The 72,089-nt window shown below is 43.4% G+C and overlaps 1 long non-coding RNA gene and 1 pseudogene across 1 annotated transcript; one reads left to right on the top strand and one right to left on the bottom strand.

Annotated features, from left to right (window-relative positions):
* Positions 1 to 29,687: 29,687 nt before the first annotated feature.
* Positions 29,688 to 63,595, bottom strand: LOC147000223 (uncharacterized). The gene is made up of 4 exons (XR_015046036.1): positions 63,536 to 63,595; positions 41,743 to 41,994; positions 34,498 to 34,584; positions 29,688 to 29,741 (listed from the first exon to the last, which is right to left on the bottom strand). It is a non-coding gene; the product is annotated as an uncharacterized LOC147000223 (long non-coding RNA).
* On the top strand, positions 52,215 to 52,347 carry LOC115029932 (U4 spliceosomal RNA; annotated as a pseudogene).
* Positions 63,596 to 72,089: the final 8,494 nt, after the last annotated feature.

Genomic DNA, 72,089 nt, shown 5'->3' with positions numbered 1-72,089 from the left:
CCCTTTCCCTAGCTCAGTCCTGAGACTCACAGCCTCCTCTCTGTGAGCAGCCTTGCAATCCCTTGCCAAGGGTGCAGAACACTGCCTTCGTCATTATTATGCTGCTCTAACAGAATAGCCTAAGCTAGGTGCTTTGTAAACTAAAGGCATTGTGGGGCTTATGGTTCTGGAAGCTGGAAAATTCAGACTCAAGGACCAACTATGGAAAGCATTCTGGCTGTGTAGTAAAATGGAGAAAGGAACGAGACAAGGAAAGGATGCAGGGAGTTGAATCACAGTCTTAGACTCTTTTATAATCTACATTGATATATCCCTTATATCCATAAGCATGGAGCTTTTAAAGCACTTCACTCCCACCCTCATGTGTACATGTATGTGTGTGTGTGTGTGCATATGTGTGTGCATATGTGTTGCATGTGTGTGTATGTGCATGTGTGTGTGCATGTGTGTATGTGTGCATGTGTGTGTATGTGTGTCTGAGTGTGTATGTGTGTATATGTGTGTGCATATGTGTGTATGTGTGTGTGCATGCGTTTGCATATGTGTATTCATGTTCTTGTGTCAATGCAGGCATACACGTGCCACTGTGTGTGTGTGTACAGTTAGAGCACAACCTCCTGTGTCTGTCCTCAGGGTCTCATTGCTGCTGTAGGTGACAGACTATCTGGCCCTCAAGCTTTTGGGCATTCTCCTGCCTGTGCCTCCCATCTTCCTGTAGGAGGGCTAGGATTACAGACAGTCTTACTATCACATCTGGCTTTTATGTGGCTTCTGGGAACCCAAACTCATGTCCTCACACTTGCATGCCAAGTGCTCTATCAGGTGAGATATCACCCCCAGCCTTTAAGGCTGTTTTATTGGAAATTAAGTTTCCAACACTCAACTTTGGGGGACATAGTCAAACCTCAAACTGCAGCAGGCATATTGTAGGTGAATGCAATGATTCAGTCTGCCTCACCTAAAAGATGCCTGACTTTTCTTCCCCTTTAAACACCTCCACTTCCGAGCAGTCAGATTTTTGCCTTTGTTCAGCATCCTTTTCGTCCCTAGCCAGGCTTGCTCTCTTCTCTCTCAAACTAGGAACATCTGCACCATTCCTTTTTCAGTGCAGCAAAATGTCTGGCATATTCCAAGGTCCCTTGCTCCATATCCCTCTTCCATTGCCACCATTCTGGAAGGATCATCCTATGTTTTTAACTACAACCTTCTTAACCTCATTTGCCCCTCGAGCCACTGAAACTGACCTCCAGCCATAGTGAATTCTATGGACAGTGCATTAAGGCTTTGGGGACTTAACTGAGAAGGACCTGGAATTGAGGGAAGACTTTGGAAATAAGGACAATTTAAAAAAAAATGATGCTTAAAATTGAATGGCCCTTTTTGAGAGGATAGTGGTGTGTATGTGTGTGTGTGTGTGTGTGTGTGTGTGTGTGCGTGTGCGTGTATGTGTGCGTGTGTGTGTGTGTGTGTGTGTGTGTTTGAGGGGGTATCTGTTTCCTAAACCATAGTTAGCCTGGAAATACTTAGACCCATATATGGTAATAAAGAGTTCTCCAGGGAAGTGTCAGTAGAGGTTATCAGTGCCCTTGTCTATCCTTGATAAAGACCTTCCATGAGAGATAGCTGGAGCAGTGACACACAGCTCTTGCCTTCCTGCAAGAAGCAAGCGGGAAGTGAAGCAGGCAAACAATAAAGGACAGGCTGTCTGCCACTTGCTCCTCTTGGCTCCTCGTTGAGGCTCTAGATGTTATGTCTGTGCCCCGGTCTCCTTGTCAGGTCCCCTTCCTATCTGTTCTGCAATCTGCTGTCATTGGTTAAGAGAGAAAGCAGCTCCTGGTTACCACATCTTCTACACCATCTGTTACTGTAAGACATCACTTCCACTCTGCTGAGTGAAATTGCAAGAGGAATGTCAAGCCAGAAAGTGCTTCTCTTCTCTGCTTCTGAAAGGTTATCATTGTTTTGAAACAGGGACTTATTATGTAGCTAGAGCTAGCCTCAAACTCTACAATCCTCTTGTCAGCCTATTGGGTACTGGAATTATAGTCCTGTGACAGTAGCTGTGGAAAAGGTATCTTCTTTTTAATCAAGAAAATAGAAACACAAGACAATGGTTCTCTCTTTCCATCACCTCCCACCCTTACTGCTTCACCCATGACTGTGTCCTGAAGAAGTTAATTGCAGTATCCCAAAGCTAAAGCATTCAAATGAGGTCTTGCCCTCTGTGCTGAGGGTGCCAACCAATGTCTGGCAATGGCCATTCAGAAACAGACTGACAAATGAGCAGAGACCATCCATCTCACATAAGCCATGGAAGAACTAACAGATGGCGAGTCATTAGACTTTTAGTCACTCCTGGCCCAGCCTGGATTTGAACCTGTGACCCCAGGTAAAGGGTTTTATGTTGCAATATAAATGACTGAAGGGCTTAAGGACCTTCAAACCCTTACCTTTTAAAGGAACACTTTCAGTCATATTGAGAGAAGTGGAAGTAAAGGAAGAAATGAAGTGGGAAAGGAGGAATAGCAGAGGGAAATGTCCCTCTCACATGACACAATGGAGGAAACTGTTGCTTATGTGTGCACTTGTGTAGGGATGCACATGGATGTGTGTTCATACTTGGAGGTCTATTGAGCATCATTCGTCAAGTGCTGTCCACTTTGAGACAATGCTTCACTAGCCAAGACTGCTCTACTTGGCTAGACTGACTGGCCAGGGCAATCCAAGGGTCTGCCTGATCCCTACTTACCCAGCCCTGGGTGACAAGGGTGCATCACCATACACAGACTTTTTAATGTGGATTCTGGGGGTAGAATTCAAGTTCATATGCTTGCAACGTAAGCACATTGCCAGCTGGGCCGTCTCTCCAGTCTCCACAGCTGTTACTTCTTGAGGTTGTTGCTTTTGAAAAACATTGCACCATTTGAAGGTGGATGCCTCCTGCCAACACCCTCAGCTCTCGCTGAAACACCTGCCCTGGCCTTCCTCGGCTTCTTGATTCTCTTCATTTGACAACTTAACAACTGGGGCTGTTTATCCTCCCTGAGAAAACGTCCCTAGATAGGGTCATGATATCCCGGTGAGCTCAAGATGACTTCTCGAGTCTGCCTAGTGAAGTGCTTGAGACTAAACATCATTCTGCCCATTTTACAGGGCTGGTGGGAAGTCCAAAGGTTTAAGGAAAACTTTGTTTCTACATATCAAAATATAGAGTCTCAGTTGTCATCCAACCCTGAGTGCCTTAAAGAGCTGTCATTTACCAGCCCAGCCCTGTCACCATGGGAAAATTACACTACGTTTTCATTTTCTTGTGTGTAAATTGTAGGAATTACACATAAAGATTGTTGTACAGTGCCCTTTTGCAAAGGGCTGCCCTTTTGCTTAACCCCAAACCACCACAATGACATTAGACTGAAACACAATGTTGATGCTGTCCCCTGGAGTTGTGCAACTGAACAGTCATGCCAACCAAGGTCCTATGTCTGCATTCTCAGGAATTATTAATCATTGGTCTCATTTGGAATCTCCTCCACTTCCTCTTCCTCCTTCTTCTGTGGAAGCAGGGTGAGGAGCAGAATAGATAATTCACAATAACCTTGTCTTTGACTACTCCATAACATGGGATATGGGGGCAGTCAGATTGAAAATATCAAAAAATAACCCCCAACTAGTAGGAAACCAATTTCTTAAGACCCAAAGGAAAAAAGTAGGAAGACTATTTTTAAAATTCCATTTCTTACTTAATCTTAAAAATTAGTTATGTGTGCATGTGTCTGCAGTTTGGGGTGTGGATTTGTACATATGAGTGCAGTACTCAGAGGAGCCAGAAGAGGGCAATGTCTCCCAGAGTTGGAGATAAGGTAGTTGAAACCACCCTCTAGTGGGTGCTGGGAACTCAAGTCCAGTGCTCAGCAAGAGTTGTATGCACTTTAACCATCCAGCATCTCACCAGCCCCTTTGCTTACTTTTTGATTCATATATAATATGTGTGAGAGTTTATAAGGTTTAATGTAATGTTTTGACTTAAATTTTTAACTCTTCTTTCTGGTGAGTGTATTAAAGTCCCTCTCTTCTGTTTTGAGAGTTAGAACATATTTTTGCTCACATTTTCCTAGGATTTCATGGAATTTTAGTATCTAAGCTTTCTGTCTAACCCATGTTCCTGGGAGCAGGAACATGCTAGTTAGTACTGAGTGGCTGGCAGCACCTGGAATCTACTAGCAGTGCTGATCGATGCTCAGGCTACGTACGCCCACATCTACTCAGTCAGAGACACGGCTTCCTGTGATTTACAAAACACTTCAGGGTTTTGGTATGTCCCACAGTATAAGGATACAAGCCCACAGGCACCTGTCATTCTCAAAGCAAAGCTGATTGTGGGTCTCTAGTAGGAATGGGTTTCCATCAACCCAAAACACAGGACACAAATATTGGAGGTGGAGGTGTCAGCTGGGTGTGGAGGCACATGCCTTTAATCCCAGCACTCAGGAGGTAGAGGCAGGCGGATTTCTGAGTTCAAGGCCAGCCTGGTCTACAAGGTGAGTTCCAGGACAGCCAGGGCTATACAGAGAAACCCTGTCTCGAAAACAACAACAACAACAACAAAAACCCAAAACAACAAAAAAAGTTCTAGTGCGTAGTCAATCAAAACTAGTAGCATGGTGAGGTATGGTGGTGGATTCCCATAATCCCAGCACTCAGAACCTGAGATGGGAAAATCTGAGTTAGAGACCAGTGAGGGCTACACAGTAAGATACTGTCTCAAAAACAAGAGAAAACCACAACAAAAAACATCTAGTTATATGAGATAATAAAAGTTGATCTTAAACCATGGTGACCAGGATGGGTGCCCTAGTTGCTGTAGGAATGACTTCACTGCATTCTTTATTTCTTGCCATCCACATCAAATGGACCAGTGATCTGTACCTTAGTATAGATCAACTCTCTATCTTGCTTCTTGAGAGGACAGGTCACCTCTGTGCCCCCTGTCCCCATTCCCTGCTCCCTGCCTTCCTTTCAGAACATGATTAACTTCATGCAGAAAGCATCGCAGCAAGAACACACTGCTTCCTCTACAAACCAGCTTCCCTTCCTTCATCGTACATCAGAGGTCCTGCCCCTCCTGCCCCTCCTGGTCCCTCCTGCCCCTCCTGGTCCCTCCTGCCCCTCCTGCCCCTCCTGCCCCTCCTGCCCCTCCTGCCCCTCCTGCCCCTCCTGGTCCCTCCTGGCCCCTACAGTCAACTTTTTTAGCCCACATTTTGCCAGCCACTGGCTCTCGTACTCTTAGGAGATTTCCTCATTCAATTTATTTTCTTTTTATATGTGCAAACACCTCAACTCATCAGACTGAGCTCCTAGGAACTAAACCACCAACCAAAAAGTGTACATGGAGGAAGCCAGGACTCTAGATATGTATGTAGCAGAGGATGGCTTTATCTGATATGAATGGAAGGGGAGGGAGGCTCAATAGCCCAGTATAGAGGGATGCTAGAGGGGTGAGGTGGGAGTGGCTGAATGGGTGGAGGAGCACCCTCATAGAGCCAAAGGGGAGAGGGAAGGGGGATGGGATTGGGGGCTGGTGGAGGGGTAACTAGGAAGGGGGATATCATGTGAAATGTAAATGAATAAAATTATTAATAAAAAGAAAGAAAATCTCTCCCACTGGGTTTGATAAATCATCTGGTTTGATAGTGTAATTATTTAGTTTTTAAAAATTAGCTTCATTATTTGTGTGTGTGTGTGTGTGTGTGTGTGTGTGTGTGTGTGCAGGTAGCTTCTGAGGTCATAGGAAGGTACTGGATCTCCTAGAGATGGAGTTACAAGCAGTGGGACAGGGGACTCAAACACTGATCCTCTGTGAGAACAGCAAGTGCTCTTAACCACTGAGCCATCTCTCCAGCCTATAGTCATAAGAAATTTGTAAATATGTACAATGAAATACAGTCATATCTGCCCCGTCTGTCTCCTCTAACTCCTCAGTTGCCCCACCAACAGCCTCTCTCTCTCTCTCTCTCTCTCTCTCTCTCTCTCTCTCTCTCTCTCTCTCTCTCTCTCTCTCTCTCTCCCTCTCCCTCTCCCTCTCCCTCTCCCTCTCCCTCTCCCTCTCCCTCCCTCCCCCTCCCCACTCTTGTTCATGTGTTTCTGTCTCTGTTCCCCTCTCTATGAACCACTAAATCCAATATGTGCATAGGTGTGGGTCCATCAAAGAAGAAAGATTCTTTCCTCCCCCAGCAGCTGCCATTGCTTCTTGGGGCTTTAGGGTGACCCACTCCACCCCCATATCAGAATTTTGGCTAGTTTTATCCTGTATATGTCCTGTGCAGGTAGTCACAGCTATGGTGAGTTCTTGAGTACAATAGCCATGTCCTGTCCTGAAGACAGCATTTCTCAGCACTCCCTGGTAGTTCAGGCTAGCTTTGAATTTACTAGGTAGCCCAAGCTACCTAACAGTGGATCCACCTGCCTCATTCACTCAAGATCTGGGATTGTAGACATAAACTACCATACCCAGATAACCTTTTCTTTTGTTTCATTTTGTTCTGCATTTGGTATGCAAACCAGGCTAGCCTCTCACCTGAGAGCCTCCTGCCCCAGCTTCTCAAGTGTTAGGATTACAAACTTGTACCCTCGCTCTCAGCCCTGTGGAATCAGCTTAAACCCTGTTTTTAGATAATTGCCAACTTCTGTCCCATCTCTTTATTCCTGCCCTTCAAAGAGCAATTTCTATAAGAACTTATCGCAGACTATTTCCATTTAATGACACTTTCAGTTCAATGCTGAACAGGGTTCTGTCTCATCTCTCCATTAGAGGCCCCAGGTCCTGCTAAGATCTCAGTGGCTAACATGATGCATGTTTTTTAGCTCCCTCCCTCCTGGTCCAGGCACTGCTCCACAGTAAGTTTGTCCTATGTCCCCCATGGTCTTCTCTCTGGGTTCTACCAAACCCTCTCATTTCTCCTTGTGCTCTTTTACATGGACTCCTGTCTAATTATTAAAGATTATTCTATAGGTCTCGGTCTTTAACTTTATGATCTACTAATTTTGTCCTGAGAGCTCTCTCAACCTTTGATTTTTAATTACCAATATATAGCATATTCCCCAATATGCCAAATAATGCTAGTATATTGATGGGAGACTGCCTATCTGGACTGAAACACCTTTTTTTTTTTAAATTATCATTATGTAGCAGGCTCTGTCTGAGGCTTACCAGGTCCAAAAACAAATTCCTTGTCCTGCAAAACTGTCCACCAGTAAGTGTACCCTCTCTGTTAGTCGCTGGTCCAGCTAAGTCCAGTGCCCTCTTGTCCTTGGTCCTCTTCAGTACTCAGATCTGTCCACCATCTTCTTTTTATTTCTTCAATATCTTCTTTATTTACATTTCAAATGTTTTCCCCTTTACAGGTCTCCCCTTCAGAAAACCTCTATGCCATCCCACCTCCCCCTGCCTCTATGAGGATGCTTCCACATTTACCCCCTCCCATCCTCCAGCCCTGGCATTCCCCTACACTGGGGCATCAAACACCCTCAGACTCTAGGGTCTCTCCTCCCACTAATGTCCAACAAGTCCATCTTCTGCCACATATGTGACCGGCGCCATGTGTACTCTTTGGTTGGTGGTCCAGTCCCCAGGAGCTCTAGGAGATCTGGCCGTTTGACACTGTTGCTCCCTTCATAGGGCTGCAAACACCCTCAGGTCCTTCAGTCCCTTCTCCAACTCCTCCATTGGGGACCCCTGAACTCAGTCCAATGGTTGGCTGTGAGTTTCCTCCTCTGTATTTGTCAGGCTCTGGCAGAGCCTCTCAGGAGACTGCCATATCAGGCTTCCATCAGCAAGCACTTCTCAGCATCCACAAGAACATCCAGGTTTGGTGGCTGTATATGGGATGGATCCCCAGGTCCTTCAGTCTCTTCTCCACACTTTGTCTCCATATTTCCTCCTGTGAGTATTTTGTTCACTCTTCTAAAATGCACTAAAGCATCCACATTTTGGTCTTCCTTCTTTTGTGCTTTATATGGTCTGTGAATTGTATCTTGGTTATTCAGAACTTTTGGGCTAATATCCACTTATCAGTAAGTACATACCGTGTTTGTTCCTTTGTGACTGAGTCACCTTGATCAGGATGATCAAGGTCCATCCATTTGCCTGAGAATTTCATTAAATCATTGTTTTTAATGGCTGAATAGTACTCCATTGTTTAAATTACCATGTTTTCTGCATCCATTTCTCTGTTGAGGGACATCTGGGTTGTTTTCTGCTTCTAGCTATTACAAATATGGCTGCAATGAACATAGTGTAGCATGTGTCCTTATTACATGTTGGAGCATCTTTTTGGTTATATGCCCAGGAGTAGTATAGTTGGGTCCTCGGGTAGTACTATGTCCAATTTTCAGAGAAACCACCAGACTGATTTCCAGAGTGGTTGTACTACCTTGCAATCCCACCAACAATGGAGGCTGTACAAAATCAAGTCTAAGTGGATCAAGGATCGCCATATAAAAGCAAATACACTGAGTCTAATATAAGAGAAAGTGAGGAAAAGTCTCAAACACATGGGCACAGGGGGAAAATTCCTGAACAGAACACCAATAGCTTATTTTCTAAGATCAAGAATCAATAAATGGGACCTCATAAAATTGCAAAGCCTCTGTAAGACAAAGGACACTATAAATAGGACAAAACAGCAGCCAACAGAGTGGGAAAAGATCTTTACCAATCCTACATTCGATAGAGGGCTAATATCAAATATATATAAAGAACTCAAGAAGTTAGACTCCAGAGAACCAAATATCCCATTTAAAAAAATGAGAAACAGAGCTAAACAGAAAATTCTCAACCGAGGAACCTTGAAGGACTATGCAGCACCTGAAGAAATGTTCAACATCCTTAGTCATCAGGGAAATGCAAATCCAAACAACCCTGAGATTCCACCTCACACCATTCAGAGTGACTAACATCAACAACTCAGGTGACAGCAGATGCTGGCCACCATCTTCTAAATGTTTCCCCTAACTATCTTCTCTTGCAATCTCTGTCACCTCCTGTCAAAATCCCATTCACTGACATCCGCTGAGCCCACTGCTTTCCCAACTGTGGGAAGATAACTCTCAGTGTCGTAGCTTCCTGAGGCCTCCAAGGTTCCCACATGGTTTGCCCATTACCCACATCTTCCATCTTGTCCCTGCTGCACTTTATCCCTTTCTCTATGTCTACTTGTGCCTGATTCCTCCTCTATCATAAGGCCTTTGCATGAATCTAGAATATTCTCCCCTGTTCCCTTCAACTAGTCAATGACAATTTCTTCCTACCATCTCAGCTGGATTGATTAGTGCCTAACAGCTCTGTTAATTTCTGTAATTAAATCAAATGTCCTCATCCATCCCACGGAGCCTGCCCTTCTGGGCCTCTTTTCAATGCAGTCAGAATGTTAGCTTTTTGTGTTATAGGAGTTGTATATCTGTCATCTATTTACAGCTCATGGTATAGACACTCAGTCATTTTCATTTAATAAATAAATTATTAAATATGCAAAATGTTATTATTCTTAAAGGAGAAGATGAACATTTCCACCTCTAATGTAAGAAACCACCCAGGAGACAGCCACACTAGTGACTGGAAGTCCTCTGGCATTCCAGGTCACTGATTGTAATACATTTTCGCTCTTCCTTTGCATGGAAACAGTTGAAAAATAGGCACAGGAGAGAGACTGATAGAGATCAAAATATCAACTTAATTAATAACCAGGCTGAAATGGGAGCCATGCTTGACTAATAGCTACAAGTGTGCTTCCTGATATTTCCCTGAAGATTTGAATTTTGCCAGACTCACCTGTGCAGGGGCAGATCATGGCCCACGAAACTTTGCTGCATGGAGTAGCCTAGATGTGCAGACCAAGGTTGAAAAACCAGAGACTCTGGATAAAATGTGCCTGGAAGTTCTCCTAAAGGCACACCTTACTCTGTGGGAAGGAATTCTGGGGTGAACGAGGCACCAGGAAGGTCAATAATGTCATTTTGACAGAAGCTGTGTGCAAGGAAACTTTTCAGAAAGCCAGGAGAATGGAGACTCTCTAAACAATACTAAAGCACAAAGAATGTGTAATAGTCGTGTGGTTTTATTTAGAGTAACAAATCCGGTTGTTTAAGAAAGGAAGCCAACATCCGTTTTTGTCCCAGCAGTAGAATGAATGAATTCTCTTTGCTATTCTTCTTTGCTTCATCAGCTATGATCTAATTAGTTGTTGTTACAAAATAACATTTTACCTTTTTTGAGATAATTCATTTATCTTATAAATGTATTGTGTCTAGATGCATATGTTGTTAATTACCTCAAATTTTCTTTTTCACAAAATATATGAATATTTTCCTATACTGATGCAAGGTACTTGATTCATTATACAACATTTAAAATTAAGCTGTTTGTACAATTGAGGAATGCTTTCTGCTGCAAGTAATAGAATATCTAGCTAGTAATGCCTTAAGGTGTTAGTCACCAAGCATCCAACCCAAATTCATTCTCTCTCTCTCTCTCTCTCTCTCTCTCTCTCTCTCTCTCTCTCTCTCTCTCTCCCCCTCCTCCCTTCCTCCCTTCCTCCCTCCCCCTCCCTCACTCTGCCTGCATAGCTCAGGCTGGTCTTGGACTCCTGGTCCTTGCACTTCTGCCTCCTGAGTGGTGGGATTTCTAACTTGAGCAGGCTGCTAGGCTTCTTCCTGCTGTGCTGGCCACTTCAGATGCACTCCCAGGCTTGCTGCCCCAGGCTTGCTGCCCCAAGCTTGCAAAATGATTCCAGTTGAAATCATCCCATTCCAATCAAGGCAGTTGAGGCGGGGAGTTGGGGTACCTACATGGGCAGACTTTCTCCTCACTCACTGTCTTTTATCTGGAAAAAGCCTCTCTCCAGCCCTCCAGCAGATTTAGCAGTCAGTCATCACCTCTGATGACTTCTGGATCCAAGGAGGGCTGGAAAATGGGTGCATGCATGTTACAGCGAGTGCTACTTAAGAGGAAACCATCTGGCTGGTGCACTGCAGCACCTAATGAAGTTAGAAGCCTTCAGCAAAGGAGAGAAGATGTGCTGAATATGCTCTGAACAATGTCTTCCCTGGTATATGGTGTGTGTGTGTGTGTGTGTGTGTACGTACTGCACCCCAAAGTTGCTCAACTATGACTATGCATCACTAATTCACCTGGTTGCAACTGGCAGTGGAAATGGTATAATCCAGGAGATGCTAATACCAAGCTCCCTGAGATGTGCTCAGCCGTCAGTAGCAATCGCCAGGTCTCAGGACCACCAGGTCTACAGAACATCTGGGAACAGAGAGGGGAGGGTGCTGAGGAAGTATCCATAGAACAAACTTCCATTGACCACAAACTGAAGTGCATGTGTGTGACAGGGGGAGGGGGGCATTAGAGAGGAAGAACAGAGCAGGTGGACCACCATGCACATGGCACTCAGGGCACAAGGAGATGGGGAGGATGGGACACCTGAAGGAAGGGACTGGAGTTTCTGCATGGATGATATGGAGTTCATTCAGGGGGTAGGGGGGAGAGAAGTCACACAGTCCATTAGCAGAATGAGGACATGTGGAGATGAGCAGATTAGGTTAGGGTGGGGGAAAACAACTGGTGGCCACTGCAGTGCCCACAGCTGGAGCCCATGTCACTCCGGATGGACTGTGAAAGATAGCTGTGAGACCTGGTAAGCCCTGAAAGTGGGTGCATTAACAGTAGGAGCAGTAGTGAAGAACAGAGGGCCCCATGAGCAGACTCAGACATGCTTAGTACAATGGCCCCACACTGACTGCTAACTCGATGAAAAAAGACTTAATTTTAAATAATGAAGAGAACTATCAGGGGATAGCACCAATAGTCATTTTTAAAATCTCAAATCTTTGGTTTTCTCTACTGGTCTCACAAAACGGGCTGCAGGCATTCTAGGAAAAGAAAAGCATTTTTGGAAGAACAGATCTTCTGGCACTACCTCCCAGAGGTGTCTGTATTTTCCACCCATGCGGAGGCATTTCACACAGGGGTTGGGGGAGAGTAGCAGAACTTCCCATCTTCTGGGCAGCAGAATAGATTAGGCTAGGAATGGAAGCTCATTGGGAGGCAGAGAACTTCCCAGCTTTTGTTTTACCTTTATCTGGATGTTGCCTCTGAAAAGGTACAGAAAATCTAGGCCTTTCAACCACAGATGATAATAGCAACCAATGTTCAAGGGTGTACAACCACCCTTCCTAGAAAACCCACAGCCTGCCTGCACTGTTAGTTGATGTTGTGATGTGCAGCCAAGAGTAGTCCTAAAGCAAGAACATGGTATTCCTCCTGGAGAGTTCACTCCTAGTCTGCAAGGGACTGGAACCAAGAGGCCACTTCTCAGATGGTTAGCTTTGTCAACTTAACACAATCTAGAATCTTTGAAAGAAAGTCTCAATGTACATTGGGTTATTTTGTGGGCATGTCAAAGGGATACTATCTCAATTAAGTTAATGGATGTGGGGAGATGTAGCCCACTGTGGGCAACAGCATTCCCTAGGTGGTGCTGAGTGGGTCTTCAACAGTAAGGGGGTGGAATAGTGGAGCTAAGTACAAGTAAGCAATTAAACATGAATGAATTCTTTTCTTTTTCTTTTCTGCTTTTGACTGTAGATGTGATATGACTAACTGTTTGAAGTTCTTGCCTTGACATTCCCACACTGATGGACTATAATCTAGAATTGTAAGATAAAAGGACCCTTCTTCCTTTCTCCCTGTCATGGTTTATATATTCTTGGACCAGGGAGTGGCACCATTTTGGAGGTGTGACCTGGTTGGAGTAGGTGTGTCACTGTGGTCGTGGGCTTAATGCCCTTACCCTAGGTGCCTGGAAGTCAGTCTTCCACTAGCAGCCTTTGGATAAAGATGTAGAACTCTCAGTTCTGCCTGTGCCATGCCTGCCTGGATACTGCCATGCTCCTACCTTGACAATAATGGACTGAACCTCTGAACCTGTAAGCCAGCCCCAAGTAAATGTTGGTTTTTATAAGACTTGCCTTGGTCATGATGTCTGTTCACAGCAATAAAACCCTAACTAAGACACTCCCCAGGCTGCTTTTTTTGCCAAGGTGTTCTATCACAGCAACAGAAACAAAGCATAATAAATCAGTTGCAGGTAAATGTTTGCTTGCTACAGGGTATTGGGTAAACCCTGGAATCCAGACATGGTAACTGCTGTCACCTTACTGTAACTGCACCACTCACCCTTTCAGTGACCTGTGGATTCCGTTTGACTGAGCCTTTCCATCTGGAAAGTAGCCTCTATGGATATGTTCTGAGAAACCTATAAGACTGTGCTGATAAAGTATTTAAACTCAATGCTTGGTTCAGGGCTGGCACTCAACAAATGTTAATCACTGTATCTTTTACAGATGAGGAACCATTCATCCATAAAGAGTATCCCATGGACCCAGGGTCACCCAGACAAATGCTGTGCACACTTATTTTCATGGACACATCTTTTCTGAGTAGCACGCCAACAAGTCAGCAAATATTTATTAAGTGGCCATGAGCTGCAGGGTTCTGAGCTAAACATACCAAATTTATGCTCAAGGATGGCAGACTTCCTGCCTTAATGGAATTTACTGCCTGACAAGGGTGTTTAGCTTTTCAAGGCCAGCCCAGCTGCATAGAAAAGCTAGCCTTACAGATAAAAGAGACAGCTGCCTCTGTGATATGGTGTGAATGTGCTTAGGAAGTCTGCTTACAGTGGACATTGCCAGGAAGTAGGAATTAAACTCAGTCTTTGCATTGCTCTGAATGGTGTCTTCCTAGAGAATGGATTCCGCTCAGCTCTCCCTCTCTGCTGCCTTGCTTTGCAGTTCCTGTATAGTCAAGACAGTTTCTCCATAAATCTGTACCTAATATCTATGCTGTCTCCAACCAGAGCCTGGTTGATGAGTGTAACACTTCTTCTCATCGCCTAATAATCTTAAACAATGCAAAGATTTGGGACTGAGGCAATGGCTTAGTGGCGAGGGGCACCTGCTGTTGTTGCTGAGAACCTGGGCTCAGTTCCTAGCACACACATGGCCTCATAAGTGAGTAAGTAGAATTCAGCAATGCCAGCTCCAGGGTGTCCAGTGGCCTCCTCTGACCTCAGTAGATACCACTGACAGCATGTATGTGATGTATGACACACATGCATGCAAACACACATACTCATAAATAATGTTGACAAATAAAAATATCCCTGGCAAAGAAAAATGCTGCTTCCAATGAAGTGGGTATATTTTTATTAAATACACAGGTAGGTGTATACATATTTATATGAATATATAAACTTATGAATCCTCTATGTCAAGTAAGTTTTCTTAAGGAGAGAGGTAAGGCCTGTTTCCAGCATTTGCCTGGTCCCCAGGACAAAATACATTAGCATGGAATTAAAAGAAGGAGAGAAACTAAGAGGTCCTGGGATTCTATTCTGCAATTAGTCTCCTCTCTGTCTTTGTCTCTCTGTCTGTCTCTGTCTGTGTCTCTGACTCTCTACCTGTGTCTCTATCTCTCTATCTCTGTATGTCTCTGACTCTCTGTCTGCCCTGCCTCCCTCCCTCTCTCTCTCCCTCTCTCCCTCTCCCTCTCTCTCCCTCTCTCCCTCTCCCTTTCTCTCCCTCTCTCTCCCTCTCCCTCTCCCTCTCCCTCTCTCTCTTTTCCTCTCCCTATCTCGATCCTCTTCTCTATATGCTTGTCATTGAGCACTGGCCCCAGGGTTTCATACCACATAACTGAGGGGCAAAGCAGAACCCAGACTTTATGGAAGATTGCTGTCTGAGAAACCTGGAAAATGAACACAAAGTTCCTTTCTTCACATAGCTCTTGTCCATGTATGAGGAGAACCTTATACAAACCTGATTCTTAGAATTCTTACAAGCATGAATCCAAGTAGAGGATTAGCTCAGGCAAGTACCTCTGTTTGAGTAAGGCTCATGAGAGTCCCTCTTCTATAATGGCAGCTAGTTAAGGAAGCCAGTCTAAGATGGGTTGGTGAAGGCAGGTCACCTGTGAGTGATCTCAGAGACAGAGTACTTCCTGGGATCTTCAGTCTAATGACACTGGAACATGACATTATGATGCTTCCCAAGGCACATGTCCCCTTCAACTCTTCCCCAGTGGATACCAAGCCCTGCATATATGACCCCAACATTCTCACTCTCATCCCTGATCAGTGCATTTTCATTAAGTTCTCTATCCCAGTCAGTTTTCACTGTCAAGTTGATTCAATCCAGAGTCATTGGCAAAGGGAACCTCAACAGAGGTATTGCCTAAGTCCAATGGGTTTATGCCAAATCTGTGGAGCATTGTTTTAATTGCTAATTAATGTAGAAGGGCATGGCCTACTGTGGGCAGTACCATCCCTAAGCAGGTGGTCCTGTGCTATATAAGATAGCTAGCTGATCATAGGCCAGAGGTGAGTCAAAACAATTCCTGCCTCTACATTCCTGTCTTAAATCCCTGCCCTGAATTCCCTCATGAAGAACTGTGGCTTGGATGTATAAACCAAATAAACTTTCCCATCCCGAGTTGCTTTTGGTCATAGTGTTTATCACAGGAACAAAAATACAAACTAATACATTCTCCAAGAAGAATGGTTTGGTTTGAAGATTTCATTCCCCCAAAGAAAGTGAGATTTTAAGTACCTTCTTTAACATATTTTTAAAAGTTATTTCTCATGGATGGGCTTCTTATGGTGTGAGCTCATCTGAAGGCAAGTGTGAAGCCTAATTCACTGTCAATGTGATGAGACTTATTATCTCTATACTGTACCTCAGGATATGTCTATATGGTGTTTGCAAAGAGTCATAACTGAGGAAGGAAGCCCCACCCTGAATAAGGATAGCATCATCCAGGAACCCAGGCACCAGAGTGAATAAAAAGGGGGAATTAAGCTGAGCTCCAGCATTCACCTCTCTCTGGTTTCTGGCTCTGTACCCTATATAAGCAGCCTCCATACATCTCAGCCACTATGCTTCCCCACAGTAATGGACTCTACCTCAAATATTGATCCACAACATGCTGTGCCTTCCTGATATTACTTTTGTAGCAACAAAGAGGGAAACACTAAGACAGCAAGATTTGTTGAAGCCAAAGGAGCAGCCTGGTTGATGATCCATCCTTTGATGTGGAGACCAACTATGTGACATTAAATGCCTACCAGGTGCCATGTATGTGAATTTTACTAAAGGGCAGCTCAACAAACAAACTGCCTAGAGGAACCCAGACACAGTGGAGACATAGGCAAAACACCTGCTCCCACCTTTGTGGAAGCAATCACCTGGTTGGCCTCAGAAAACTGAAACATGCCAGCCCTTGCTGTCAATGGCTATGCTGTGGCTGGAAACATGGATTTCTGCTGAGCATGGCTCCAGGTTGCCAAAACTCTGCACCTGACAAGCAACTATCAGGAGGGCCTTCTGATTCACAGTAGGAGAGGGGAAAAGGTCCGTATTCAGAACAAGCCCTGGCCTAGTCAGTCCATTGAGAGTGGAGATCTGGTATCTGATGCTCCTGCTAAAGAAAGACTGGAGAGATAAAGTCCTCGGTGACCAGCCTCCTCTGTAGGGTTCTACTATTCTGACAACTTTGTCTACATTGGGTCTGGAGGACATAACTACATTGAGAAAAATGGGCACAATAAACTAAGAATGCAGACCTGGGGAGATAGTTCGGTCAGCAGAGTGCAAGTACAAATTTGCTATCCAGATTCTACAGGAAAGGCTAGGCATGGTGGCTTGTACTTATAATCCTATGGCTAGAGAGATGGAGACCGGTGAGTCTCCCCAAGTCTTATCAGGCAGGCAGCCTATCTCCAAGACAATGAGAGACCCTGTCTCAAAAGAAAAGGAGAGGAAGGGAAAAGAAAGAACAAGAAAAAGAAAAGACAAGAAAAAGGGAAAGAAAAGAACAATTTAGAAGAAAACAAAACAAAACAAAACAAAAAAACAAACAAAAAGGTGGATAGCACCAGACTAACAAGGTCTAAAGTTGACTTCTGACCTCTGCACACATGTATATGTACACACACACAAACAAACAAACAAACAAGTATCCATACACATGTGAATACACTCATGTGCACACCAAAATACCTGAACAGAAAAATAAATGAAAAGACATTTAGAAAAAAAAAAAAAGGAACCATACATGCCGGTAAGAAAGAGTCTATCCCAGATAAGCAACACTACAGTCTTGGAGATATAATCCCTAAAACCAGAAGATATTTGTGATAATAAGACTCAAATAAGTCAATATGTGGCTTTAGCCAGAAGAGCTACTAAATGTTCTAAGGAACTCAAAAATCCCAGTGAACAACCACTTGATGAGCCAACAGTTTGATTTACAATGTCACAAGAAATAGACACTAACATTATTAAAGTTTCCACACTGTGACAATTTTCTATTCATTCACATTTAACATGAGCCAGAATCCTCCTCCAACCTAATGGTGATCATCAGCAGTAACTCACAATCACAACCATTTATTAAGCATTTACACTGGCGGGGCACTGCTCCATTGCTTCAAAAGTACTCTGTAACTTCATTTCACTAGCAAACACTCACAAAGAACTCTCTGCGTGCCAGGCATTGTTCTTGGGGTTTTATAATCATTAACTTACTCCTCACCAAAACCCATGGCAGCTCCAGCTCCCATGGTTTCTCTTTCTTCAGCTTCAGTTCCTTGTGGCAAGCCACACTACAAGAATATTAAACAAAAATCCCAGACAAAAGGAGCTCGCCACTTTTCCATGGTGCTCTGCTTCACTTTGGGTAGTGAGGAAGTTCTTCATCACCTTGTTTAACCCCCATAAAATGAGGCGCAGTCCTTCACCCAGCATAATGATGCAAGGAGGTACCAGGGCACAAATTAGGGGATGACACTATTGACCCAGTGCTAGGAGGCAGCACTGCAGGAGGTATAGATAAAAACAATGGGCACAAGCCCCTTCTGGTCTGACCAGCACCGGGGTAGCTAGGGCACAGAGTTGGATGACACCCGCCAGCTACCCACAACACCCTCCACGGGAGCTTAAGAATTCTGGTGAGTGGAACACAGCGTCTACTCCAATCCAATCTCGCGGGACCCTTCCGCTCTGACCAGCACCGGGGTAGCTAGGGCGCAGACTCGGCTGACACCCTCCAGCTACTCACAACACCAGCCACGGGATCTTAAGACTTCAGGTGATCACTCCGCTGAACTTAGTCTGCACAGGTGAGAGTGTGCACCACAGAAGCTGACAGCTTCTGGGACAGGCAGGGGCCACAGAGCCTCTGAGGCAGTGCCCTTTTTGGGCCCCAGACATCCGGCCACCCTCCAGGCCAAAGGACAGGTGTCCACCCGGCCAGGGAGCCCTTTGCCTCAGGATCTGCGGGAGCCATCTTGGTTCCGGGACTCTGCCGAATGTAGGAACTTAGTCTGCACAGGTGAGAGTGTGCACCACAGAACCTGACAGCTTCTGTGACCCGCCAAAGCAACACAGCTTCTGGGAAAGGTCCTGTTTTGGGCCTTCATCTTCGGCCAGGAGGAGGTCAAAACACCACATATCTGTGCACCTTCCCTGTAAGAGGAGAGCTTGCCTGCAGAGAGTGCTCAGACCACTGAAATTCAGAGGAGAGAGCCTGTCTCCCAGGTCTGCTGATAGAGGCTAACAGAATCACCAGAAGAACAATCTCTAAACAGAGACAACTATTACAACTAACTCCAGAGATTACCAGATGGCGAAAGGTAAACGTAATAATCTTACTAACAGAAACCAAGACCACTCACCATCATCAGAACCCAGCACTCCCACTTTGCCCAGTCCAGGGCACCCCAACACACTGGAAAAGCTAGACCTGGATCTGAAAGCATATCTCATGATGATGGTAGAGGACATCAAGAAGGCCTTTAATAACACACTTCAAGAAATACAGGAGAACACTGCTAAACAGGTAGAAGACATTAAAAAGGAAGCACAAAAATCCCTTAGAGAATTGCAGGAGAACACTGCTAAACAGATAGAAGATATTAAAGAGGAAGCACAAAAATCCCTTAAAGAATTGCAGGAAAACCAGACCAAACAGGTGATGGAATTGAATAAAACCATCCAAGACTTAAAAAGGGAAGTAGACACAATAAAGAAAACCCATATTGAGGCAACACAGGAGATAGAAACCCTAGGTAAGAAATCTGGAACCATAGATGCGAGCATCAGCAACAGAATACAAGAGATGGAAGACAGAATCTCAGGTGCAGAAGACTCCATAAAGAACATCGGCACAACAATCAAAGAAAATACAAAATGCAAAAAGATCCTAACTCAAAACATCCAGGAAATCCAGGACACAATGAGAAGACCAAACCTACGGATAATAGGAGTGGATGAGAATGAAGATTTTCAACTCAAAGGACTGGCAAATATTTTCAACAAAATTATAGAAGAAAACTTCCCAAACCTAAAGAAAGAGATGCCCATGAACATACAAGAAGCCTTCAGAACTCCAAATAGACTGGACCAGAAAAGAAATTCCTCCCTACACATAATAATCAGAACAACAAATGCACTAAATAAAGATAGAATACTAAAAGCAGTAAGGGAAAAAGGTCAAGTAACATATAAAGGAAAGCCTATCAGAATTACACCAGATTTTTCACCAGAGACTATGAAAGCCAGAAGATCCTGGACAGATGTTATACAGAAACTAAGAGAACACAAATTCCAGCCCAGGCTACTATACCCAGCCAAACTCTCAATTACAATAGATGGAGAAACCAAAGTATTCCACAACAAAACCAAATTCACACATTATCTTTCCACGAATCCAGCCCTTCAAAGGATAATAACAAAAAAAAAAAAAAAAAAAAACAATACAAGGATGGAAACCACATCCTAGAAAAAGCAAGAAGGTAATCCCTCAACAAACCTAAAAAAAGACAGCCACCAGAACAGAATGCCAACTCTAACAACAAAAATAAAAGGAAGCAACAAGTACTTTTCCTTAATATCTGTTAATCTCAATGGACTCAACTCCCCAATAAAAAGACATAGACTAACAGACCAGCTACACAAACAGGACCCAACATTCTGCTGCTTTCAGGAAACCCATCTCAGGGAAAAAGACAGACACTACATCAGAGTGAAAGGCTGGAAAACAATTTTCCAAGCAAATGGTCTGAAGAAACAAGCTGGAGTAGCCATTCTAATATCAAATGAAATCGACTTCCAACCCAAAGTCATCAAAAAAGACAAGGAGGGACACTTAATACTCATCAAAGGTAAAATCCTCCAAGAGGAACTCTTAATTCTGAATATCTATGCTCCAAATGCAAGGGCAGACACATTCATTAAAGACACTTTAGTAAAGCTCAAAACACACATTGCACCTCACACATTAATAGTGGGAGACTTCAACACACCACTTTCATCAATGGACAGATCGTGGAAACAGAAACTAAACAGGGACACAGTGAAACTAACAGAAGTTATGAAACAAATGGACTTAACAGATATCTACAGAACATTTTATCCTAAAACAAAAGGATATACCTTCTTCTCAGCACCTCACAGTACCTTCTCCAAAATTGACCACATAATTGGTCACAAAACAAGCCTCAACAGATACAAAAATATTGAAATTGTCCCATGCATGCTATCAGATCACCATGGACTAAGGCTGTTCTTCAATAACAAAATAAATAATAGAAAGCCAATATTCACGTGGAAACTACACAACACTCTTCTCAATGATACCTTGGTCAAGGAAGGAATAAAGAAAGAAATTAAGGACTTTTTGGAGTTTAATGAAAATGAAGCCACAACATACCCAAACTCATGGGACACAATGAAAGCATTTCTAAGAGGAAAACTCATAGCCCTGAGTGCCTCCAAAAAGAAACTAGAGAGAGCACATATTAGCAGCTTGACAACACACCTAAAAGTTCTAGAACAAAAGGAAGCAAATTCACCCAAGAGGAGTAGATGGCAGGAAATAATCAAACTCAGGGGTGAAATCAACCAAGTGGAAACAAGAAGAACTATTCAAAGAATCAACCAATCGAGGAGCTGGTTCTTTGAGAAAATCAACAAGATAGATAAACCCTTAGCCAGACTCACTAGAGGGCACAGGGAAAGTATTCTAATTAACAAAATCAGAAATGAAAAGGGAGACATAACAACAGATCCTGAAGAAATCCAAACACCATCAGATCCTTCTACAAAAGGCTATACTCAACAAAACTGGAGAACATGGATGAAATGGACAAGTTTCTAGACAGATGCAAGGTACCAAAGTTAATTCAAGATCAGGTTAATAATCTAAACAGTCCCATATCCCCTAAAGAAATAGAAGCAGTCATTAATAGTCTCCCAACCAAAAAAAGCCCAGGACCAGGTGGGTTTAGTGCAGAGTTCTATCAGACCTTCAAAGAAGATCTAATCCCAGTTCTTCACAAACTATTCCACAAAATAGAAACAGAAGGTACTCTACCCAACTCATTCTATGAAGCCACAATTACTCTGATACCTAAACCACAAAAAGACCCAACAAAGATAGAGAACTTCAGACCAATTTCCCTTATGAATATCGATGCAAAAATCCTCAATAAAGTTCTCGCTAACCGAATCCAAGAACACATCAAAACAATCATCCATCCTGACCAAGTAGGTTTCATCCCAGGGATACAATGATGGTTCAATATACGGAAATCCATCAACTAATCCAGTATATGAACAAACTCAAAGACAAAAACCACATGATCATCTCATTAGATGCTGAGAAAGCCTTTGACAAAATTCAACACCCATTCATGATAAAAGTCTTGGAAAGATCAGGAATTCAAGGCCCATACCTAAACATGATAAAAGCAATCTACAGCAAACCAGTAGCCAACATCAAAATAAATGGTGAGAAGCTGGAAGAAATCCTACTAAAATCAGGGACTAGACAAGGCTGTCCACTCTCTCCGTACCTATTGAACATTGTACTTGAAGTCCTAGCCAGAGCAATTAGACAACGAAAGGAGATCAAGGGGATACAAATTGGAAAAGAAGAAGTCAAAATATCACTCTTTGCAGATGATATGATAGTAAATATAAGTGACCCTAAAAATTCCACCAGAGAACTCCTAAGCCTGATAAACAGCTTCAATGAAGTAGCTGGATATAAAATTAACTCAAGCAAGTCAATGGCCTTTCTGTACACAAAGGATAAACAGGCTGAGAAGGAAATTAGGGAAACAACACCCTTCTCAATAGTCACAAACAATATAAAATACATTGGCGTTACTCTAACTAAGGAAGTGAAAGATCTGTATGACAAGAACTTCAAGTTTCTGAAGAAAGAAATTAAAGAAGATCTCAGAAGATGGAAAGATCTCCCACGCTCATGGATTGGCAGGATCAACATTGTAAAAATGGCTATCTTGCCAAAAGCAATCTACAGATTCAATGCAATCCCCATCAAAATTCCAACTCAATTCTTCAAGGAATTAGAAAGGGCAATCTGCAAATTCATCTGGAACAACAAAAACCTAGGATAGCAAAAATTCTTCTCAAGGATAAAAGAACCTCTGGTGGAATCACCATGCCTGACCTAAAGCTGTACTACAGAGCAATTGTGATAAAAACTGCATGGTACTGGTATAACGACAGACAAGTAGACCAATGGAACAGAATTGAAGACCCTGAGATGAACCCACACACCTATGGTCACTTGATCTTTGACAAGGGAGCAAAAACCATCCAGTGCAAAAAAGACAGCATTTTCAACAAATGGTGCTGGCACAACTGGCGGTTATCATGTAGAAGAATGGAATTGATCCATTTCTATTTCCTTGTACTAAGGTCAAATCTAAGTGGATTAAGGAACTCCACATAAAACCAGAGACACTGAAACTTATAGAGGAGAAAGTGGGGATAAGCCTCGAAGATATGGGCACAGGGGAAAAATTCCTAAATAGAACAGCAAAGGCTTGTGCTGTAAGACCGAGGATAGATAAATGGGACCTCGTAAAGTTGCAAAGTTTCTGCAAGGCAAAGGACACCGTCAATAAGACAAAAAGACCACCAACAGATTGGGAAAGGATCTTTACCTATCCCAAATCGGATAGGGGACTAATATCTAATATATATAAAGAACTCAAGAAGGTGGACTCCAGAAAATCAAATAACCCCATTAAAAATGGGGCTCAGAACTGAACAAAGAATTCTCACCTGAGGAATACCGAATGGCAGAGAAGCACCTGAAAAAATGTTCAACATCCTTAATCATCAGGGAAATGCAACTCAAAACAACCCTGAGATTCCACCTCACACCAGTCAGAATAGTTAAGATCAAAAATTCAGGTGACAGCAGATGCTGGCGAGGATGTTGAGAAAGAGGAACACTGCTCCATTGTTTGTGGGATTGCAAGCTTGTACAACCACCCTGGAAATCAGTTTGGCGGTTCCTCAGAAAATTGGACATAATACTACCAGAGGATCCAGCAATACCTCTCCTGGGCATATATCCAGTAGGTGTTCGAACTGGTAAGAAGGACACATGCTCCACTATGTTCATAGCAGCCTTATTTATAATAGCCAGAAGCTGGAAAGAACCCAGATGCCCCTCAACAGAGGAATGGATACAGAAAATGTGGTACATTTACACAATGGAGTACTACTCAGCTATTAAAAAGAATGAATTTATGAAATTCCTAGGCAAATGGATGGACCTGGAGGGCATCATCCTGAGTGAGGTAACACAATCACAAAGGAACTCACACAATATGTACTCACTGATAAATGGATATTAGCCCCAAAACTTAGGATACCCAAGATATAAGATACAATTTGCTAAACGCATGAAACTCAAGAAGAATGAAGACCAAAGTGTGGACACTATGCCCCTTCTTAGAATTGGGAATAAAACACCCATGGAAAGAGGTACACAGATAAAGTCTGGAGCTGTGACGAAAGGATGGACCATCTAAAGACTGCCATATCCAGGGATCCATCCCATAATCAGCTTCCAAATGTTGACACCATTGCATACACTAGCAAGATTTCACTGAAAGGACCCAGATATAGCTGTCTCTTGTGAGACAATGCCGGGGCCTAGCAAACACAGAAGTGGATGCTCACAGTCAGCTATTAGATGAATCACAGGGCTCCCAATGGAGGAGCTAGAGAAAGTACCCAAGGAGCTAAAGGGATCTGCAACCCTATAGGTGGAACAACATTATGAACTAACCAGTACCCCAGAGCTCTTGACTCTAGCTGCATATTTATCAAAAGATGGCCTAGTCGGCCATCACTAGAAAGAGAGGCCCATTGGACTTGCAAACTTTATATGTCCCAGTACAGGGGAACGCCAGGGCCAAAAAGTGGGAGTGGGTGGGGTAGGGGAGTGGGGAGGGAGTGTATTGGGGACTTTTTGGATAGCATTGGAAATGTAAATGAGGAAAATACCTAATTTTAAAAAAAGGAAAAAAAATAATGGGTATAATCCACTCTATGTACCCCTATACATAAGGAGGACACTGCTCTGTCTAAGTAGCCATTGACACTACATCATCACCATTTTGTAGAAGAATTAGATGCAGTTCAGTTAAACAGCTTGCTCAAGTTTATGCACATGGAACAGTCAAAGTAAGAATAGAGCTCTGCGCAACAATGCCCACGCTCTCAGTTAGGCCACAATCATGGTATCAAGATACCACCATGAAATAGGTATTGCAATCAACCTCTTTTGAGGTTTACAGCAGTTCAAACGTGAAACTGTTGGAGGGTAGACCTGGAGGGGCATAACGACTGAACTGTAAAAAACTAAAGTAATTTAAAAAAAGAAAGAAAGAAACACACACGCGCGCAAGCACACACAAACTCAACCACATAGCAAAGGAGCGACAAGCTTGGATTTGAATCCAGTCCTTTCTATCACCAATGGCTAGGGGCCAGAGATCTTAGTCATCTCTATTATCAGTTGTGGCTCTTTGATTGTGAATAGACAATCATGCTTCCTTGTTGAATATCAGATCAACACATGTGGTTGACCATGGATCAGTGGTGCTTACGCTGTAGTTCTGGGACACACTGATCCCGAACTGTCACTCCAGTACCTGGAGATACTAAAGGGATCCCATGCTCTCTGTCACATGAAAAGACTATCTTTGGATATGAATGAGAAGATTATCTCTTTCTTCGGGCAGAAGCATGAATCAGTCTGTCGCTGTTGATGACCAAGTGCTCTTAGCTCTGAATCTTATGCTAATTAAAGCTGCACACACACTTTTATAATGAGCTTTCTTTCTTTGGCTATCCTGAGCATATTTCTGCTACCTTTCATTACATAGTTCCAGCTTTGCAATTTCTACATCAATTCTAAAAGTGCTAGAAGTGAGGGCCAACACTAATAATGAGTAATAATAATAATAATAATCCAGCTTCAAGGTTCTTGAATATGGTAGCAAAATATTTAAAAAGATACATTACCTGAATCTACCAAATAGTCATCACTGAAGAACATTACTCAGTGATCTCCCCTGGGCATAAGCACTGGATTGTGCATAGTTATATGAGCTATACTGTATGTGGATGGTAACACAGTATGTTTCTTCTCACCAACATCATCTCAAATCTGTTCACGTAACTCATTACAGTCTGACTCCAATATCACTGGGAGGTAGGAGGCGTTTCAGTTCCATTATCATGTTATAGGCTTCCATCCTCTATGTGGTCCATGGTTGATCAGAATGTTACTACGGGGCACATGGGAGTACTTAATGTCTGTGTGTCCCTCTTGTGTTGTAAAGATAAGCATAGGCTCTTTCATTAAGGTTTTGTGAAGCTTAAATAAGATGATATCTGTGACTCTGGAAGAACAATACTTGACAGATGATGCTCCATAGATAATCGCCAGAGCTGCTGTCTGTCTTTCTCCTCCATCTTGCCCTCTTCATCCTCATCCTTATTATTGTTGCTCCTTATTACTATAATCACATGCTGCTGTGTGGGGGAAGTTGATTTTGTCTTATGAGTTGCTGGTGGTACCTAGTATTTCACGCGGTTTTAATCAGAGTAAAAATTCCTCGATGCTCTTCATTTTATCTTCACCAGAGTCTTGGATAAGTAATATTGCTCTGTTTAATATGATCTAAGTCCCCATTCATCTGCATAAGACTTGGGTGATACCTTGGTGGTGTCCTTGAACATGTGATAAGAGGTTTGGGGTGAGTGTGACCATCACAAAGGGAGAGAAAGAGTGAGTGAGCTTCAAACATGCAAAAAGTCATAAAAATGATCTGCCCTTGAAGTTCAGTGCTATATTCCCAGGAACTCATGCAATGTAAAAGGTAGGGGCTGACGAGGTGAAGAATTGTTTGGATCTTAAAGATTCCTAGCTAATAATCCATCTCCTAAGGGCTCAGTACCCAAGCTGTGCTGCTGTGCAGAAACAAAATAACTTTCAGGAGGTAGGGCTTACTGGAAGGAATAGGTCACCAGGGGGATCCTTTGAAGAACACTGGGACCCTGACCCTTTCTTCTTTCTCTTTTCTTCCCATCCAGGAGGTCAGTAGAATCATGCCATGTGACCTTGCCAGATGTCTTGTACTACCATGAGTCCAAAGCAGCAGGGACAAGTAGGCAGAAAACCCCGAAACAGTGAGCCAAAATACATATTCCCTCTGTCTCTCAAGTATTTATTAGAATAGAAGGAAGCTGACTATCATGGGGTGCTGCTGAGTGTATGGTTAACACCCTGAGTGAGGATCATAGAAGCCTGTGTCCATCTCTGCTCAGCTAAAAGCACTGGAGTGTTTAGAAGTTCTACAGCCTCCCATCAGACGCACATTCTCTGGCTGAAATCTGACTCTGGCCACCATGTTTGGACTGTGCCGACTTTGTTTCCCATTGACCTCCATTAATGTTAGTTGTTTGCTTTATCCACCATGGCTCCCAGATGTGTATTAAACCACAACCCCATTGTTATGCATCATGAAAAATGCCCTTCACTATTGTAAGGTGTGGTAATAGAGAGGCTTTAATATCTTCTTGATATGATAACACCTGAGAAAAATTCCATTACCATATATCAATGCTGAACTCATAACAAATGCATGAAACTGAATCTCCTTTGTTTTGTTAATTAATTGGCTGACATAAAAGACTGCACTATTGGACTCTAAATCATATGGGCAGCCTGGTCTCTAAGAAGCTAGCCACAAGGTAGCTTCTGGTAACAATGGCAAAACTCTCAAAGCTCTGCAGGAGGACAGATGAGTGTGATACAATGAGACATAAAAGGGGGAAGGGAGGAGGGAAGAGGGAAAGAGGGAAAGAGAGGGACAAAGGAGGAGACAATGTCACACATGGTCTGCTGAGTAACAACTTACTCAAGAATTAGTGACTTAAAGTGACAGGGCCAGATCACTGCAGAGATGACTCAGAGGTTAAGAATATGCACTACTCTTGCAGCAGATCTGAGTTCAGGTCTCAGCTCCCAAGTATGGTGGCCCATATTCTGTCACACCAGTTCTGGGGGATCTGTCACTCTCTTCTGGCCTGAGAGCGCATCTGTACCTCACACACATACATACCTCTCCTCTCTCACACACACGTAAATAAAAGTAAAATCTTAATAAAAATATGTTCAAGGCAAACAGGAAACTAGAACCCTCCGTGGCAATGATCTTGACTCTCAGTGTGACTGGGTCCTTAAACCGTTTCTTAGGAGTGTGACTTTCTTCACCCTGCTTTTGCTTTTCTCAGACAACCTAAATATGTGTAAATCATTCAGAGTGCCAAAGGGTCTGGAATTTGGGAGCAGCTCAGCTAGAGTTCACATCCCTTGTACAGTCACATTTGAGATGTCAGTATATACTGCAGTTACCAGGAGAGGCTGGGGCTGCAAAGTGCTTGCTTGGCCACATGTTCACATATGTGGCTGGAACATTCATATCATTTTTCTATTGGCCATATAGATGTACCAACTTTGATACAAAGGTGATCACACAGAGGCACAAATAATCTAAACAACCATGAGCTGAGACCATTTTGAATTCTGGACTCTACAGAGAGGGGGTAGGGGTAGTAAAGGAGGAAGAGTGAAGGGTGAGACAAGAAAATTGCTCTTCTGAGAATTGATTTTTTAAAAATGACACTGGATTGAATACTGGGGATAAAAATTAAGTCAAAATGCTGGTTGTATTGGTGAGCTAGTATTGGCCATGCCATTGAATGATCCAGCTCAATTCTCAGCAGCTGTGTATGTTATGTGCAGGATTCTGGTTGATAGTCTGACTTTTGATACTTCATCTCAGACACACGGCCCTTCTATAAAATGTATCTGTCAGGAAAAGATAGCAGGCCATATAAGTCAAACTCTTGCTAGAGGTATATTGAGTTATTTGCCAAGAGTCTCCTCTTGGATGAAAGCTTGCCCCCACGAACAGTTCTTTCTACAGTATGGCTCTGCTCACCGCTCTTTCTTGCTCATTCATGATCTTTGTTTCTGTGCATGACTGACACATCAAGGGCTCTTCCATTCCCTCACCAAACTCACACACACTTCCACCTCACAGAAGTACCATGAAGATTTAAGGTCCCTTTGTCTCTTAGTTCAATGTGTGCTTTTTCTGCCAGTGTGGAGTGAAAATTCTAGGAGAGAATTTGTCCCACTGTTGATTTGATGGCCAGTCTCTATTTATCAAATGCTGTTCTTCTCAGAAACTGTATCCTACCAAACCAAGACTAAAGTTATTTTTTTTCCTAAGAAGGCAGATGGTTCTTAGTGCAGACAATACTGAACTGTAGTTTACCCCCACAGACTAACTATATCTCCAAATCCTGTCCTCCTTTGTATCTAACTAGTGGGTCTTGCCATTATGGGACATGGGAACTTCCTCTGGCCTGAGTTTCTAAAGAATGGAAGGAAGGTATCTGGCATCAATCCTGACCTCGTCCATCAGTGCAGGGAGTCTGCATGCACATGCCCTTCATTGCTCTTTTGTCTCTATCTTAGCTGGCTTCTCGGCAGGTCCTTTGATTCCACACGTCATTGTGGGGGTGTGGGGTGACTTTGTATGACTTGCATCTCTGTTTGTGAAGATGAGCATCCAGTTCCACACACAATGGAAGAATAACAGCAACACAAATTACAAATGTTAGGATGCATTATGCTTTGATTAAATAAGAAATGTGATCAGCTGAGCCCAAAAACCCAGAACTCGAATTCCATCAAGAGCAAGATGAATGAGCAGAGCTACAGTGACATCTGCTGGTCCCTCCCTTAGAGTGGCTGGTTTGAATACCACCAGAAGTCAGTGATGGAAAGGGATACTAACGATGAAGAGTCTGTACTGAAAATGAATCTTTAAAACATGCCTTTAGGTAAACACATATTAAGTTTAAGTGTTTTCATTGGCATGATTAAAATGAGTAAACAAAACATTACTAAGGGAGAGAGCTGAGAATGACTGTGGGAGTTGATCCTAGCAGCAATGCAATAGACCAGGCAAGCCTGGGTTTTAGCTTGTGGTCCCCAATGGTCACTGATGCCCACTCACCATGATAGGCACACAGGACCATCTGCGGATGAGGAAGGCATGTGAAAGAAAGAATGCAACTCAAAATTCTTTATGAGTCTCAAGTTATTGACTTCCTCTTCATATTTTCCAGAAACTGAGGATCAGTGAATCACCGTCCCGCCCACGATGTCTTACTTGGTTTCTCTGTAAAGCCCGTCTTCTGCCGTGATGCTGTGGTACATTAGAAAAACATTAAGATGTAATCAGAAATTCCCTAGGGGTAGGGTTTCAGTGGGATCAATAACCTAGGCCACCCTCTTGGCTTGCATTCGGGCAAATCTTCAATTATCAATGTTCATTTTCCTCCCTGCCAACAACTCAAGTGAGATCTTGCTCTCAGACTCAGCATTATGAATACAGGATGCCCAACGCTGCCTCCCCAGAAGGCTAAAAAGAAGGCCTGCCAGGCTGCTCCCCCAGCCCCGCCTCTCTCGGCCATCGTCTTTTGTGGAAAGGGCAGGGGTTTTGTGACACAACCCCCCCACCAAGCCGTGTCACAAAAGCAGCCATCATCAGGACCCTGGATAATAATAACTGGTCTGTTTTCAATGAAACACAAACCACAAGCATTACATTTTCCCCCTAAGCTTAGCCCTAAAGGCCTTTGGTGGATGGTGCCCACGACAATAGATTCTAAGGCTGTCCTGACACTGCCACTTAGCACAAAAACTAGTGGACACTGTGTCTTTCAGAAATTATTGAAATTCTTTTTTAAAGTGATCTGTGTGTACCTTAGCTTCTGGGGTCTGTTTGACAAAAGATGGTCATTGCATGGTGAACAAAGGGGCTTTTTGTAGCTGCTTCATGCTTGGTCTGTGGGACTGCTCATCGTGGGGAGGCCTGGCTGCCATCGTCATGCTGTGCTGAAAGTGTCCTTACTGCACATCTGAATAAAGGACAAAGAGACTCCCATCTAGGCAGAGATGTGCACATCTAACAATGACCATATACTGTGGGGAAGTGTAAGTATGAACAGGCTGCACTTCTTGGAAGCTGAGCTGTGTTACAGCTATCTGGGTTCCCGTTAGTGACTCTGAGGGACAATGCAGAATCTGCAAGTCTGCAGCTTATCTGGTAAAACACCCTGGATCCACGGGATCATTCCTGGACAAATGAGATTCATTAACAGACACAGCCATGTTTGAGAGTTGCTTCCTTCCTTCCTTCCTTCCTTCCTTCCTTCCTTCCTTCCTTCCTTCCTTCCTTCCTTCCTTCCTTCCTTCTTCCTTCCTTCCTTCCTTCCTTCCTTCCTTCCTTCCTTCCTTCCTTCCTTCCTTCCTTCCTCCCTCCCTCCCTCCCTCTTTCCTCCTTCCTTCCTTCCTTCCTTCCTTCCTTCCTTTCCTTCCTTCCTTCCTTCCTTCCTTCCTTCCTTCCTTCCTTCCTTCCTTCCTTTCTTCCTTCCTTCCTTCCTTCCTTCCTTCCTTCCTTCCTTCCTTCCTTTCTTCCTTCCTTCCTTCTTCCTTCCTTTCTTCCTTCCTCTCTTTTTTCTTTATTCCACCCTTTCCTTCCTTCCCTCCTTCCCTCCTTTCCTCCCTCTTATCCTTCTTTTCTGTCTTTCTGTCCTGCCTTTCCATCTCTGTGTCTTTTTTTTCTTTCCTTGGATTTTAAACCACAGATTTACACCCTGGCCACACACCTTACATCATGTCTCAGCCCTGGTTATGTATCTATGGGTCATCAATGTTTAAGCAAGTTTTCTACAAAGCAGGAGCGATAAACTAATTGATTATCATGATAATTGCAAGTCACTCAACCAATTCTTGTGAACTAGGTATGCCCTGGATAGTTCTCAGTGGCGAGCAATTTACAGATCCACAGTCAGGTTGGCGAGTTTCCCCCCTGGGATCCATCCATCTGGTTCTGACAGCAACATATCCATTATTTCCACAAATAATGGGAAGGGAGGTTGAATTGGGTGGAATCCAGACACTCTTCCCCTGCATTTCTTCCTAATTACAAGAGTTAAACACTTGCTCCTTCTGTACAACTCTACCATGATATATCTATTTGCAAGAAGAGGCTAAATTTCTAGGAACTTCTCCACCTTCTGTGAACACTGTCATTAGGCCCTTCAGTATCAGTAGGATGACTTTATGGTCCTGTCATCTGAATGCAGCCTATAACTCAAATCCTTTGCAATTATTAAACAGCTACTATGGCTGTTTGTCATACATCATGAGATGTATGTCAGCAGCAAAATGCCAGGATAGGATTTGTAATACTCAAAACACAAACTAAAATAAAGAGCTACTCTCTCATTTCCATCTCTTCAGACTTGCATTTGGTCACTAAAAGCCCTTTTTTGAATATCCTTTCTGTGTTAAGTTCTGGCCCATCCATGTTCACCTCATATTGCAACACCTAGTATTGCTGAAGTCAAGGGGTTCATGTATCACATTGACTAGAGACGAGGGTGTTTATCTGTGCTATGTCAGCACAGAAAAGAGATATTTTAAATGTGTGGCAAGTTCAGATCAGGAAAGTTTCCTAATGGAGTATACATAAGAGCTAGCCTTTGAAGGGAATAGAATTCACCACATAAAGAAAGAAAACCATATATAAGGTGTGTGGGGGGGGGGTGGGGGGACATCAGTGAAGACAACTAGAAGACCTATCCAGGTAGACTGCTGTCCTCAAGTGGTTGGAGAGAAAGGTGTCTTGTGAGTCCAGCCAAGACATACCCTTGGGGACACAGAAACCCATACTTGGGGTTCAGTACCTCCTCAAATGCAAAGTTTGACAATCAGTTTTAAGATTTGTGGAACACCATTTGGATACAGAGAACTGTCCAACATCTTGACCTAGAAGTATTCCCTCTGCCTCTTCTCTCCATATCCAGTCCCCTTGGGGAGCCTCCTGCACACCAGACAGGTCACCCGGCTCTGTGTCTTTATCCATTTCAACCCTTGTGACAAACCTATAAACACATCATGTTCCCAAGTCTCCAAGTGAAGGAACAGGAACCCCGAGAGCTGGTTTACTGAAGATCAAGCACATGGCCTTCACACACACAGCTGCCAACAGAATACTTCAGGTTTCCTGTGATACTCACACCAGAGGGAAGAGTGGAAGGCATGAATATCTGGTGTAACCCTAGCCCTGGTGAACGAAAAGATCTCATTCCCATGCAAGAACAATGACCGCAGAATATCTGGAAATTTCTAATGTGGACAGGAAGCTCCTCGGAGATAGACTTTGTTCCCTCCTGTGTCCTCTTTCTTCTCCAAAGCACTCATTCCTTTTATACACCTTCTCCCCTGAGGAAGCTCCCATTTTGGACCCATTTGGTACTGAGAAAGGCTCCTAGCGTCTCTCTGGTTCTGTTGTTGCCCATGACCTTTGGCGTGGTGGCATTCTCTCCCCAAGTCCTCCCTTTTCCGGCATTTCCCCAGCAATACAGAGGAAGTTGAAAGCTACATATTCAGGAAAACACTGGGAGAGAGTATCAGGATTTATTCCCAACAGTGACATGATTTTCTAGATAGAATGCTCTTGACACATTAGCTGTTCTGAGTTCAAATCCTTAAGACAACACACATGCATGCCCCTGTGAAGGTCAGCTTCCTGCTGACATTCCTCAGCAGGTGATACGCTCCAGTTTTAATCCCCTGTCCTCTCGTCAATGGTCTTTTCACCCGATACCAAGAGGCCAGATAGCTGAGCTATGGCCTCCTGAAAAGGACTTGGTATTCCAAAAAATTAGAAAGCAGAGGATACTCAGGGGCTTCTTAAAATCTCTCCAAGGGGCAGTCTGCTTACAAACAGAGTGCTCTATGACAGTGATTCTCAACCTGTGGGCCGAGACCCCTTTGAGAGGGAATGGCCCTTTTACATGGGCTTGCGTACCAAATATGCTGTAGATAAGATATTTGCATTATGATTCATAACAGTAGCAAAATTACAATTATGAAGTTGCAAGACATAATTTTATGGTTGCGGGGAGTCACTGGAGCTGAGTGAAAGGCCCACAGCATTTGGAAGTCTGAGAGCCACTGATCAATGTCCATGTCCTTAGAATGTGTGAGGCTCTTCTTTCTCATTCTAGCACAGAAAGAAGAAAGGGGGTGAAAGTTAGGAGGGAGAGAAAAGGAAGGGATTGAGTGGGGGGGGGAGAAGAAGATGAACTTAGCAACTAGCTCTCTGTTAAGAGCAGAGGGCTTCATGTATGTTACACATATATAAGAAAATTCAAGGACAAGATGAACATGGAGATGGTTATAAAAGCTGAAGACAGCATCTGGACATGGGCTGGGCATTCCCAGAGCTCTATGTGTTCAGTTTATGCCTGAATTTCCCTAGTGCAAATTTCTTATATTTGGTTTTGTACACTCAGAATCCCCTAGGGCAAGGTCACACCCAATGCCAGTCTATAGAGCCCTATTCTTTCAGACCTTCGGGTGTGTTTGCTCATTGCCTCTTTGGTCTTTGAGTCTTCCAGTATTCCTAGAACATTGTACTTCTGAAGCCGCAATCCTTCACATCACAGAGGGAAATAGAAAAGGAAGACGCTGGAGGGAGTATAAAGCGAGACAAAGAGGAGAGACTTTGTCAGGAGTTTTAAACTTTCTTATTGAGTTAGAAGTGGCCCTGGGGAGAGGGTGTTTTAGATGTTTGGCCTTCTGGGCTCACTGTTGCTGTGGAGAAGAAAGAGTGTGATGATTTAAAAGTGGTTGGGACACATCAGGGACTCGAGAGAAGGTGACTACCTCACAATTGCTCTTTTATGTGGGCATTAAGGCTGTGACTGATATTGTCATCATTTACAGGATCTGTTTCCTTCAGAAAAGCAGGAGAAAATCTGGCCTTTTGACTAGAAAGAGAAAAGTTTCCAGGCTTTTCCTTACAACCCCTTGTCCCATGATTCTCAGCGTTAGACAAAGGGCCCAGGCACTGAAGAGAAAGAATCTCTAATTTATAATCCACTCACCTGTCCTGTGCATTTGGCCAATACTCTTCACCTCATTGATGTTACCCTGGTAACCATCCATAGCCTGAGCAGGAAATATGAGGACATCTGTAAGTAGCAAAGTGGCAAGCACATTTGTGGTTAGGCAAGCACTCTAATAGCCAGTCTTTGGGGAATTAGTATCAGGATCCACCCTCCAAAGAAACCCCAGTCTGCTGATGCTCAGGCCTCCTCTAGATGTCAAGGTGTCTGCACAGAGCCTGCACATAGTTGTCTCTAGATTAGTTGGATACCAAATTTGAGGAAAGGGCTATGTAAGTAAATGTTGCTCTATATTGCTTAAGAGATAAAGACAAAAACGGAGTAAAGTATGTACATGTGTGGTGCTCTGAATGAAAGGGGTCTGCACATGTTCATAGAGAGTGAATCTATTAGGAGGTGTGGCCTTGCTGGAGTAGGTGTGGCCTTGTTGGAGGAAGTGTGTCCCTCAAGGTGGGCTTTGAAGTTTCAAGTGCTCAAGCCAGGCCCAGCCTGTTTTCCTTCCTTTTGTCAATTTGATTCTGATGCAGAACTCTCAGCTACCTCGGCAGCATCATGTCTGCCTACATGTGGCCATGCTCCCTGTCATGATGATAATGGACTAACCTCTGAAACTGTAAGCCCACGCCAACTAAATGCTTTCCTATGTAAGAGTTGCTGTGGTCATGGTGTCTCTTCATATGAATAGAAACCCTAACTGAAACAACGTAAGTGCATACATGGACTATTTATTTATTTATGCATTTAGTGTGGATGCAGGTGTGTATGTGTGTGTGTGGTGGTGGGGAATCAACAATGAGTGTTTCCTCAATCACTCTCCATTGTATTTTCTTGAGATGGAATCTCTTACAAAACACAGAGCTCTACGAAGTGGTGAGAGTGACTGGTCTTAAGCCTTGGGCATCCTCCTGTCTCACTCCTCATCTCCAATACTGAATACATGCACAACTGCTCCTGGCTTTTTGTAGGTGTTCTGAAGAACTCAAGGTCTCACACTGGTAAGTCATAAGCACCTTATTGATTGTGTCGTCTCTTCAGTTCCAGCCATAGTTAAGAAAAAGACAGTTTCAATATGCTGATATTGCATCCATGCATGCCAAGCCTGCAGGTACAGAGGGCTGGCTGAATGGAGATCCTGGCACTGAGGTTGAACTATAAAAGGGGGAGGGGCCAACAAGCTGGAGAGATGAGATGAGACCTAACCTCCATCAGCTAATAAACTATCTACAGAGCCCATGTGGTAGTTTTCCCTGTCTCTCTTCTCCCATAAATACTAAAAGTCAATGAAAGGGGAAGTACAAAATGGTTGCCAGCTTTATGAACGTCAAAGGGGTCATCGTCAATGGCTTAGCACTTGCCATAGCGAAGGTCACCTATGAGATGCTTTCTATATCTTCTGTTGCATTTCCTCAGAACTCAAATGTTGAAATCCTTCAACCTAAGTACCTCAGAGCATGACTGTACAGTTTTGGTCTGTATTTGAGGGCTCCCCGTCCACAGATTCAACCAACCACAGCCAAAAAGTATTTAGTGGAAAAAATGCATCTACACTGAAGATGTGCAGGCTTTTCTTCTTGTCATTATTCCCTGAATGATTAGTATAATAGCTGTATAGGTAGGAATGTGCGTTAGGTATGAGAATACTATGATATTTTATAGGATCTATATGTCTCATATTTTGATATCTATGGGACATACTGAATCAAATCACCTTTGATGTCAGAAGAATAGCTATATTTGGAAATAAAGCCTTGAAAGATATGATTGAATTAAAAGGAATTTTTTTATTTAATTTTATTTGTAATTCAATTTTTACACTCCATATTTCATTCCCCGTCCCTCCCCATCCACCTTCAGACTGCTCCACATTCCACACCTTCTCCCCACCCCACCCTGCCTCCACATGGATGTCCCCAACCTCCCACCCCACCTGAACTCTAATCTTCCTGGGGCCTCCAGTCTTTTGAGGGTTAGGTGCATCATCTCTGAATGAACACAGACCTGGAAGTCCTCTACTGTATATGTGTTGGGGGCCTCATATCAGTTGGTGTATGCTGTCTGTTTGGTGGTCCAGTGTTTGAAAGATCTCGGGGGTCCAGATCAATTAAGACTGCTGGTCCTCCTACAGAATTGCCCTTCTCCTTAGGTTCTTTCAGCCTTCCCTAATTCAACAACAGGGGTCAGCTGCTTCTGTTAAAAGGAATCTTTTTTACATAGCTAAATAGATGTGCAAGTATGATGACCTGAGTTCAGAGTCCTAGCACTCAAGTCGGGCATGGAAGTGTGTGCTATAATCCCAGCACTGAATGGTGGTGGAGACTTGAGGATTACAAGATCTTGTCAAATTGGTGACCTACAAGTTCAATAAGAGACCCTGCCTCAAAATTTAATGTAGAAAACAATAGTCAAAGAATATAACATGGATCTTTGAACTCTATACATACATACACATAAACAGATATATGCATGCACATACACACCGTGCACACGCACATACACACAAGCACTATAATTGCATTGAGCAAGTTCTGACCCAGTATGATGGATACCCTTATGGGAAGAAAGTAGGCCACAGCCATACAGAGAAGGAAGACAATGTGAAGACACAGGGAGTGGGGGAACCATCTACTTACAAGCCAAGAGGACAGTCCTCAGAAGAAAGCAACCCTACTAATACTTTGATCTTGGACTTCTAGCCTCCAGAACTGTAGGCAAACAAGTGCATTTTATTTAGCATTCCCAGGGACCTATTCCCATAGGACTTTATTATGGTGCCCTATGAAGGTAATACTATGCCTATGATTTTGGACTACGTAAAAACAATAAATGAATACACGTTGAATCATGGAAAACCAGAAATCTGTAGATATTAGACTGAACTGTTTACACTATAAAATATATCCAAGGGTTCTAGTATTATCCCTTTCACTGACACTATCCAGGTTTATCAATGTCTCTGAACACTAGATCTCTTCTGTAAAATGACAATAATACTACATGATTATATGTTATGAACTTGGACACTGGGCTCTGATGGGTCCTTGGTATACATGATTCATACACTTCCTGTTCTATATGGACACTAAACAAGAAGAAAAAGAGATACTCACAAATGGTTACTAGTGGAACAATAAAGAGCTTCCTGATGCTGTAGAAACTTGTCTACATGTATCCATGGAAACAATGCATGACATAGTAAGGCTTCCTAAGGTTAACTGTTGAGAGAGGGTCTGGTAAAATCTTAGCAAGGTGACAAGATGGTCTTAAGATTCATACAAATAGAAGGCTTGGGCATAAAGAACTGTATCTATAGGTAAGGGTGGCATCTGGGTGTACAATGCAGAGAGAAGCTGGGTTTAAAACAGGACAACTAGGTTGCTATCAAAGCCTTTAAGGTCTTCAATGCTAGGCTAAGTGATTCAGGCTTTGCTCAGTTATTCATCAGAGGTCACAGAAGGCTTCTCAGCAAAGGCATGGGTATGAACTGATCTGTCTTTTAAAAAGCAAACTTAAAAATCTGTGACGAATACTATAAAGGGAAAATGGACAAAAGGGAAGGCATTGAGAACATCCAGCTGGCATCAGGGCATCCACTATAGTCCAGGTACCTTGGAAGTCTCAGAGAAACAGCAGAATTGTTTGGATAATAGATGTGAGCCCAGACATTAAGTAGCGATAGTAATTGTGAATATTTTAGTGGGAAAGAAGACAGAGGGAGAGAGCTTGTTGGTACTTGTCAATGCCAATGAAGTTTGCCAGGCAGTTGTGAACAATTAGTTAATATTACATATAACAAGCATATGGCACCACGTAAGTTTCTTAGTTGTGAATTTAATATGTTAATTAATTAATAAATAAAATACCATCACTTAATATAAAATAGCTACTCATTTTAATTCAACAACCAACCAAGTAGAAGTAGGAAATATCACCCCAATCACTTCACTCCATCTTGACTGTAGTCTCTCCAGCTAATATTTGTGGCAATATGAACAAATATGCAGAATATAGCAAGAGTTTTAAATCCCATAGGGATGGGTCTTGCAATTCTACTGTTATAACGTGCAAATAGCATTAGGTTAAGAAAACTGAATTGTGGACATCCCTATCCCCCTCCCCTGCCCCACCCCCAAAAGTAACACTCCTAGGCAAGAAACTATCAAGGAGAACGGACGTTAGGACATGTGACTGAGATACTGAAGTTAGCTCTCCACAACGGAAGTCTTCTGACAGGAGTAGGGGAGGGGAACAAGTCAGTTCTATTTAAAGGGCAGGCCACTGAGAGTTTGAAATGCCCCAGTGAAGTATATAAATAACACAAGTTGGACTTGTTTTTATTTTAATTTAAAATGTTTGGGGGAAGTCACAAGAGTATGGGCAGACATGGAAAAACTGGGAAGTAAGTACAATCCGGGTACATGATGTGAATCGTGGTTCATGATGTGAAATTCCCAAAGATCCAGTACACAACATATATTTATATATGTATATGCATATATAGCATATAAAATATAATATATGTGTATAATGTAATATATATTTGAATTGTATTTTTTTACCAATACACCCCCCCTTTTCTCTGTACTCTGTAACCCTTTGAGCTTTCAAAGCCCTATTTGTATGTATTGTACTGAAAAAGGAAACATTTATAAGCCTCTGTCTCCACTGAGAGCTCACAGGCTCATTTTTATCATCCATTCCCCAGAGCCTAGCACAATGCATGCTTGGCTACAGCAGATTCCCAATATTGGGTGATTGAATTGTTCTTATTTTCATCTTGGAGTAGGGGTGTGTGTCTGTGTGCATGTGTGTGTGTGTGTGTGTGTGCATTGTATATGTGTGTGTGTGTGTGCGTCTATGTGTGTGTGTATACTATAAACTCAGAGCATAAAGTCATTCTCTTTTTAAGCTAAGGTGTTCCCCTCAATAAATGAGCTGACACAGTCTAGTAAGGACTCTCTAAGGCTCTGTTGAAGCAGTCAGCTTTGGTGAGTCCAGCTTCTTTTGAGTGCAAAGATGTGATCCTGGTGAAAATCACACATATTTGTTTGCCTTGAACAAGATCGCTGTGTGTGTACATCTTCTACACAGAATCTCATTGTATGAAGGTAGAAAAATGTTTATGCCTTTGTTCTAGTGGTCTTCTGTACCCAGGAATACATTTGTGAACATTTTCAACACATGGTTCTTCTCCAAATATTGACACTTTTTCATTGTATTTTAGTTGGTTTGCTATTCAGAACTATGGAAGAAAATTGCACAGTTATATGACTTAGGGAGCATCAATAAAATGGCCAGGTGTCCTGATGGCCAATGTTTTCAAGCTCAGTGTATCCAGCACAAGGCTTTTTCTCATTTGCAAACTTCTTCATCAGATGGTAATAAGACCAGAGTATGCTTTTAAACGTACTTTGCTTTCCTTTTCTACTGAGTCTCATGGGATTTGGGTTATCTTAGGATATACAACTTAGGAAAGCACTCACACTGAAAGGTACTTGACCATCTGGCTTAGGCTTTAGTTTTATTTATAACTTACTGTGGGTAGGTATAGGACAACGTGTGTAGATGTAGATGCAGCCACCCCTCCCCCAAAATGCACTGGATCCTCTGGAGCTAGAGTTAAAGTGGTTGTGAGCTATTCTACACGGGTATTGGGAATCAAACTCAGGTCCTTTGGAAGATCAGCACGTGCTTTTAGCTGCTGAGCCATCTGTCCAGCTCCTGGCCTATTTTTGAGAGCGTTTACAAGCTGTCAAGGTCAATCCTTTAAGCATAGCACCCCTCTAGTGCTCATCAGTCCTACATGATAAATGCCAGTGTTCGTTTGTTTGTTTGTTTGTTTATTGCCTGTTTAAAGAAGCAGAAATCAAAGCTATAAGTTACTTTTTTGGACTCCATCATGTAGAAGTGAGCTTGAGACTACATCTCTTTGATTTGCATCTGGCTTCAGCTTCTTTACCATGCTGCTCCAGCCTACGACATCGGTACCCAAGCCCTTGCTTCTTCCACTTTCTCTGAAAACAGCAGTAGCTTCCAACATGAACTGAGAACTCCAAATATGTCAACAGATGACTAAGAGAGCAGTAATCATTAGCTGTGGGTCCAGAGGGGAAGATTTATAAATAGCAAAATAGGGATATTTTTGCACCTGTACAACAATAACATCAACAACGGTAATAAGGATAACAGCGATCTACTTCATCTGTAGAGAAACGTTATCAAGACATCTCCACGTGTGTGATCACAGTGAGGCAATGGGAGACTCTGGGACGAGCAGGTGCAATATCTTCACTTTGGTCCTATGGCCCCCAAAAGATCTGTGAGACTTCCCAAGAAACATCCAAGGGATAATGACAAATGCTAGATAAATCATTCCAAAGCTATTACAGAGAGACTCACTCTGCCATATGGAAAAAGTGGCCGGGGAACAATTAACTTCAACAATGTATATTGCCCCTGGAAACAAACCTGAGCTAAGCTGCCACCATAAAGGCTGACTGAAACCTCTATCAATTAGTCAGTAATAATGGCCATAGTTTGAAACCATAAAAACTTAGAAAAAAAATAAAATAAACGCAGGCCATGAAATCATTTCAAAATGATTCAACAGCAATTTTTGTGGGAGATGCACTGAGCCCCTCCTGCCCGTTGAATGGATTTCCCCTTCTAGCTTAAGGAGAGCATATGTTGGAGGTGTGTGAAAGCTCTAGTGGAGTGAGGGTAATTGGCACTAGAATTATTGCAAGTGTTTAATAAAAGAACCCTTGTTTATGAAGTGCAGAGTGTGTAAAACAAGCTAACAGAACGGCACGCATGCTTTCATTGCTCCACACCACCAGCAGCATAAGCAAGCAGCCATGCTATAAATCATGGGCTAGCCTTTGAAAGACAAACAGAGATGGACACAGAAATCACTTAAGACCACAAACTAAGTTAATCTAAAACAGTCAAGCCGGAGACAGTCACAGATCAACAGTTTCAGGATGTAACAGCAACAGTTTGCTACGTGGTCAACTTAATGAGGTAAATAGAACCTTGGGAAGGAGTAGGTAGAGATAGAGCCTGAGGCTTGCTGTTTGAAGAGCAGCCTGGGTACCTTGAGACCAAGCTGTCCCTCCCAGTCAGGAATCCGTTAAGATGGAGTTTATATGATTTAGAGACCCCAAACATGTGTTATCTTAAAGTGACTTTATGCTTTAAATATGAAGCATTGCCTTCAAGGCTTACCTGATACATATGTCTTCCCCTGGCTGGTCACAGAAGGTGGTCTGCAGCCCTGCCCTCATTCCCTACTTCCTGTCTTCATGGGATACAGCAGTCTTCTCCTCCACACCTTCTGGACAGCAAGACATTCTACTGCAGCATGGACCCAGAACCAGCAGGGCCAAGGACACAGGAATTGAAATCTCAGTGAACCAAAGTCTGTAATTCTTTCCTTTAGGTTGTTTTTCTCAGGTATCCGTCATGGCAGCAATGAAACTGGATAACACAGAAGAGTTACACATGAAATCAGTTAGCATGATTATACAGTACACCTTTTTAAGACTTTAATTCCATTTGTGTGTATCTACACAAGTGCACCTATGTATGTGTGAATGTTTGTATGTGTTGCGTGCATTGTGATATGTATGTTTTACATGTATATGAAGTCCAGGGTTGATATTGGGCTTCATCTTATTATTGGAGCAGAGTCTCTTGATCAAACCCAGAGCTCACCAATATGGCTCATCTCACTAGCTAGCTTGCTTTGGGGATCCCTGGTCCCCACCTTTCAAAGGCAGGGGTTACAGGACTGTTAATGCTGCCTAGATTTTGCTTTCATGTGGGTGCTAGGGAACCAAACTCTGGTCGTCACACGTGCACAACAAATACTTTACCCAGTGAGCCATCTGCCCAGCCACAAACAACATTGATTCCATGGGGTTCAATGCCATGGAGTTGACAAAGACCATGGGGCTCCTGATCCATGAACTAACTGAGTGTCCGATGATATAACCAATATTAGAATATTTCTTCAGAATAATTGCACAGCTTTTTCTTCTCCTATGAGCAGCCCTCTGAGTTTAAAAGAGATGTGGAATGTAAAATACCAGTTGATTATAAGAAAAACATGCATCCAAGTTGTAAGGTACATTTAAATCTCATTAAACTAACTGAAAAATTCATGAGCAATACATGGATAATTTGTTTCTTATTAAAACATTAAACTTGTAGAGAATATTTAGCTGTTCAAATGTCAAGTAACTGGCTAGCTATAGTAAGTTAATTAGCTACCAATTCATTGCTAAAGATACTTAATTGACATTTAATAAGCATATTAAATACCAATTAACCAACTATATTTAGAGCTAACTATATTTAGTCAAAGCTGTTTTGTTAATTGCTTGCTCAGTGTCTTAGTACTATGGTCAATAGATTATAACCCAATTAAATATATACATTAATGTGTTTACATATGTGTCTCCCCAGTGGGAACATTATCTGGATGCACATGTGTGGCTTTAACCATTGTCACCCATCTTGGTAAAGACAACAAACAACTTTCAGCAAGTCACCCTGGCTCACTGAGTTGAATCAGACAAGAGAGGATGTCAGAAATGTGGCGCTCTCTTGTCACTGCTGAAAGCAGGGAGCCTCAAAGGTTCTGCCAAGTAGAAGTGCAGGGCTTCTGGAGGCTGGGTTCACATGCCCTTTGAGACCTGTGCAGAGAGGCTTTCGTGAACTTTCAGAAATACTATTGATACTATGCTTTAGCAGAGGGAGGAACAGACTCGGTGTGATAATTGCCTCCAGGATCTCATGGCTGCCCTGGGCTTGAGCACTCTTGGCTGGCATTCTTTTGGACTGTTTGCTGAATAGCATTGTCAGTCACATGCTGGGGGAATCTGGATTGTGTATTCTGGTCACAACACTTTCCTGCAGACTTGATACTCAGCACAATAGAGGAGAGACACGCGAAAAGAGAGCAGGGACCAGAACACATTAACCTTGGGCCACTCTTCCCTGACCCCATGAAGGCATTTAATGGGTTTTGTAGGTCCTGATGTGTGGCACCCTTCCTGAGGTTTAAATATGCAGAAGCACTGAACAGTGGCATGAATCAGTTATCAGAGGACTGAAGGGCGATGCTGGTGGTCCTGCAGGCAAGAAGCATCCAACATGGCCAGACCATTTAATCACTGCCTGAATCAAGGTGAATTGAGATTAGAGAATCTTAAAGCTTGGGAGGTTCTTTCAATTTTTAAAATAATTAACATTTGCACCTCACGCTCACTGAGCTTCCACAGAGCAAAAGTCCAGGAATAGGAACATGGGTTACATTTTTGTATTAACTGTGCAATCCTTGCAAGGCAGCCATTTGGCTAGTGAACTAGGCAGCTTGTTTTGAGTACTCCAAATAAAGGGAAGAATTGTTTTTAGGGGAGCCTGAAATCCAGAGTCTAGAGGAATAGCTGAGCTAAAAACTAAGAACACCATAGTTATGGAAGACAGAAGGCAGTGGGCAGGCACAGAGAGACTCATCGCCTGAATCTGGGTGATCGATATTATAGAATCCCAGAAATGCCAGTCTTACTACAGTTGACCCCGCCCCCCAATCTGTGGAAGACACATTCCAGGATCCTCGGTCAGTATATGAAACTATGAATACACAGAACCCTATAGACACTCTGATTGCTACAACAGCATTGACCATTGAGAACCAGCATTAAAATAGCTTCCTACGCCTTAGCACCTCCCTATATCACTAGTCTTGTGTTTTGAGACAATTTATAGATAAAGAAGGTAACCTGGATATAAGCAATGTGATGCCTGAACAGTTTAATAACAGAGGTGGCTGTTCTATTAACTCATGGGCATGCAACCTATACAGTATAGACACTTGTCACAGAGGGGCGGTTCACATCCCAGGCCAGATGGGCAACAGCAGCTTCGGATGTCAATGGGAACTTATACCCTCTGAACTGCTCATTTCTGTAATCTTCCATATACTATATTCAGATTGCTACTGAATATGGGTTGCTAAAATGGTGGAAAGTAAAAACAAACAAACAAACAAAAAACCCACACAAATAAAAAGAAATGAGGGGACCTTGGAAGGATGAGAGGCCTGTGGCTCCTGCCTTTTGTTATCTTAAGGGACTACTGACCATCTCTGAAGGTATGACCTCAAGAAACCCCGAAGAATAACTATAATTCAAATATATCAAGGCTGGATTTTTGGGTGACAGAATAAATGAGGCACAGAGTATGTCAGGAGTAATCATTTCAAATGCCAATCATTATAATGGCTGTATTTACAAGTGAGATAGCTGCTTATAAACAAAGACATAGAAGCGTTAATTGGCTACTAGTTGAGAGTGTGCCTGGTTAAGGTAACTCTGTTTTATTTGTCCTTTCATCTCACCCACTGAACAATGTCTCTGAGGTCTTCTTGTTATGGATACATCAGTGGTTATTGGAAGGACTGCCTCTGTGTGGAGAAGGGTGGACCTCCTTCTACAGTGACTGCTCTGGGCTCTAATGGGAATCTTCCCATCATCTTGAGACTTGGCTGCATGTTAACATGTAACACCCCTTAAGCTGTCCCAGGGCGGATTAAGAAATGCAGTTTACCTCATTTGCCTTTTGCCTTGCTTTTTCCATTGGAAGGATTTGTGCACTTTGCATATTTTCATTAATGAATGACTGTAGTGTGCCTGTGAGCTTTGTTTGAGGGTACCACAAAATGTGGGAGAAAATTCATATCCATAGGGAAAGCCTTGTTACCCTGGATAAGTTTGATCAATGAGGGAAAGAAAGAGTTTGCAAGAAAATTTAAATTCTCTAGTATGAGATGCTTTTGGGTAAGAGGAACACTCAAGCTAGGGTTAGTAATGAATTAGTTAACACAACAGAGGCACGGAATCAGAGTCCATAGACAGAGCCAGCATTTCAATTTTCAGCTCAGTTGGCAGTAGAATCTAGGCTGAGCTGGGGCTTGGCATAAATTGTGAATTCCAGGGTATTGTATTCTTGCCTTCTTGGGGCCTGAGTAAGCCACAGTTGACATATAGATTTGAGGCTCAAAATCCAGTTATGGTGTTTACAGAGGAGAGAAAAGAAAGAGTAAAGATAGAGATGTGGAAAGTGCAGGAAATAAAGGTAATGGATTACAGAGAGTATCTTTTGTTAAAAGAGAAATGGACACAATGAACCTCCATGTTTAGTTCTAAAGGTAGGTGATTAAGGGGGCCATCCGTATGAAGTATTAAAGCTGGTGTCTTATAAATTTTTAGTTAATGATCAATTTGAGTTTATTAGATAGATCAGAACAAAAGGACATAAATGCAAATCAAGAGGAGAGGAATGTAAAAGTCACTTAAAGAGCTACTTTATGGGTAAAATGATGACATTTGGGGTGAAGTTGATAATGATATGGATTCAAGTAAATTAAAGAACAAAATGGTTCTCCTTTGGGAAGAAACTCCCTGAATTTCAATGGACGTCAATGTGGCGCCTCAGGAAAGGAAACAGTGAGCTCACGCTACATTGCAGAATCCCGAGCCAAATATGCCTCCTGATTGCTTACCTCTCTCAAAGACACAAGCAGTACGTCGGTGGCTCTCAGCTGGCTAACACAGTGACCCTTTAATACAGTTCCTCATCTTGTGGTGACCCCCACCCATAGAATCATGCCATTGCTCCTTCATAACTGTAGTTTTGTCTTAGTTAGGATTGCTATGGCTGTGAAGAGACACTATGACCACCACGGCAACTCTTATAAAGGAAAATTAGGGCTACCTTACAGTTTCAGAGACGTCATGAGAGGAAGCATGGCAGCGTGCAGGCAGACATGGTGCTGAAAAGGAGATGAGAGTTCTACATCTGGATCTGAAAGCAGCAGGAAGAGAGGCACATTGGACCTGGCTTGAGCTTCGGAGACCTCAGAGCCCTTTCCTTCCCCCTCCATGTATACTTCTTCCAACAAGGCCACACTTATTTTAACTAGGCCACATGTCTTAATAGTGCCACTCCTTGAGCCTGTGGGGCAATTTCTATTCAAAACACTACAGCTACTGTTATGAATTGTATTGTAAATATTTGATATGCAGGATACCTAATATATGACTCCCAGGAGGGTCTCGACCCACAGGTTGAGAACCAATGCTCTAAGTGCTGGCAAAAGCTATAAATGTTGGCCAGAACTTAATTATTTTTAATGGTCCCACTCCTAAGCCCTACAGAAGGCATGAACCATGGCCCAGCAATATATGTCTTGGCAGTTCCCAACACTCCATGGATAAATTCCAAGCTATATATGGTTGTCAATCAGTGCTGGGAGCAGGTAAGACACATTTTTCATTGCCAGTGAGTACAGCAGGGGAAGGTTGGACCCCAAAGGAGGCTTCTCCTGATCAGGACTGAGGTCTGGGTTTCTTGTAGGACTGGGTTCTGAAGGGCTATGGAGTACTGTCAACAGAGCTTCACCAGAAGGGAGATTTTCAGGGATCAAGATTGCCCCATTCCACCTAATTTAGGCTTGGTTAGACCTGCATTGGTTCTAGCATAAGTGTTTTCATCTTTATAATGAAATTATGATGAGATCAAGGTCACCCACAGCATCAATAAGTTTCTAGAAACAGGTTAAACCGGTTTCAGGCCACCCCAGCAGCACCCCAACCCCAGTGGGTGGAAGCTCATGGTAGTGGGCAGCTTGGGCACATGGCTCTCAGAGTTCAGACTGTAACTCTGATAATCAAGGAGCAGAGCCTAACAGGCAACAGACTCTCAGTTTGGGGCTTTAGCTTGTGGCTTTGACATAAGAAAGCTGTGTAGAAACACAGAACTTTGGACTTCACTTCAAGCCTAGGGAGTCAGAGGCCACATCCAGCAAGGCCCTTATTCAAGTTACATGTACATTAAAGTTTGAAAAGCACAGGTTTAAAGAAACACAGTGTATGGCTACCTGCTAGCTAAGGTGCAATGCAAGAAACTTTGCATTGAGTCCTGGATTCTTCCACCAAATCATCTTCACTATTTAATCTCTAGGTCTCAGTGTCTTTTTATATACAATGGAAATGATGACATTAACTACTTGAAAGGGCATGAAATGAAATTAATATTACCAGTAGGAGACCAAACTCTGAAATCACAATCTTGCTCTTCCTTCTCTGACTTTATTACACCATGTAACTTCACTGGGCTACAGTTTCTTCATATGTAGAGAGAAGGCCACAATGTTTCCTATATGAAATCCAAGGATTCTAATGTACTAGACATTCCAACAGCATTCATAATGTTTATTTGTGTGTTTGTGCACATGGAGATGTGTGTGTGTGGTGGGGGAGGTACCTATATTGGGAGGATAACTGTACAGTTGGGGAGACCAGTGAAAGACACTGCGTGTCCTGCCATATTGCTTTCTGCCTTATTCCCCTGAAACAGTCTCACACTGAACCAGGAACTCACAGGTTCAACAAGCCCAACAATCCCCATGGGGCCATGCTTTACGTTTTATGTGGGGACTGAGGATTCTGTCCCAGGTCCCCATGCTTAAGGATCAAGAGCACTTCTCCACTGAGCTATCACCCCAGACTGTAAAGCTCTTAGATCACTCCTGGCATCTAGCTTACATAGACATGTGACTTGACAGACTCACACAGAAGTACCGTGCACATCAGTTAGCAAAAGTACAAATGAATATCCATACTTAACATTGATTTTAGTGTTAACTGTTCCTGGTAACATTGCTTGCAAAGGGCTCGCAATGGTAGAAGCAGTTGTATCAAGAATGCAAGATAGAGAACAGATTCAAAATTTTAGTAATTATCCATTTGTCATACATAGTATTTGTCTTCATCTTCTAATTGGGAACTGCTTCTTGGCAAACCAAATCAGGAAAGTATTGTAGACATGTCTCTCCATTCAAATGGGTTGGCAAACAAGTTAGTTCATACAACCCAGCTTAAAATTGCTCTTTTCCAAACAAAACAAAAGACTCCCCTCCCCACCCTCCAAACCTCTTTGGTATGAATTAACTTCTTTTTGACTCTGTAAATTCAATTTACCTCATTCAATCTACATTTCTTTAAAACAACTCATCTTAGTGTAGCCAGCATGAACACCCCATGTCCTAGCAGAGGGTAAGGGAACTGCTAACTCAGTTTTCTCTTTCTTAACCCCTTCTCCGAGGCTGATCTCTCTCCTGCACAGAGCTCATCAGCTCCCTTTAGCTACATGAAGAATTTTTTCCTTGAAGAGCTGCCCTCCCCACTGCCTCCAGCCTTGTGACCTGGTTTCTGGCTTCAGGTCTCCTCCTGACCCCAGCTCAACCCCTCTCGCTCCTCACAGAATCATTTCTGAGGCCTCAGGTTGCCAAGGACCACGAAAGCCTCCAATTCCACTGCCTTTTAGCAGCCTGTGCAACCTGAAATAATTTGCCTCAAAGCCAGTTCTCGGAGAAGCTGGTCAGACAAATAAGGGATTGAACTATATTTCCTTTTTGCAAGCGACTGCCGGCGGCAACATCTGTTCACTGTAACAAGATTGGGATATTGCTGTGCACTCCTTTGCTACCCAGTCTAGCCCTTTCCCTAGTGGAGCACCCCCACCCCCAGGGGTCACCTCACAGAGTTTTCTCTGTAGCCTAGTCTGCTATACTAAGAAACTGATAACTAATTGCCATGACTTCAGATCTTAGCTTGGCCAGCTGTGTCGAAGAGAGGCAGCCCTGGCCTCTCCAGTGCTGCAGATCTATACTTTATCCTCCATAAAAAAGTCAATATTGGAGCAAAAAAAATGACATTTAAAAATCATAAAATAAGTAGTTTGGTATTTGCCTAACGTTCTTTTCTTCTCTTCACTTTATAAGGCGCCGTGTACTGTCTTGTTTACTTTCTTTGGAGAGGTAACTTTCCAGTTTCCAATGACATTTTTTTCACATAAAATACATTAAAATAATGACACCTGAAAGCTTCACTAAAGGGCCTAGCAGAAGAATCAGTGAATGAGAATCCAAAACAATAGAATGTATCCAAATTAATATCCAAAGAGGAAAAAAACATGGGAAAAAATTAGTTTCAATGCCAGTATCAGGTTATCTAAGAGTCCAGTAGAGAATGAATGAGACTGAAAGACCTTATTTGAAAAATAACGGGCGAGAGATATTTTGCTTCAGCTCCAAATGCTGAGACTGTAGGATGCACAACCATAGTACTTGGGTTCCAATGACGTCTAAGTAAGGGACAGAGTAAGGCCACCAAGAAAAGACAGCCGAACTGCACAGAGGCTGCCTCTGTGGATGCTCCCTCGGCAATTCTGATCTTGGGAAATGGGTTAACTTTAAGGCCCACGATATGCAATTTAGTCTTTCTCCCCCTCAATTCTGAAATTGCACTATAAATTTTTATAGCTTAACAGATTAAAGAATGATTAAAACCACACAGCACATGTTAATTACAAACAGCTCACCCGTGGCAAATACACGTTAATCCATGGCAGGGTGGCGAACGCATGCCTCTGTCCTGAACCAGGGCTGGCTCCTCGTCCTTATAGCTCACAGAGGTCCCCTCAGAAGGAGCTAAGAGCCCAGGAAGGGCAAACAGGAGTTTCACCCTCAGCCCCAGGAAAATTCTACTTCAAGATAGAGCCCTGAGGCTGAGGAGACAGCTCACTGGATAAAGTCCTTCCTGGGAAAATGTGAGGACCCGAGTTTGAATCTCCAGCACTCACTTAAGTAAAGGTCAGACATGATGTAGTCCCAGAGAGGAGGAGACAAGTGGGACCCCGAAGCTCACTTCCAGATAGGTTTGGTGAGAGACCCTGCCTCAAAAAAGTAATGTGGAGAGTGACTGAGGAAGACATTGACCGGCCATGAACCCATATTCATACAAACAACATTCCCCCAGCACATGAGAGACACAGAACATGCATCAACATGCATTTCAGTGCCAAAGACTGGACTGATCCCTCTTGTCCTTCGGGGGAAATAGTTTTTAAAGTTGTGACCTCTTTGGCAGGCCCAGGAAGGATATAAAGGAGGGTATATCCTTGGCTGGTTCATAATGTTTGGACTTCTGCACATTACTAGTAAGGCCCTTTGGCCTCTGTGAAAACAAAAAAAAAATATTATCAATGATCTGGAAGAGGACACAGGCAGCACATGTAAGTCAAAGTCAGTGACAATTCGCTAACTATTTAGCTAAACTGTGATGAAGAACAGGTTGACATGCATTAAAATAATTGGGCAGTTGTTTAAATGTATGAAAATGCTATATAATTTCTTTTTTCAGTAGGATGTATCAACATTACACTAAGCAAATCATATGGCAAATTTAGTGAGCTAAAAAGAAGCATGGAAGAAATATGAAAATCAGTACATCATTAAACTATTCTAAAAACTGGCTGGTCATTTAATAAAGATGTATGTCTGTGTTTCTGTGTTTCTGTGTCTGTGCGTGTGTGTGTGTATGTGTGTGTGCATGTGTGTGTGTGTGTGTGTGTGTGTGCACGTGTGTTTCCTAAGTGTGGTGGATTAAATATGCTTGGCCCATGGAAAGTGGCATTATTAGGAGATGTGGCCTTATTGGAGGAGGTGTCGCCTTCTTAGAGGAAGTGTGTCGCAATGAAGGCAAGGCTTTGAAATCGCATATATATACTGGGCAGTGTGACACAGAGAGTTCTGGCTGCCTTTGGATAACGATGTAGAACTCTTTATCTTTCCTGCACAGTGCCATGCTAACTGACCTGATGATAATGGCCTGACCCTCTGAAATGGTAAGCTGTCCCTAATTAAATGTTTGCCTTTGTAAGAGTTGCCATGGCCATGGTGTCTGTTCACACCAATAAAACCCTAAGACACTAATGTATAATCAACACAAAATAGCAAAATTCCATTATCACTGTAATGGAATATCTGTTTTATTGGCTTATTTATTTTTCTAACTTTTTAGTTGATATATAAAGAGTGGGTCTAGTGACAGTTTCATGCCTATATAAATAATTGTGTCTCATTATTTTCCCCTGTCCCTACTCCTCTTGAGGTTCCCTTTTTTCATTAAATATTTCTTCCTTCTTCATAACACATCTACTGCATTCCCATCTGGTTCCTTTCCCCTTCCCTTTAAATCTTCTTCACTTTCATAGTTCGCTCTCCCAAACATACACCATCTGCTTTCACGTTTTATATATATATATATACATATATATATATCATATATATGACACATATATGATATGAATATATATCATATATATATGACATATATATGATGTGAATATATATATGACATGAATATATATATATATATATATATATATATATATATATATATATATATATATTCACACACAAGTCCGCACATTCACACATTTAAGTCTAGATTGTTCATATGAGACAAATCATGTGATGGTCTATCTTCCAAAGGCAGCATTATTTTGCTTTACCTGGTAGAATATTTGACACTATGGCATGGACAGTAACCAAACTATAGTCTTCGATGTGTTTATTCAGAAGGAATTCATGAAGGAGCCAAATTTAAAATAAATAAATAAAAGGAACAGAACAAGATATGCATATTTTAGAACTTGTCCTATTAAATTGGGGCAACATATAAAAAAATGACTGGTGCACACACACCTTAAGACCTTCAGGGTTGACCTCAAGCGGAAGTCCCCCAGGGTCACTGTGAGCTAAGTGAGAAGCATGTAAAACATTTGACAGCTTTGCGCAATGGCAGTATCATAGCCAATGAGGTTTATCCGAGGCGCGATTATTGCTAATTGAAAACATTTGGCCATTTCTCTTTAGCAGTGGAACTCATCATCCATTTGCCCAGAAACACATCTCCAAGGCCCCCACTCTGCATCCGACCTCCTGGAAGAAGACCCACTCTGCACACACATTTGAAGACCATGCTTCAAGTGAATATTTCCATTTCTTCAATGAATGTCATGAAAGAGCAAATTCTTAAATTTCTAATAATAGGTTCGGTTTTTCCCCCAAGCTTGAAATCCCAGCTTTGTTTGTTCATTGCCTCAAAGCCATTTACCCCATTCATAGCACAGTACCTGGGCCACGATGGACAGGAACAGCTCTGTGCTTTCTCCTACTTCTGTACAATATGTAGTGATACCCTGCAGGGTACTGGCTAGTTTTATGTCAATTTGACACAATCTAGGGTCATTAGACACAAGGGAACCTCAATTGAGAAAATGTCTCTGAAAGATTGGGCTGTATAGAACCCTGTGGGGCGTTTTCTTAATTAGTTACTGATGTGGGAGGGACTACCTCTGGGCTGGTGGTCCTGGGTTCTATTAGAAAGCAGGCTGGGCAAGCCATGAGGAACAAGACAGTAAGCAGCACCCTTCAGTGGCTTCTGCATCAGGTCCTGGTGCCAGGATTCTACCTAGGTTGAGTTCCTACTTTGACTTCCTACAATGGACAGGGACTCTGGATATGAAGCAAAATAAATCCTTTCCTTCCCAAGGTGCTTTTGGTCATGGTGTTTCATGACAGTAATAGTGACCCTAAGGAGGGCCTGCAGCAAACACCCGGGTCCACAGCATTGGCTTGCTGTGCATCACAGGCTTCACTTAAAGAAAACTTTAAATGTCCATGTTCAGTGTTGCTAATCCCTATTCCTATTCTGGGAGTATTGGGCCCAATACCCTCAGTAGAAAAACACTAAGGAAATGTGCTTGTTATGACTGCTTCAAGCTCTGGCTTTCTGTCATTCCTTCTTTGGCTCAGTGACTGTTGAACAGCCTGTAGCCTGTGAAGGCTGATGTTAAGTCCTCAACCCCTTTTTCTTCCTTTGATGGTGTATCTCCTCCATTCTCTTAGTTTGAGGTTGTCTCTTGTCCATAGTTTGGTATTGTCATTTAAGAAAAGATGGAATGGTTTTTATAACTTATTAAATCGTGCTCATTGACTCCTCCCAGTCACCCCCTCCCATGATCCTTCCCCCTCTCTCCCTCCTTTTCTCCTTTGAGTGGGTGGGGCCCTCTGGGTATCCTGGGTATCCCCCAATCCTGGCACTTCAAGACTCTGCGAGGCTAGACACTTCTACCAGTGAAGCCAGACAAGGTAGCTCAGCTAGTAGAACATATACCACAGACAGACACCAGCTTTTGAGATAGCCCCACTCCCATTGTTTGGGATGGATATCTATCTATCTCTATCTCTATCTCTATCTCTATCTCTATCTCTATCTCTATCTCTATCTCTATCTCTCTATCTCTATCCCTATATCTATATCTATATCCATATCCATATCTATATCTATATCTATATCTATATCTATATCTATATCTATATCTATATCTATATCTATCTTGACCTTATTGGAGGAGGTGGTGCCTTGTTAGAGGAAGTGTGTCACAATATACATATGAGGAGGACTAGGTCCAGGCCATGTATATTCTTTGGTTGGTGGTCTAGTCTCTGAGATACCCAAGGGTTCAGATTAGTTGATTCTTTTAGTCTTCCTGTGAAGTTCCTATCCCCTTAGGGGCTGCAATCCTTTCTCCTGTTCTTCTGTAAGAGTCCCTGAGCTCAGATGAAATAGTTTTTAAACTAGTGCATTAAAGTCATTTGTATTGACTTATATAACAGTGTTCAGCCTGCCATATTTCTTTCTGAATGTTTTCAGTTCCATATATATTTATGAGAGAGGGAGAGGGAGAGGGAGAGGGGGAGGGAGAGGGAGAGGGAGAGGGAGAGGGAGAGGGAGAGGGAGAGGGAGAGGGAGAGGGAGAGGGAGAGGGAGAGGGAGAGGGAGAGGGAGAGGGAGAGGGAGAGGGAGAGGGAGAGGGAGAGGGAGAGGGAGAGGGAGAGGGAGAGGGAGAGGGAGAGGGAGAGGGAGAGGGAGAATGTGTGTGTGTGACTCTGTGAGTGTTTATGAATGTGTACAGGGGGAGTGTACATACCTGTGTGAATACAATAGCTAGGAGAGGGTGCTGGACCTCTTGGAGCTGGAATTGGGGTGCTTTATAGACTCCTCAGATTGCTGCATGGGTCTTAGGATCTGGACTGTGGGGGGGAAGGGCTATGTGCTAAGGAGCATTGGGTTTCTCTATTTTCTTTTGCTCTACAAAAAAAACCTTGAGACTGGGTAGATTGTGTAGGAAAGATATTTGCTTTGTCTTGTGGTTTGGAGGCTTAGAAGTCAAAGCAGAAGGATCCTACCCAGTGAGGGGGTCATGCCGCTTCAACTCAGGATGAACAGTGGAAGGCCAGTGGATACATCTGGAAGAGACCAAATCCAAGGCTCTGGTTTTGTAACCATCTGTTATCATAACTAATTCAATCTGATATGAGCAGAACTCACTAGAGGGACAAACATTAACCCACACATGACAGCCTCACCTGCATCAGCAAAAGATGGCGGCAGGCACCACAGCCCAGTGCAGCTGCATCAAGGAAAAGATGCTGCATCGGGGAAAAATAACCACACACGAGCTTTGGAGACACACTTCGATTATGGTGATACTGGGGTAACAGATCTGGTTGAGATCCTCCCACCCATCCTCTTCAACCTAATTCCATAGGAAAATAGGAGGTGAGAATGCTCCATACCCAATTAGAGCTCATGAGTTGCTATCAAAGAAAAGGGGAGAAAGTGGTCCCAGATCATGTTCCCTGGTCTGAAGTGAGCCTGCTGGAGGCGATGTGAAAATCTGCTATCATGTGCTAAATTTCAAATGTCAGCGAGATGTCCCAATAAAGACAACCCTGAAGCTGAAGGAGAAGCTGAAATGGGAAGAGAATGGGGGAGTTGCCAGAGCAACAGAGGGGCAGGAACTGCTTTCAAGCCCACTGGAACTTAACTTCTCAAAGACAGATGGGTGTGTCTGGAGGTAGTTACCGGGTGAAGACACTTGGGAAACATCCCCTGTATTTCTTAGTTTCCTTAGACTTAAGAAGAGAAAGATAGGAAATGTGTTTCAGAAGAGAACAAAAATGCCTTGTTCCCAGTAAAACATAAAGAGCACATTCTCAAGACAGTGACCCTTGTTTCTTTCACTGTTTCTCAGTCGTGTGTGTGTGTGTGTGTGTGTGTGTGTGTGTGTGTTGGGAGTTTCTGCCCGCATGCATGTGTGTATTCCCACATAAGCATGTGCCTCTATGCACGAGATGAGAAATTGATGTTCTGTGTCTTCCTCTACCACTCTTTACCCGTTGCTGACCCCGGAGCTCACCAATTCAGCTAGACAGGCCAGTGAGCCCCAAGAACTCTCCTGTCTGCATCCTCAGGTTCGGGATTACTTTGATGGAATTTTCTTTCAGATTTGTATTTTGCTTTACATGCATGAGTGTTTTGCCTGCATGTATGCATGTGCACCAATGTGCATGCCTTGGAGGTCAGAAGAAGGTGAAGGAGGCCCTGGATCTGGAGTTGCAGTGGCTATGAATCACCATATGAGTACTAGGAACTGAACCTGGGTTCTATACCAGAGCAGTAAGTGCTCTTAAGCACTGGGTCAGCTCTCCAGCCCCACTCAGCTGCTGATCCTGCTACTGCTGCTGGTGGTTCTCCTCCTCCTTCTCCTCCTCCTTCTCCTCCTCCTTCTCCTCCTCCTTCTCCTCCTCCTTCTCCTCCTCCTTCTCCTCCTCCTCCTCCTCCTCCTCCTCCTTCTCCTCCTTCTCCTCCTCCTCCTCTTCCTCCTTTTCCTTCTTCTTAAATTTGGGCACTGAGGATTGAACTCTGGTCCTCACGCTTGCATGGCAAGCACTTCACTGACTGCACCATCTCCCCAGATCTTTGAACTTCTGTAGATGCAGAATCCCAGACAAGCAAAAATTTCTTTCTCTTTAGTAAGCAGAGAAATGAAAAATATGAATTATTTATAAAAACGCTACCCTATAACCTGCCTATACCCTTTACAGTAAGGCACATGATAGTATCTTCTATGAGATGAGTCTCCCATGGGGTCTTATGAACTCTACTTGTTTCATAGTTTTAGAGCTAGAGTTGTGAATTTCAAACCAGAAGCCAGGGAGTTTTACAGGAGCTGAGATGGAATATGTTGTGTAAAGCTGAGTACCACGCATGAAGAACAATGTTCTGATTCATTCATTTTCTCCAAAGATATTTGCTGAACATTCACTGTATGCTGGGCACTTCCCTAAGAACCAGGGCACAACAATGAACAGATCAGATACAGTTCTGCTTCTTCTGAGCTTAAACTCACAGGAAGACAGAATAATCCGAGGAAGCAGGTACTCTGTAATTTGAGAAGATGCAGGGAAGAAGACAAACTGCTGACAGCAGGCGGTAGGCTCTGTCTCAGCTTAGGCCCTGAGAAGGTACTAAAGCTCAAACTGGGAACAGACAAGGAAACCTGCTCTTCCAGGAGCAGAGAAGACACATTTAGGCAGACAGAACAGCAAGGGCAAAGATGAGTTTCCAAGTCCAGGGACAGAGCAAAGACCAGGCAGCAAGCAGCACCCATGGCAACTGTCCAAGTCCCACAATGACATTGATCATGTAGACCATGACAAAAGTGTGGTTTCAGGAAGGCTCTGTGTAAGCTGCTTCCTCTTTGCTGAAAGAGGCAGGTGAGGAAGGAAGGAATTCGAGTTGAAGGGATGAGTTCATCAAGGTGGGGCTATGGTGGTAAAAGTGTAAAGCAGGCTGGTCATACTGTGTTACAGTCAGGAAGCAGAGAAGAGACAGGAAGGAGATCCCAGACTATAACACCCCTGAGACCATCCCTTTGTGAGCTATTTCCTTTAGCAAGACTTTACCTCCTAAAAATTCCACAAGTTTCCGAGACAGTTCCACCAGTTACAAAACAAAGGTTCAAATGTATCTCCTATGGGAATTAGTTCACGTTCAAACCACAGCAGGCCCCCAGAGCTACCCTGATTAATAAATGGCCATCCAAATTAGTCACTGTAAACTCTGGGCAGAATCAAATGGGCCCTGTCTGGGTAAAGCACTCTCCCCAGGCTTCACTCCAAACCTTACTGGGAAAGTATGAGGATCACTGATGCTCTCAGACACCTTGCTGAAGAAGAAATAGAAGCTGTAGCTTTGCCCAGCTCATCCTGTGAATTCAATCTCCCCAAGCACTGGGCACAGCTGTCTGCCCCTCACTGGCTCACCTGGCCTTCTCTGTCAGCTATAAGCCTCCCTGATATTCCCACCTCCATGGTGTCCTGTATATGGCCTGAAAGAGAGAATCAACTAAATCCTGGGCATCCCTACCCAGAGCCCACCTGAAGGGATCTTAGCCCTTGAGTGGTCTCTGCGCAACCTGGCTGCATTTCTGTATTCATGTATCCACCCAGCAAACAGCTATCAAGACGTGGTAAGATAACAAAGCCCCATTATGAGCATTTTCTCTTCCATGCCAACCTCTAAAAGCCCAATGTAACATGTAGGAATTATTCTCAGCTCCCCCTTTATCTCGATTTTACAGTCACTCAGTCTCATCAGAGCCCTCCCAGTTCTTGCTTATATAAGAACAATGGCATGCCTGGCTCTAATTTCTTCTCAAAATAATATATCAGATAACAGAATTATAGCAATACCATTAATGTGTGGTAGAACATAGACATTGTGATTAAGTATACAATGATTGTACTGTGTTCCAATTCCACCCCTGCTGCATACTGCCTAAGATCCTTTGACCTTCCTAATTTTCCATGTGCTCATCTACAAAATGTGTAGATACGGCTTCATACATAATATACAGTATTATATATTTGTATGTGATAAATGGTATCCTGTGTAACAAACTATGTGAAGCACCTTTCCATGGCCCAGGGATAAAAGCTCATTTAGCTTATGTCTAATTCCCAAGGTCTGAAATCACAGCCTGGCACTTGTTTATATGTCCATGTTCATCCTCTTGTCATTATAAACACACCACCTAGAAATGTGTTCCATACAGAGAAGGCAGAGGCCCAATTTTTGATGCTAACCAATCAGGAAGCTTGCTGTGCACACCAAAAGAGGGTGAAGAAAGGACAATTGGAAGACTGATACCCATGAAGGACCGCTCTGTGCTGGCCCCTCCGCTGATGTGTGTTATAATTGTCAGTGATACATCATCAGAACAGGGCCAGCAAGGGTCTAGAAAGCTTGTCGTTTGGTTGTTGTTTTTTTTTTTTTTTTTTTTTTTTTTTTTTACAGTATAGGAAATTAAGGCATAAAATATGTGAGCAAAGTCATTTGGTTGGTAAGTAGTAAAATCCAGATCTGAATCCCAGCAGCTTGGCTCTGAGATTCTTAACAATTGTGGGATGAGCCAAGGTCATTGCACAAAGAGCAAAGCATTGTGGTTCCAAGCCAATAGCTTGATGTCTTCCAGGGTCAGCACAATGATTTAAAAAACACTTGAAATTTTTGCTGAGAAGGATTGTGTAGGGAAGGAGACAGAATTGCATCCCAATTGGAGGGAAAGAAAAGGAAAAGGTGAGAGAGGAAAGCCCAAAGGCTCCACCAGTCTCATTCATGGGGTTAAAAGGAAGGAGCAGTGCTTTTACAAATACATCAGACGGAAAAAGAAATATCAAGGAGAAAGTGGTCCCATTAATAAATAAGGACAGCAGCATAAATCGATGGGGATCTTTCAGTGGGAACTCCTCAACTTGCTTTACAAAATTGGATTCTAAGGAGAAGAGCAAAGATGTAGAATGTAAAAGAATCCAAGCGGGTCCTTGCTAAAAGCTATCAAAGGAAACATGCACTGCATATGAAGGGTGCTGCTTCCTGAACACCAGGGAACATCAATAGAAGTAGACAAGTTCAATGTTAATCAGGAAGGTCAGGTCCTGGTAGCATAGATTGCCCAGGGTTGTGTAGCATAGTCTTTCACAACCAGCGAGCATGTGGTTTGCTTCCTAATCCAGTCTCTATGGAGCCCCTCATAGAAGTGGGGCTCCCATTTGCTTACTTGTTAGGTATCTACTAAGAGTGATAAACTGTTGATTTGCCTATAAAAAGCCAGAGATTCTTATGTGTAAGGAAATATAAGTGGGCAAAGTAAGAAACCCAACTAAGAAACATAGGAAGAAGAGATCATGAACATGAAAGACTGCCCCAAGGACAGTGTTGTGAATGTGTGTTGGGGCAGAGTTTATCAGTGAACTACGAGTGGCTGGGTTTGTGAACACAGAAGGCAGTGAAGAGAGAAGATGAAGGCAAGAAGACTGGGCAGGGAGAAGGGAGCCCCAGTGTGTGGAGCTGTACACACTATCCTGAGGGGCTTAAATTCTAGATGGTTACAAGAAGCAGTGGAAAGAGTGCAAATGGGAAAGTGGCTTGATTGGATTCTGTTTTAGAAAAATAGCTTTAATAGAGGTAGGAAGACATGGGCACACCATTGAAAGAGCTATTAAAACAGTTAAGGTGGGATTAAAAGGACTTGACATGGCCTTGGGGACAAAAAGAAACAAGAAATGCTTGGAGACACACTTAGAAGAGCAACTGCAGCAGGGAGATGCTCTGAGGCTCTGAGGCTGGAGATCACCCATCGAGTTTGGCACTTAGGTCATTTGTTGAAGGGGTTGTCAGGAATCTGCAGAGGGAGGGATGGAGCAGACAGACGCTGAACTCAGGGTTAGAGTTAACTTGTGAAGACAGAAGTCTGGCTGTGAGAGGAAAAATGAGGAGGAAAGGCCATGTGCACACAGGACAAGCCCTTCACATTTTGCTCTCTATGGAGAAAAATAGCTGGTGACATGACTTAGGGGCAGAGCGGTTGCTTTGAAAATACATGAAGCCCTAGGTCTGATCATGATCTCCGTCAGCACAAAAACAAAAAAGCAGGAAAGCATGTATCTTGGAGGAAGGCTCAGTAGCCCAGGAAGAAGAGAAATCGCATCAGCCTGAAGTTGGGCTATAGACAGGTTTCTGACTAGAAGATGAATTGAAAAAGCTTCTCCACAGTGGTCACCACTTAACCTGTAGAGCAGCGTGTGATGGGAATGGGAAGATGGCGGTGGTCACCACTTAACCTGTAGAGCAGCATGTGATGGGAATGGGAAGATGGCGGTGGTCACCACTTAACCTGTAGAGCAGCATGTGATGGGAATGGGAAGATGGCGGTGGTCACCACTTAACCTGTAGCATGTGATGGGAATGGGAAGATGGTGGTGGTCACCACTTAACCTGTAGAGCAGCGTGTGATTGGAATGGGAAGATGGTGGTGGTCACCACTTAACCTGTAGAGCAGCATGTGATGGGAATGGGAAGATGGTGGTGGTCACCACTTAACCTGTAGAGCAGCGTGTGATTGGAATGGGAAGATGGCGGTGGTCACCACTTAACCTATAGAGCAGCGTGTGATGGGAATGGGAAGATGGTGGTGGTCACCACTTAACCTGTAGCATGTGATGGGAATGGGAAGATGGCAGTAAGGTTCAAGGTCAACGTGCATGCCTGAGAAATGCCTGTAGATAAAATGAATAGAAAGCTTGTTTAATTCCATCTAAGACCTTGTGGGCTCTGGAAAACAAGCTCAGCAATGGGGCCTTTCTTTCTATTCGAAGAAGTTCCCCCCACCCCAGCAACCCTGGTGTTGCTTGTACTGCACAGATTACAGCTTCTCCTGTTGTTCCATTGTCTGGTTGTATAAGTTATGTGGGAGCAGCCATGTTTGGGCACACAGTGGTACCTGTAAGAGGTCATGAAGGATGAGACCCAGCAAAAGAAGAACCTAATCTAAGCACAGACTATCAGGATCCCTCCCCCAGGAGTTTAAACTAGATGGGAAATTTCCCATCCCAGTCATCCTTCTCTCAAACTATACACTCAGGAGTTATTGGTGCTTGATGTTCTTGGCACATGGGTAACACGACAGAAGGAGTGCAGAAAGAGATGCAGATAGAAGCACAGAAGGGAGTGCCAGGCTTCCTTTGCCACTCAGGACAGTGTCCACACCACCTCAGCTACATAACAAGATTGAGGCAAACCAAGGCTATGTAAAATTATATTCGCAGAAAGCATAGCACACACTCTTGCACTCTCACATTCTCACTCCTCCCTCTCTCTCTCTCTCTCACACACACACACACATACTCACACACACTCACACACACACTCATACGTACATGCACACATTCACACACATGCACACACTCATACACACATACACTCACACACATACACACATACACTCACACACACACATGTACACACATACACACACACTCACACACATACACACACTCACACACGTACACTCATTCACACATGCATACACACATGCATACACATACATACTCACACACACTCACATACACTCTCACACACATATACACACATACTCTCACACACACATACAAACACACTCACACATACACACACACACACACACACTGTGGGGCTGGGAAGAGGGAGAGAGGGAGACAGACATAGAAACAGAAATTTCTGATTTTCACTTGTCCCTTTGTTTTGATTTTTATTTTTTGCTATTGTGTGATTTCTTTTTGGTTTGGGATGTTTTTGTAAGTGAAACTCACTCTGTATTTGAGGGTGTCCTGAAACCCATGACCTGGGTTGCATGGCAGGTAACCCAGATTTGCCTTGCACTAATGACACTCTGCCTGGTTCATCCTCCTTCATTCTGACATTGTGGGCATATGTTGCTTAAGGGATTCATGGTTTTCCTCATATTAGAATCACCATCTAGCATGCTATGTTGAAGAAAAACTGTTGGATTTATGCAGATTTGAGTACATTTTCGGGGCTTAGCTGTATTATAGTTTGGATCTTGAATGTCCCCCCAAATACTTCTAAAAGTGTCACTACTGTGTAGTAGTGGAAGCTTCAGGAGATGGGGCGTAGTGGGAGAAAGCCTTCCCTTTAAGGCTTAGAGATCACGGCCCTTTCCTGTCCTTTGCCTCCTGGATGCCATGATGAGAGGAGGGCCAGGACAGGGCCAATAGACTTTTCCTTCCTTGCGCCTCACCATAATGTTGCACCTCACCATAGGAGCAACAGGGCCAGGCAATTATGGACTGAACCTTGAAAGCCCTGAGCTGAAACAAGCCTTCCTGCCTTTCATTTATCTTGGATATTTGTTACCCCAATGGAAAACTGAGGAATGCAAGTGGGCTAAAGGGATGAGGGGTCTCTCAGTGGTCCAGGTGCTACTGAGCATGCTTCTGAATCCTGAGTGGGCCTGGGCAACACAGACCTCATCTACCATAGGACAGGGCAAGCATCTGTGCTCAGCTGTGTGCAGTGAGAAACAAAGCTAGCACACATTGTAGGAGGCCCAGGATGGGGCCAGGATGGGGCCAGGATGGGGCCAGGATGGGGCCAATAGACTTGAAAAGAAGGGAAGACTGAGAGATGAAAGGCCTTTGGGAATAGCAGATGTCCAAGGAACATGGAGAGAGCAGGAAGAAGAGGGAGCCTATGCAGTGGGCAAGACGCTAAAGGGTGATATTTCAGAAATGGATCTCTTTTGAGTAGCTTGAGCAATAGGTTTAAAAAGTACCAGAGGAGGTAATTGTGAAGCAGGAAGGCAGATGCATCTACTGCGAAACCCAAAGGCCTCTAGTGGATAGTAGGTGTCAAAGATGAGAAGAGCCTGCAAATTAGAAGCCCAAGGGTGACCAGGCCTCACAGACAGCAATCAGAAAATAGAAAATTAGAGCTGTAGAATAACCACAGGGTCCTCTCTCCACCTCATACCCCTCCATGCCACACTGAGCTATTTCTTAAGGCGTGTCTGAAAGGGAAGCACTGCAGTAGAGACCAACGACATGAGCTGCAGATCTATGCCCCAACCTTCTTCCACCACTCCCTGCTGTGTTGCTCTGGGAAACTCACCTTAGCTCTCTAAGCCCTTTCATATAGTTTGTAAAATTCAACTGTTTTAGAATGAATGAAAAGTAAGTGAGCTCATAAGCAAAACGATGCATTAATAAGTGGTCAGAACACAAAGCCTATTGTTACGTATTAAGTAGTCAAAGGTCATAGAAGGAGTGGGAGTGAGTGCTCACTGTCAGGAGCGCTTGCTGTCCTTGGAGACGACCTGAATTAGTTCCCAGTCTCCATAGCAGCTAGCTCAAACCCACCTGTTTCCAGCTTGGGAATTCCGATGGCCTCATTTGGCTTCTGCTGGCACCTGCATTCCTGTGCAGACACATGCATAATTAAACATAAAATAAATCTCAAGGGGCAGGGTGGAAATGTTTGGGGACAAATGCAGTGAGTTGATGGAGTGCTAAGTGGGAATAGATATATAAGAGGAAATGGTAAGAGTCTGTACTGGAGTGACCAAGGAGGACAGAGTGGGCAACGTGGAGGCTGCCTAAGAATGACTCGGTTCATTCTTAGGAATGCTAGTATTCAAATTACTGCTGCAGCTCACTACCTAAACTCGGGGGCTTAAGGCAACAGAGGTGTAATGGCTTACAGTTATTTGGGCTAAAGAACAAGATGTCCAATGGGCTGTGTTCCCTTCTGGAGGCGCTGGTGAAGAGCCCTTCCTCCCTTTTCCTTATACACACACGCTGTGCTCCGACTATGATCATCTCCAGAAGCAAACCTCTCTGCCTGACCCTTCTTCCTTTCTGTATCTTTCTGGCCACAGCTGGGAATCGTTTACCTTTCAGGAGCATTGTAAATACAGTGAGTCCACGTGCACAGGATGAAAGGATGCTTTCTACAGCTCTAGGTCCTTAGATTAATAACATCCTCTAAGCTCCTTTGCCTGTTAAGTGTTTACTGCTTCTGGTGATACCTGTGTGGGTGTGAGACATTTTTCGGTTGGTTTGAATAAAGTATCACACTGTGGCTTTTTATCATCTGCAGACCCTGACTCCTGCTACAAGTGCATCAGTGTGGAGTAGTTGGAAATTTGATCAAGATTTGAAATGAAATGGAGGCAGGAGGTTGTTTTGATGGATGTGCACTGCTCTCCCAGGCAGAGGGCAGCAGGTCAGGAAAGCAGGATGCGGAGTCAGGCTTGATGCTCACCTCAGGGCACATATCAGACCAGCTGGCTGGAGTGGGCACAAAGTGTGGGGGCTGAGAACTGAAGGCGGAATTGGTTGGAGCGGATAGGATGCCAAAGGTGAGTGCGAACCTGCCCTTCCCAGCTGGGGGGCCTCCTCTCCAGCAAGGACCTTCTGCTGCCCAGAAGTGTGAGCTCAGGAGAGGATGCAGTCTGCTGGAAGACGTTTTCCTCCTCACCTCGCCACGCTGTTCTCACCCCAGCTCCATCTAACTTTGTCCTCGGGAAAGTGCCTGATGCAGAGACAAAAGTTAAAGCAGATGACTGGCAGCCATAAAGCAGTCATTTCCTCATAAGTATTTTCTTCCTAATAGAGAACCATATCTTAATTCAGAGGAAGAATTGGTAATTGTGGGCTTCTTATACTCTTACACACACTAAAGAACACAAGGACGACCTGTCAAACTGGGGGCCGGGGGTTGGACACCTACTACAGTCATCCCTAAGCAGGAGCAGACCCAGCTCCAAAATAAATAAAACACAGAGTACCTCACTGCCTGCCAGTAACAATGTCTTTGAAGCTGAGGATTCCAGCTGCTCTGCCCCCAGCATGTATTGCCTTGCTATTGAGCATCACACCAGAACACCCTCACTTCCGCCTCTCATGTTCCTGATTTGGGAGCACTCTGGCCAACTTCCTGTCAAATCTCACCAGAGACACCTGCAGCAAAGGAGGAAGGCCCAGTTGTGGCCATTGTTTCAAACCAGACCTGACAACCTACCTGCTTGGGTGGAGGGGAAGGAGGAAGGGGCAGGCATTGGCAATTGAAGGATTAGAAGGCTTAATAGCTACTATCCAAATTTAACTTTATGATTCTGTAGCCTTTGAAACATTAATAACCTACTTGATGACATCTGTGGTCCCCAGCCCCCAGCTCCAGGAATGTCGATACTGAAATGGAGCCTTTTGGGGAACTGGCACACACATTTTTGTTCTTTCTTTTATGACTGTGCATCCCAGCCTCTGTCAGACATAGCAAAAGACTTTCCTACGCCTAGACAAGTTTCCCCTCATTGATTGGAGCCTTTTATCTGGACATCAGACATTGTAATTCCCCAGCACAGGACTGGACTTGCTGACAACTAAGAAGTGTTCTGACGGTCAGCACACCCCATTGGACCTACCTCTGTTTTCCTCCATTATTGTTGTGATGAGAAAGAAACTTCTCGAGCAGTTTTTTTTTTTTCCCCAGAAACATCCATCTCCAGGCTTACCCTGCAGTGAAGCTCTCCCAGCTTTTCACTGAGCTCCACCACCAAGGAGCTGGGGCTCACTGAAGCATCTTTAAGATGGTTCTTCAGAGACTTGCTAGAAACAAATGGGTAACAGTAAGCAGTGGGGAATGAAGTGAGTGTCCCTGTCTGTATTGCTCCCAATACTTAGGAATAGCCCTAGATGCAATCAATGGCTGCCTGAAGAAGGGAACTCCCATTGTTCAATGAGCTCATGTGCCCAATTTACAGTCAGCGAGCCCACAGGCACGGCAAGATTCTTACATCTGCATCAAAGTGAAGACAAAATGTCCCAGATAAATGCATATAGAAAAAAAAGTGACCCAAATCAAAGGAGAAAGGTACCTACAAAATATTAGAAGACAGTGAGCCAGTGCTCCTTTTGAGGTACATTCTGAAGAACTGAGAACGCCTATCCACATAAAACTGTGGATAGTCACTAAAGAATTACACATAGAATCCCAAGGAGGGATTAACGTGCTGTTCATCTTCTGATGAATAGATAAAAACATGTGGTATGTCCATACAATGGGATATTATTGGTTAGAGCGTAGAATGAGAATGAAGTTCTAATGCATGACTCAATGTGGATAAGCTTTGTAACCATGATGCTAATTCAAAGAAATGAGGTGCAAAAGACTGGAATATTGGTCCTCTGGTTTGAAATGCCCCAGACAGGCAAACCCATACAGTCAGAAAGTAGAGCAAGGGGCAGATGAAGGAAAGATAGTAAGTATAACGAGGTCTCTAAGTAAAGCTGGGAATGTTCTGGAAACAGTAGCTACCCAGCTACACGCACATGCTAAAGAGAACACAGAATCGGACACATTGCATGAGCAGATTTCTTTATAGTACAGAGATTTTACCTCAAAAATAAAAATTGTGAAGCCATTGCCATACAAGGAAGTTTAGGTGGGAAGAGAGACATCAGAGATGATGGTCACCATGTTCTCTCTCCATAGCAACAGAATTTAATCACTTGCTATGGGAGGTGTTTCATGGCTCTGTACTCAACAGAGTCTGCTAACAGTGAGAGACAGACTTAGCTCTTGAGTTCTTGAAGGATATCATCTAGTGGTTGTGCATGTTAATATAATAATGATATAAATAACTACTGAGTTATAAATGGATGGCTGGGTTGATAGATAATAGATATGGCAAAGATATATAGATGATATATATATATGTATGTATATGTATATATGTGTATATATATATATATATAGTAGATGACTTATAAAAAGGTGTCAAAAGATAAATGACAGTTGATTGGCAGGTAATATATGCATATATAGAGAGGGTAACATTAAGTGTTTAAATGTGAAGTTCTACTATATCATTCAACAAAGATTAATCAATTCCATTCCATAACACTCTTGAACCACCACTAACATCCTAATATCTAGAAATGCTGCATTTACTCAGTCCTTAAACCAAATTTATTTTTTCTTGTGACCCCCACAACAACAAAGAAAAGGGCAGTTGACACCATCATTCTTACCATTGGCTGACAGGGCAGATCACAGTAAGAGACATTTGCTACCCTGTGACCATTGGCAATGCAATAGAGGCCACTTTGGGATGATACCAGTGAAACACACACTGAAGACTCACTATAAATATGGAGAAAATCAGATTCTCAGACACAAAAGTGGTTCACCATAGGGCTGGTAACTCGAAGAGTAGACCGGGGGCTTGAACTCAGGAATTTTGTGCTCCAGCTCTTAAGCACCAATTGCTACTCACCAGTATGAAGAAATATCACAAATAAGTAATGGATGACCCTGGGCTAGTGAGTGTTCCCTCAAGACAATCCATTTTTGTGTCCATGTAAGTCTTAAGAGGAGGATAATTATATGCCACATCTCACAGAATCTCACAGAAGACTTGGTGATAATGGAAACCAAGTCTCAGGAGCCTAGAAAAGCAGGCATTAATCTGGCATATGTATCATTCCTAACTAAATCATACTTAGATATGCTAAGGCCACCTGCTATTCATCTCTTTATGATGGTTCAACCTTATCATTAAATTGCCAGGATTTATAATCACCGTAAAGACACACATCTGGATGTGTGTATGAGAATGTTTCCAGAAAACGCATCCTGAATGGCACAGTAACATCCCAGAACCAGGATCTCAGACCGGATTAAAAGACAAGGCAAACTAAGCACTATCTGCCTATCACCCTCTGCTTCCTGACTGGAGAATCCATGTCATCTCTCACTCCCGCTGCTGTGCCACCCAGCACTTCAAACTGTGAGGGAGAATAGACATTTCCTTCTTCAATTTACCTTTGTCAAGCAATTTGTCACAGCTATGGAGAAAAACAAAAACTAATATACTCTAATTCACTATGAGGTAGCCCTTTTCTGCACAGTGGCATTTTTCTGCATAGTTTTAGACTGCTCACTCTCTTCCATGATTCTGGCCCATTTCGAGAAGAAAGGATTCTGCAAATCCTGGCAGAAAGGATTCTGCAAATCCTGACTCTTATTTTTTTCTATTTATTTATTTTTTATTAGATATTTTCTTTATATACATTTCAAATCTTATCCCAAAAGTTCCCTATACCCTCCCTCTGCCCTGCTCCCCTACCCACCCACTCCCGCTTATGACCCTGGCATTCCCCTGTACTGGAGCATATAAAGTTTGCCTCTCTTCCCTGTGATGGCTGACTAGGCCATCTTCTGATACATATACAGCTAGAGACACGAGCTCTGGGGGTGCTGGTTAGTTCATATTGTTGTTCAACCTATAGGGTTGCAGACCCCTTCAGCTCCTTGGGTACTTTCTCTAGCTTCTCCATTGGGGGGCCCTGTGTTCCATCCAATAGCTGACTGTGAGCATCCACTTCTGTGTTTGCCAGGCCCCAGCATAGTCTCACAAGAGACAGCTATATCAGGATCCTTTCAGCAAAATCTTGCTGGCATATACAATAGTGTCTGGGTTTGGTGGCTGATTATGGAATGAATCCCTGGGTGAGGCAGTCTCTGGATGGTCCATCCTTTTGTTTCAGCTCCAAACTTTGTCGCATATTATTGTTCCACCTATAGGGTTGCAGACCCCTTCAGCTCCTTGGGTGCTTTCTCTAGCTTCTCCATTGGGGGCCCTGTGTTCCATCTTATAGATGACTGTGAGCATCCACTTCTGTAGTTGCCAGGCACTGGCATAGCCTCATACGAGACAGCTCTAACAGAGTCCCTTCAGCAAAATCTTGCTGGCATATGCAATAGTGTCTGGGTTTGGTGGTTGATTATGGGATGGATCATCGGGTGGGGTAGTCTCTGGATAGTCCATCCTTTCGTCTTAGCTCCAAACTTTGTCTCTATAACTCCTTTCATGGTTATTTTGTTCCCTATTCTAAGGAGGAATGAAGTATCCACCCATTGGTTTTCCCTCTTCTTGATTTTCTTGTGTTTTGCAAATTGTATCTTGAGTGTTGTATGTTTCTGGGCTAATATCCACTTATCAGTGAGTGCATATCTAATGATTTCTTTTGTGATTGGGTTACCTCACTAAGAATGACATCCTCCAGATACATCCATTTTTTCCAAGAATTTCATAAATCCATTGTTTTAAATAGCTGACTAGTACTCCATTGTGTAAATGTACCACATTTTCTGTATCCATTCCTCTGTTGAGGAACATCTGGGTTCTTTCCAGCTTCTGGCTATTATAAATAAGGCTGCTATGAACATAGTGGAGCATGTGTTCTTATTACCAGTTGGAACTTCTTCTGGGTATATGCCCAGGAGAGGTATTGCTGGATCTTCCGGTAGTATTACATCCAATTTTCTGAGGAAACTCCAGACTGACTTCAGGAGTGTTTGCACACACTTGCAATCTCACCAGCAGTGGAGGAGTGTTCCTCTTTCTCTACATCCTCGCCAGCATCTGCTGTCACCTGAGTTTTTTATCTTAGCCATTCTGACTAGTGTGAGGTGGAATCTCAAGGTTGTTTTGATTTGCATTTCAGAAGGACTCTTTTTAATCAAAACCAGTACATCTCCCATGAGCTCCTTTTGCTTACCTTATCCTAGCTGCTGTCAATGACGTTTTGAGAGGTTCTAGAACCTTCAGGATGTGGGGCCAACCAGAAGTGGAACAATGTAGGCATACCTTGATGGTTCTCATCTAGCTTTCTCCTCTTGGTCCAGCTGCTGTGTAAAGAGCATCCCCACCTGTGTCCAGACATGGAGTTGCCTCATCATGCCATGCTCATAATCAGCTGAACCTTCTGAGATCATGAGCCAAGGTAAACCTCACTGAGGTGTTAGGCATCTTTTTCACAACATGCATATGCATAACTACTAGGGATGCCAATAGCCTCAGCGCATAGACATGGCCTTGAATAGCTCTACAGAGAACTACAGCCTGCCTCTCAGCTCAGCTCTTCATCATCTAAGATAAGATAGAATCTCCAGAAATTTTTAAATCTAGTCTTGGAGACTGGTGCTCTCTAGTTTCTAAGTATCTGACCTATTTCACAAAGCCACAGCCCTGGGCAAGATTCGCTCAGTCTGCCTTCATTGGAGACCAGGGTCTTACTCTCAGTCATGAGCTGAAAACCCCACCCTAGTCGTCATGCTGCACATTCTCTCTGCCTTTTCTGCTGAGCCCAACTGACCAGGACGCTCCTCTCCTCCTCTCTCACTCATCTTCCTGTCCTCTTCTTTATTATCTCTCTCTCATCTCTCTGATTATTATGTGTCGGGAGGTATTTCTTTTCTGGTCCAGTCTATTTGGAGTTCTGTAGGCTTCTTGTATGTTCATGGGCATCTCTTTCTTTAGATTTGGGAAGTTTTCTTCTATAATTTTGTTGAAGATGTTTGCTGGTCCTTTGAGTTGAAAATCTTCATTCTCATCCACTCCTATTATCCGTAGGTTTGGTCTTCTCATTGTGTCCTGTATTTCTTGGATGTTTTGAGTTAGGGTCTTTCTGCATTTTACATTTTCCTTGATTGTTGTGCCGATGTTCTCTATGGAATCTTCTGCACCTGAGATTCTCTCTTCCATCTCTTGTATTCTGTTGCTGATGCTCGTATCTATGGTTCCAGATTTCTTTCCTAGGGTTTCTATCTCCAGTGTTGCCTCATTTTGGGTTTTCTTTATTGTGTCTACTTCCCTTTTTAGGTCTAGTATGGTTTTGTTCATTTCCATCATCTGTTTGGATGTGTTTTCCTGTTTTTCTGTAAGGACTTCTACCTGTTTGATTATGTTATCGTGTTTTTCTTTAAGGATTTGTAACTCTTTAGCAGTGTTCTCCTGCAATTCTTTAAGGGATTTTTGTGCTTTCTCTTCATTGTCTTCTGCCTGTTTAGCAGTGTTCTCCTGCATTTCTTTAAGTGTGTTATTAAAGTCCTTCTTGAAGTTCTCTATCATCATCAGGAGATATGCTTTTAAATCCGTGTCTAGCTTTTCCGGTGTGTTGGGGTGCCCTGGACTGGGCGAAGTGGGGGTGCTGGGTTCTGATGATGGTGAGTGGTCTTGGTTTCTGTTAGTAAGATTATTACGTTTACCTTTCGCCATCTGGTAATCTCTGGGGTTAGTTGTTATCGTTGTCACTGTTTAAAGATTGGAGGAGAAGCTGTGTTCCACTCACCAGCAGTCTCTAAATCCTGCGGCGGGGGTCGTGGGTAGCTGACGGTACCCCGGTGCTGGTCCAGCCGGAAGAGGCCTGTGGTCCTACACAGGCCGTTTTTCTGCTTCCCTAACTAATGCAGTCTCTGGTCCCGCGTGCAATTGGATTGGAGCAGAAGCTGTGTTCCACTCTCCAGAAGTCTTAAGATCCTGTGGTGGGTGTTGTGGGTAGCTGGTGAGTGTCAGCCGACCCTGCGCCCCAGCTGCCCCGGTGCTTTTCTTACCGGAAGAGGGTTGTGGCCCTATGTAGGCCGGATTTCTCTCTCCCCAACCAGAGCAGTCTCAGGTCCCGCGTGATTGGACTGGAACGGAAGCTGTGTTCCACTCACCAGCAGTCCCAAAATCCTGCGGCGGGGGTCGTGGGTAGCTGGCGGGTGTCAGGCAACCCTGCGCTCCCGCTACCCCGGCGCTGATCCGGCCGGATGAGGCCTGTGTTCCTACTCAGGCCGGTTTCTGCTTCCCTAACTAATACAGTCTCAGGTCCTGCGCAATTGGATTGGAGCAGAAGCTGTGTTCCACTCACCAGCAGTCCCAAAATCCTGCGGCGGGGGTCGTGGGTAGCTGGCGGGTGTCAGGCAACCCTGCGCTCCTGCTACCCTGGCGCTGATCCGGCCTGATGAGGCCTGTGGCCCTACTCAGGCCGGTTTCTGCTTCCCTAACTAATGCAGTCTCAGGTCCCGCACAATTGGATTGGAGCTGAAGCTGTGTTCCACTCACCAGCAGTCCCAAAATCCTGC

This window comes from Mus caroli, unplaced genomic scaffold, assembly GCF_978045245.1.
Source record: "Mus caroli unplaced genomic scaffold, Mus_caroli_1 scaffold_19, whole genome shotgun sequence".
NCBI classification, from domain to species: Eukaryota; Metazoa; Chordata; class Mammalia; order Rodentia; family Muridae; genus Mus; species Mus caroli.
The sequence above is the reverse complement of the archived record's forward strand: the minus strand, read 5'-3'. Positions and strand labels throughout refer to the sequence as shown.